The sequence below is a fragment of the Gopherus evgoodei genome, chromosome 14 (assembly GCF_007399415.2).
Source record: "Gopherus evgoodei ecotype Sinaloan lineage chromosome 14, rGopEvg1_v1.p, whole genome shotgun sequence".
NCBI classification, from domain to species: Eukaryota; Metazoa; Chordata; order Testudines; family Testudinidae; genus Gopherus; species Gopherus evgoodei.
In genome coordinates this window covers 13,232,963-13,293,910 of record NC_044335.1, presented here as the reverse complement: position 1 = coordinate 13,293,910, position 60,948 = coordinate 13,232,963, and the positions used below count along the sequence as shown (strand labels likewise).

The 60,948-nt window shown below is 39.6% G+C and overlaps 2 protein-coding genes across 4 annotated transcripts; one reads left to right on the top strand and one right to left on the bottom strand.

Annotated features, from left to right (window-relative positions):
• The first annotated feature begins 401 nt into the window (after positions 1–401).
• Positions 402–53,027, top strand: RTF2 (replication termination factor 2). Its single transcript, XM_030533712.1, has 9 exons — positions 402–546; positions 2,441–2,535; positions 2,639–2,732; positions 5,787–5,925; positions 8,942–9,021; positions 41,108–41,221; positions 47,043–47,097; positions 47,177–47,269; positions 49,876–53,027. Exons 1-9 carry the CDS (start codon positions 478–480, stop codon positions 50,061–50,063), a joined length of 927 nt encoding a protein of 308 aa, XP_030389572.1. The 5' UTR covers positions 402–477; the 3' UTR covers positions 50,064–53,027.
• LOC115635274 (beta-1,3-galactosyl-O-glycosyl-glycoprotein beta-1,6-N-acetylglucosaminyltransferase 7-like) lies at positions 19,939–30,078 on the bottom strand. Of its 3 annotated transcripts, none has more exons than XM_030533709.1 (6): positions 29,767–30,078; positions 27,338–27,499; positions 26,736–26,825; positions 24,940–25,974; positions 24,377–24,472; positions 19,939–23,305 (listed from the first exon to the last, which is right to left on the bottom strand). In XM_030533709.1, the coding sequence occupies exons 4-6, from the start codon at positions 25,913–25,915 to the stop codon at positions 23,079–23,081; spliced, it is 1,299 nt and encodes a 432-aa protein (XP_030389569.1). In that variant the 5' UTR covers positions 25,916–25,974; positions 26,736–26,825; positions 27,338–27,499; positions 29,767–30,078; the 3' UTR covers positions 19,939–23,078. The 3 variants fall into 3 exon arrangements, with proteins under 3 accessions (XP_030389569.1, XP_030389570.1, XP_030389571.1); XM_030533710.1 differs by having other exon boundaries at positions 27,338–27,485; XM_030533711.1 differs by lacking the exon at positions 27,338–27,499.
• Positions 53,028–60,948: the final 7,921 nt, after the last annotated feature.

Here is a 60,948-nt window from a genome sequence, read left to right as displayed (position 1 = left end):
TCCATGTATCTGTATGTTAGTACCCATCCCTGTGTCTCAGTGCCTATCCCCATGTACCCCTGTATATCAGTGTCCATCCCCATGTGCCAAGGCCCATCCCCATGTGGCTGATTGTCAGTGCCATTCCTGCGTGCCAGGGCCCAACCCCCGGTGCCTGTGCGTGCAGGTTTGGAGTGACATGCGGGGGCCCTGTTGGGCTCTGTGGTACGGTGCGCGTTTCCCAGGGCCCTAGCGTGGGAGCAGGATGAGACCTCCCACCAGCCACTGAATCCATACAGGGAGGGACACTGCGCTCAAGTGCGCAGCCTCAAACCCGCTCCCCTTCCCCCGCCCCTCGGGTGACTGGTTGCTAGGGGACCTTAGCAACTTGAGCCCCTAGTGCGTCATCCTCATGCGCCGGAAGCACTCTTCATCCTGCCGGAAGTACGTTTGTTGTGGGAGCGGGGACGACGCGGAAGTGCAGCTTGGAGGGGAACGATGGGTTGCGATGGGGGAACCATCCCCAAGAGACACGAATTAGTGAAAGGGCCTCGTAAGGTCGAGAAGGTAGGTGTGTGCTCCAAGGAGCCATGGCGGGGGTGGCTGGCCGGGTCCGCGGGGATTGGAGCGCCCCCCCCCCCGCAGTGTGGAAAGCCTGGTCACTGAGAGGGAGCGGAGGCTGCGGTCGAGGTTTGAACAGGAAGTCAGGGGACTCCCCCAGTAAAACAGCTGGAGATCCTCGCCGTAAGCCTGTTAGTGACTCAGAGGAATAGCCCTGAGCTGGCGATTGCAGACCCCTCTGGAATCTCTGTCTCTCTCCCCCTGCAGTGTGAGGCCTCAGCGTGTTTTTCCAGGTGGAGGTTGTTCTTTATCTGACACTGTCCGAGCGCAGCAGCTTTTTGTGACGGCTTGTTATGGGAACGAAGCTAAACTTCATGCCAGTAAAATGGGCAGAGAGTGCCACTTATTGCACAGCATGGAACTCACCTGCTGTTCACTGCTACATGGTAGTGATAGCTAGCTGTTCAGGAAGATTCAAAAGGGGTGGTGTGTTTTTTGGGTGCATTCTTGGATGCCAGCTATGGTTACATTATGCACTTTTTGTCCAATCAGATGTAAGCCCCTGTGTTTCTGGGGATAAGCCAACCCACTAGCTGCCTGGAGTTAGGAAGAAACTTCCCCTATGGGCAGTTATTCCTCAGAAAACATCCAGTATTGGCTACTCCTGGAGACAGAATAATGGATGAGATGGATCAATGATCGGATTCATTATGGCAGTGTCTGTGTTACACTATGGCACTAAAGACATTCTGACAGCTAGTTAGATCTCTTCTATTTTTTTAATGTATCAAGCATGTACAGTGTTCTCAGTGATTTTATTTGCTTTTGCCTTGAGGGGCAAATCAGAGGAGAGAATCAGTGCGAATGGAAAAAGCTGCAGGACCTCATGGCCATCCCCATGAGTATACACAAACACGGCAAACATTTTGCCATGTATAAAGCACCAAACAGCCATTTTAAATCCATCCACATTCTCTTCCTATTTCTCTTGTGGCCCACAATGTGCTTAACTGAGGCAGTAGTTCACATTTACAGGTTGTAGGCTCAGGCAACAGCCTACCAGCCCAAACTTTGCTTTTCTGCTCTCGTTTCACTTGCCTTAGCATTGGGTCATACTGATGGGCAGCGATAGCCTTAGGGGAGAAGAGGAACAGGTGGAAAGAGACAAGTGAGCAGAAAAACTTGTAAAAGATGAGTGAGGGAAGACAGAGGAATAGAGAACAGATGAAAATAGACAAAATATAAGGAAAAACGTCCTTTGTCAATCCATCCCAAGGAAGGGGCTCCAACAAAAAGGATGGGAACCAATAGAACAGTGGTTTTCAACTTTTTTTTCATTTTCAGACCCCTCAAAAATTTCAAATGGAGGCATGGACCCCTTTGGAAGTCTTAGACATAGTCTATGGACCCATGGTTAAACACTGCTGTTCTATGATAATGACAACTTTTTGAAGACCTCTTAGACACAGTCTTCAGACTTCTAGCAGTCTGCAGACCACAGGTTGAAAACCACAGCACTAGAAGACCCTCCCCCAGACCTTTCTGGTTGAGTTTATAATCTAATGTTCTGATCCTGCAGTGGTAACACATACAGTTAGACATTTATGTCTGTCAGGAGTCCTTTTGAAATCAGTGGGGCTACTTCCATGAGTAAGGGTTAGCAGGATTGAGCTCCAAGTCAGACATAGGCAAAACACTTGTTTCCCATAACACTAAATCAAGGTCTAATCTAGCAAATGTGCAGAATCTTCACTGAAAAAGATTTTGAAAAAACATTTTATCAGGTGAATTTGAGCCCAGAGGGTGTTGGTTTCAAATGTAAAGGTTTGAATGATAAATCTGCCAGTGGGAAAAATCCATCTGAAATGAATGATAAACCAATGTTTTTTTCCTCCTTCAGATTGACAAAAATGCAGAATTAGTGGCACAGTGGTACTACTGCGCACTGAGTCAAGAAGAACTAAGGAGACCAATTGTAGCCTGTGAGCTGGGCAGGTATGATTGTTTTTTCTTTAGCTTTCTTGATAAAAATACTAATTTTTGAATAAATGTAGTTTATGAAAGTCACAGAATTTTTACTACACATTTTATGTTATAGGCTGTATAACAAAGATGCTGTCATTGAATTTTTACTGGACAAGTCATCTGATAAATCCCTTGTGCAGGCTGCATCATATATCAGGAGCATTAAGGTAAGTGGATGCCAAAATTTAAATCTGATTGTAAAAGGCAGCCAATTAATATCTTAATTTTTCAAGTACTGCTCTGGCACTTTTTCCAGTTCAAAATGGAAAGTTTAGCAAATAATGTTAATTCTTATACACCTTGTAAACTTAGCATCTCGTTTCCAGGCAGTCTGATGCTTTGATAGCAGTTGTGTTGGCTTACACTATCAGAGACACTGCTGCTATACTGCAGGATATCTGTCTTTTTATGATATATTGTATGGCAGGGGCTCCCATACTTTTAACTAATGGTCACATTCTCAAATTGCTAGGCAGCCAGTGTCTGTACCCAGTCTGTATAAAATGGAGCAGATTTCAGTCACTTTCTTCTATACGATGGGGATGCGATCTGTGGAAATTACTACACCCAGTTTGCCGTACTCTATCTTGATCCAAACAGGCATTTGTCCTGTCCTGAAGTGGAGTATTGCATGCTGTACTGTGTTGTCTTCACAAGCTACACTTCTGCATTAAACATGAGTTGCCCATGTCACCTCATAGAATTTAGAACTGCATTTGGATCGCCCTTTGCTCTGTGAATAGCTCATGATTAAGGCTGTGAGATTGTCATGGAGCTTCTTGGCCATGCCTCCACCTAGTAGCTGAGCAAAGGCATTGTCGCCGCTTCCGGGGAGCCCCCCAAGTAAGTGCCAGAGCCCACCTCACCCCGTCCTGTGCCCCAACCCCCTTTTCCCTCCACATCCAAACTCTGCTGCTGCGGGGGTGGGAGAGAGGCGCCAAGCCAAGTAGAGAGCCGGCTGGCCCTGCCATCCCTCCCCCCACCCAGCACTAGTGGGATCCCGGGCTGTACACCGCTGCCTTCCCCCCTGCCCACGTCATCTGGGCTGCCCTCCCCCAGCACCCGTGGGGCCCCCAGGCAAACCCCCAAGTTGTAGTCATGGGTATTTTTAGTAAAAGTCATGGACAGGTAATGGGCTGTTAATTTTTGTTTACTGCCCGTGACCTGTCTGTGACTTTTACTAAAAATATTTGTGACTAAAACGTAGCCATACTCCTGATACCTTGCATGTCACTATTAAATAACCAAGTCCATACCACTCCTGTAACATAGGTATTATCACCTTTTAAACAGTGAGTAGAGAGAGGCACAGTGAGACTAAACTGGGAAAGAGGCTAGTTGATATTGAGCCAATATGGCCACTTTGTAAATGGTTTGTTTTTAAATCTTTATACTGTATTGCAGAATTATCAGTTAGAATACTGCCATCAGGAGTAGAATCCTGAGTCTCCCATGCCAGATAGATCACAAACACTTTGCAAGTGTAAAATTTCAGAGCTGCTGTATGGCTGAACTTATTAAAAACTTTGTACAGTGTCTGTGACACTAAAATGTCATTGTCATTATAAATGTAATTGAAAGCTCTAATGTAAGATAATAGAATCATAGAAATGAAGGGCTGTAAGGGACCCTGTGAAGTCATAAAGTCCCTATGTTGAGGCAAAACCAAGCAAACCTGGATCATCCCTGACAGGTTTTTGTTCAAACTGTTTTTAACAATTTCCAGTGATGGGTATTCCACAACCTACCTGGGAAGCCTGTTCCAGGATTTAACTACCCTTATACTTAGAAAGATTTTCCTAATATCTAATCTAAATCTCCCTTGCTACAGATTAAGCCCAATGTTTCTTGCCCCACCTTCAGTGGGCATGGAGAACTATTAATCACAGTTCTCTTTTATGTACAGCTATAATGTATTGAAAAACTGTTATCAGGTCTCCCCCCCCCCCCCCCGTTATCTTTTCTTAAGACTAAACATGCCCAGCTTTTTTTTTTTAAACCTTCCCTCATATCAGATTTTCTTAACTTTTTCATTTTTGTTACTCTCCTCTAGACTCTCTTCAGTTTATCCATATCTTTCCTAAAGTGTGGTGCCCCGAATTGGACATTGAGGCCTCACTAGTGCTGAGTAGAGTGGGACAGTTACCTCTGGTGTCTTACAGATGACGCACCTGTTAATATACCTTGGAATATTAGTCTTTTATGCAACCTCATCACATTAACTCATTCAATTTGTGCTCTCCTATAACCCCCAGATCCTTCTTAGCAGTACTACATCTGCGCCAATTATTCTCCATTTTGTAGTTGTGCATTTGATTTTTCCTTTCTAACTGTAGTACTTAGCACTTATCTCTGTTGAATTTCATCGTTTCTTCATATAATAAACCTGTAACGGGTTGTGCTCACCATCGCAGCACCTCCTGCTGGTTGCTCTGGGAATTAGCTTTATCCTAGCCGTGGAGCTCCCTTTGCGGGTGGTGTCCCACCCATTGCCTGCTGTGCTGTCTGGGACCCTTGTTGCTCTCTGGCTTGTGGCGTCCTCTTCTGGACCCAGCCCTTCATCTGTGCCACTGCTCTATTCTCTCCCCTTCCAGGGGTATCAGCAGTCCTCGGTGTGCACCTGCCGCCCCAAAGTCTAGTCACTTGCCACAGGGACAAGGCACTGTCCTTCGGCCATGCTCCTCTATGGTAAGGTGTGGTGTAAGGGGGGAGGGGAGTATCCAGGCCTGCCCACTACAGAACCCTCTAGCGATAGTCTCCCACTGTTTTCCTTCAATCCTCTCTTCTCCCTGTGTACTCTGGACCACTTTCCCTTGGTCCTTATACCTTCTTGGACCTTTTTGTCAGGGGCCGTCGCCTGGCTGGCTCACTCACTCTCTGCTCCTCTGAGCCTGCCCAGCACTGCTCTCGCCTAGGTACTCTGTCTACAGGGAGCCAGCCCTTCTCTCCTGCTTGTCAGGAAGGGACTGCCGTCACCTCTGCTTTGCAGCATTTATATAGGGCGCAGCCTGGTCCTGATTGGCTGCCTTTCTGCCCTTCTCTGATTGGCCGGGTTCTGCACAGGCTCCCTCCAGCCTCCTTTCACCCCTCCTCTGCCAAAGTGGGGCAACTGCCCCACTACAAAGCCGTAAAGGAAAATGTATGTTCAGGAACATCACCACTTCAACATGTCTCAAGCATCATTAGAACACAACTTAAAAATTTACATTTGTCTCTTTCAGAATGTGACAGAGCTGAACCTTGCAGATAATCCAGCTTGGAAAGGTGATAAAGGGAACACAAAAGGTGATAAATATGATGACATCCAATGTGCACGCTTTATTTGCCCTGTGGTGGGCTTGGAAATGAATGGAAGGCATCGGTTAGTATCGTACATATAACTTTAACTGGACTTTACTTAGAACTGTGTAAGTTAATATTGTAGAAACTGTTAAAATATTGGGAGGGCAGATCCTGAGCAGCTGTAAATTTTCATAACTCCATTAGGGGGCTGTAATCCCTCTCCCACTGAAAGTCTACTGCAAAACTCCTATTAACTTCCGTGGTGCAAGGTGAACCCCAGGGAGTCCTCCTGTTGTGACACATTATTTTGGAGGAATGTAATAGTGGCAGATCTGTGAAACTAGAGTGGAAGTCTACCAAATTATGTTCAAGATCCCCTCACCCATTTTATGTATGATGATGAATGACCTAATTTTCCACCTCTCAAAATAATTAACCCCAGCAAGAAAATTTTCTTCTTTAATGCCTGTTCATTCCAAGAATCCATTTTAAATTGTACTATAGTCAGTAACTAACAGTCAAACAGGTAAATGCCTAATGGCTTATTTATCGGTTCTTGAAGGCTTTATCATTTTCATTTTACTGTCAGCAAATGTTTCAGGATCGGGGAGGGGATGACTCTTATTTAATGGTACTTTGAAGCTCCCCCGCCCCATATTGGGTTGTTGGAAAGGAAGCTCTTTCCCAAAGCATGTAAACCTTATACAGAATCATTAAGAGATCCGTCTCACACTTTTTTCGCTTTGTCTTTGAGATATTCAGAAAGGGAATGTTAAGAATATAGCTCCCATTGGCAATACTGCTCATTTAGTAGTTAGCAGAAAATTTTGTTATGTTATGTATTTATGCACAGTAACATGGTTATTTTGGATTGTATAAAAGTAAGAATTATGTTTGTCTTAACTTCAAAATTTTTTGTATCGAACACTGGAAAACTGAATTATGGTAGGAATCATAAAATTAGCTAACCTGCTCCAAGACTCTACATTTTACTTAGGTCCGTATTTTAAAAAATAGCCATTATGTTTAATCCACTTCTCAAATTAATTTTCAAATCAAATGTTTTGAGAATTACTATGAATAGCCCCAACATTATTATTTATTTACTGTTGGTGTTACTGTACTGTCTACCAGCCTTACTAATGCACCAGGGCCTCATTGTGTTAGGTGCTGTACAGTCACACAATAACAACAACAACAAAAGACAATCCCTGCCCTAAGGATTTTACAATCTATAAATCAAGAGACAATAAAGGGATGCAGATTGGGGAGTACAAGGAAACAATGAGATAATATTGATCAGCTTGATAGAGCAGCCTAACCATTACCAACTTTTTGTTGTAAGCATCATAGAAATGTAGGGCTGTAAAAGACATCAAGAGGTCATCTAGTGCAGTGGTCTCCAAACTTTTTTGATTGTGCATCCCTGTCAGTAAAAATTTTTTGATCACGCACCCCCAAAATATGTATGTTTATGTATAAATTATATACATATACTACTGTACTAGTATATTATGTACATTATAAAACATACACAAAAACCAGAAGTTAAAAAAGGATGAGATAATGCTGAAATAAACAATATTTTTAAAATATTTTTTTATTTTATTTTATTTATTAACGGTACTCCTGCCGCACCGCCCTTCTGCTCCGGTGGCATTCCTCCTGCTATGCCCCCCAATGGATCGTTGCGCACACCTCCCTTTGGAGACCACTGATCTAGTGCAGCCCCCTGTTGGGAGGAAAGATTAAGTATGCCTGAACCCTCCCTGACCAACATATAGAATCTTAGAATCATAGAAATATAGGGCTGGAAGGGACTTTGAGAAGTCATCAAGTCCAGCCCCCTGCACTGTCTCAGGATGAAGTAAACACAGACCATCCCTGACCGGTGTTTGTCCAATTGTTTTTAAAAGCTTCCTGTTCTAGAGCTTAACTACCCTTTTAGTTAGAAAGTTTTTCCTAATGTCTAACCTAAAGCTCCCTTACTGCAGATTATGCCTATTATTTCTTGTCATGCCTCCATGGAGGACTATTAATCACAATTCTTTCTCTATACAGCCCTTATAATATTGGAAGACTGTTGTCAGCTCCCTCTCAGTTGTCTTTACTCAAGACTAAACAAGCCCAGATTTTTTAACTATTTCTCATAAGTCAGGTTTTCTAAACCTTTTATCATTTTTGTTACTCTTCTGTGGACTCTTTCCGGTTTGTCCACATTTTTCCTAAATGCTTTTGAGAGGTTTTGAAGATGGATAATGAGGTCGCTTAGTGCATGTTTGCAGGGGGCACCTTACAAGTGTGAGGGGAAGCCTATGGAAAATATATGAAGAAATTTCTTTGAAAATTTAACGAGTAGGCGATGGAGGCTGGTGGGCTGATAGATGGCTCATTAGTGAATGAGAGACGATAAAATGGGGATAGACTGTGAAGGGCCTTGAAAACGAATACAAGCAGCTTATGTTTGATGTGGCAGAGAAAGTGGAGCCAATGGAGGTGTGCACAGGAAGGGGTGACATGGGTTGGGAAAGTGATGGGCTAGGAATATGATCTTTGCAGCAGCCACAACAGGAAAAGTCATGGTGGAGAGTGTCCATCGCTCATCAGAGTGCTCATCATATAAATACCAGAGTTTGATTAGTGCTTAGATACTTCAGAGGATCTGGGGAACCTACATGGATCAGGAGAAAAGTATACTGAGGCCTTGTAAGAATTCATTAATTTTAGAGAGATTGTAGTAAACTCATTAGTATTCACTGAAATAGTATAAAATAAACTGAATTAGACTAGTCAGAATAAATTAAGAAAGTACTGTACATAGCATAATTCAGAATGCTTGATTTTTATTGTTTGTTTAGTTAGTAATTATAATGAGTCTCATCATTAATGCAAATTAGCTATGTCATACCTGTGTTTCTCTTGATTAGCCACAAGGATGTGTACAGAAAGCTAACAGGTAAATTACTTGCTGCCATCTGCAGTGTTGGTTTAATTTATTTATTACACATGTATAAAATAAAATGTCTGTTACTGGTAAACTAAATTTTCTGAGATGTTAGAATCAAATTACTTTGGTTTTTATTTTTTTCCCAAGGTTTTGTTTTTTTGCGGAATTGTGGCTGTGTGTTCTCTGAACGTGCTCTTAAAGAAATTAAAACAGAAGTTTGTCACCGGGTAAGTTAAATCTTTAAATCTTGGTTTTGCTTTAAAAACACATAGGAGTAAATGTGGCCATAGTTTGGGTGTACACATAAATATACAGGCACTCTGTGCCAGACACAAATGCTTCTTCACACAAAAATTTAAACAAGTGAACATACAAATTGAGCTTGCATCTGCAAAATTCAAAATTTCACTTTTCTAGTAGCCTGAAAATAAAAATTTTATATCCTTTTAACTGAATTGAGTGTAATAGTTCCTTTGTGATTGTTTTGAAAAATGCACAGCTTAAAACCCTTATTCTTAAAGTTAGTTTGGTTTTATAACAGCTATTCTTCAAAATCAAGTGTTTTGTTCATTTTATTATTTTTCCCAGACACTGTAGTATTTTAATTTCAGTTCAAGAAAAGGTTGTTTTTTATATTTGCTGAATACTTGCCATTTGTTGTTTTATTTTAAAAAAATCTTTTGACCCATTTGTAACATTAAAATATCAGATAACTTTTTTCCAGATTTTTAAATAGTTAAATAATCTCAATACTTACAGTAAAAGACAAATTACTTTGAATTATTCTCCTTGGAAAACTAGTACAGCAATCTCACCAGATGAAAATGTAAAACTATATATATAATTACGTTACTGTGTATGATTTTAACATTGTAAAACAATCTTGTGTGTTGGTACATAAATACTTAAACACTGATGTGAATTCTTGATGAAAGTCAAGGTGCAGATGATTTCCTTTATTTTCTTTATGTTTTTCTGGAAGCAATGATATGAATGCGCAAGATAATTATTTACTCTATTTTTGCTTCTGTTATTTGACTTGTTCTTGAAGACATTAGTGTGCTCAAAAGGAATATTTTCTTTATTTTAGGGTATTTCGTTGATAATTTTGTTTGTTGGTGTTCTTCATTGCTACAGTGTGATGCTGTGTACAAAGGGCTAATGCAAAAAATTGGAAAACTCGATTAGGAGTAGAGAGGTTATTTTACCTTGTTATTAGGCACTGGTGCAACTGCTGCTGGAATATTGTATCCAGTTCTGGTATCCACAATTCAAGAAAGATGTTGAATTATTGGAGAGGGTTCAGAGAAGAGCCATGAGAATAATTAAAGGATTAGAAAACATGACTTTAGTGGTAGACTTAGGAGCTCAATCTATTTAGCTTAACAGAGAGAATATTAAGGGGTGGACAGTTTATATGTACCTACATGTAGAACAAGTATTTAATAATAGGCTCGTCAGTTCTAACAGAAAAGATATAACACAATCTAGTGGCTGGAAATTGAAGCTAAACAAATTCAGACGGGAAATAAGGTGTAAATATTTAATGGTGAGAGTAATTAACCATTGGGAGCAACTTACCAAGAGAGTTGTGGTGGATTTTAAAATCAGGATTGGATGTTTTTCTAAAAGAAATGCTCTAGCTGTTATTTCGGGGAACGGTCTATGTATAGCCTGTGTTATACAGGAGGTCAAAATGGATGATCACAATGGTCCTTCTGGCATTGGATTGCACCGGCTGCTAGAAGAAGCTGAAACATCAGATATGCCAGCTTTTCTTGATTAAAATTAGTATTCATTCTGCACCATAGGTATACAAAGTTCGTGTATAATAGATCTAGCAATTTGTTTTGGTGTATTTCATCCTGAGTATTTAAGAGAATAGGACTCATGGTCTGTGGACCGCTGGAATGAAGACTGAGCTGCTGCATTTGTCTTGTAACAGCATGATGTTACATGATAATTGTCTTGGTTCCGCAGATTGTTGACGCTCTGGTGCGGACATGTTCACTGATTTGTCCAAAAGTCATACAAAGTCTGAATATAGTGGAGAATTTAGTGGTCTCCAGTACAGCTTCATGCTCCTGGAATGCTTGTGTAAAAGTATATTCAGAAGTAACTGCTGCTAACATTTCAATACTGCTTTCAGTATAATTGTGTTTGTAGTAGGTCTACATCAAGTCTTAACTCCTCTGCCAGTTCAATTTTAACTGATTCAATACTATTTTAGAGTTAGTTTGTCAGAACTGGGGCTAGAATCCGACTCCCATCCTGTACTTTTTCCTTAGGGGGACAGAGGAGGGGTTGGGGTACAAACTTCCTCTGCACTGTGCTGGGGGCACAAGGGCAGGATGGGAGGGAGGTGGGAGTTCCTAGCTCACATCCACCAACAATAACAATAAAAATAGACTGTAAAGATGGGTATTAGATAGCCAAAGTTCTAGGGATCTTACCCTTCAGTTCCGCCTGGCATTCGGCCTCAACAATGCAGGGCAGGAACTGGGTCCATTGTAACACAGTAGAACTGGACTGGCGTTCCAGCTGGCTGTCATCAGGGTCCTGAGTCACAAAAACGGGCCAATTCCTCTCCAGCATCCTCCTGCTCATTTCCCCGTGGTCTAGCCTTCATCCTCAGTAGGGGGAGAGGGCCAGCACCAGGTCCAAATACTGCTGGAATGGCTGGTACTATATTTTTGTAGAATCCTATCTAGTTCATCCAAAACTGGACAGATCACATTGTCCCCTACCAGATTCCTCATTTTATCCTCGTTTCACTGTGTTTTTGCTTCTGAGCTTGCTTGAGATTTTCTAGCACTGGGTTGGCATCCTGCTCATGCCCTTGTGAACATCTGCTTTTCACACAAGTTTTATTTCTGTGGCTGACCACAACAGCTTCCTCAAACAATGCTTCTCCCAAAACAATGCTTCTCCCCAGATAGTGATGCAATCCAAGGTCTCAGCATGGCTCTAAGCAGCTGCGTGAGGTATGTTGTGGGGCTTCTGGAGCACTAGTGTGCTTGTATCACCAGACTAATGATATACTGGCATCCAGAAACAAATTGGTAAAAATCTGACTCTGCCACCTTCTAAAGGAACCTGTATAGTAGTGTGACTCTTAAAAATATGTATGTATACAGTTGACTTAATTACATCAGAGGACTCTGATTCTTAACACAAGTTTTCAGTGGACTCATTCTAGGACTTGGCTACACTAGGAGAGATTGGCTGGTATAGTTTTACTAGTATAGCTATACCAGCAAAACGCTGTAGTGTGGATGCACTGATATCAGTATAAAAGTTATTTTACCAGTGTAGCTTATGCTAGTTTGGGAAACCAAATTAAATATACTAGTGGAACTGTATGTACAGTAGGATCTTTACAGACATAGCTTTGTTGGTTTAAAAACAAAAATCCAACCCCTAACTGACATAGTAAAATCTTTAAGTGTAGACCAGGCCCTGTGTTTTGGTCTGCACTTCCTTTGATATGTGATTAAGACTGAAGAACTTAGAGAAGAGTTAAATGTTCAGAAAAGAAAGCCCTGATCCAGTTGCCCTCATGCACAGAAAGTGAGTAGAAGTTAGTAAATAGGGGCCCTTAGAGAACTGGTTTCTAGCTTTCTGGTAGTAATGGTTTGTTTATATTGAAAGCAAATAATTATCTGTATTCCCCTGGTGCACCTCTTTTCTTTGTGCAGTAGTGGATTTAAAAACTGAAGTGAATGTGAGAATATGAAGTAAAAAAGCTGTCATTTTCTATATATAGTATGTTCTGTGATTAGTGATTGACTATTAGGAATATTTTTTGTTAATATCTGGTATAGGCTGTCTCTCGGAACACAAGGCCTTCCACAATATTGTACTCTGGATTTTACCAATTCCCACAGAGACGTCTTGGAAGCTACATTCTAAATAGTGGCAATGGCGACAGCTTCTGTTGTGCTAGCTGGTGTATTTAAAGACATTCTGTTTTGCTAACCTGTATTTTAAAGATAAGTGAGAACATGTTCTCAGAAGAAGCAACTTCTGATGCAGTAATGATAAGCTCTAGCATGACTTTTATGATTACACTGATGGCAAAGTTCAATGGATGTTTTGTGCGTGTAGGAGAAACGTAAGCTTATTATTGCGTAACCCATAGGCCATGTGTTTGATTATGCCCCGTTTCTTCATATCCAATATCTAGTTGATTCAATTGGTGGGCAACTTTGTATTTTTTAAATAGGAGAGGAAGGGGATAGTTTAAACATAGATATTATGACTAAAGTTGATAAACTGTCCTCAGATATCATATACTCTGTTGTGCTGAATAGTTGAAACACTTTTGTTTTAGTCATCTGCCTGTTTGACTACTCATCAAAAATTAGGTTATTTTACATTAGGTTAAAATAAGTCCATTGTTGGTCAATAAGTATTTCTGTGTCCACTGTTTTATTACAGGTGAATTTATATACATTATGTTTTCTGTCTTATTATCTATTCCTTTCCTAATGCTGTAGTTTTTAACATTGTTAGCTTTTTGACTGCTACTGCATGTTGAGCAGATGTTTTCAGAGAACTATCCACAATGACTCAAAGATCTCTTTCTTGATCAATAGGTTGCCCACATCTCCTTTTGAGGAGGATGTATTTCCAACCCCAGAACTACAGAAACAATTATTCAGTGTTAGGCACCTCCTCCACCCCCATACTACTGCTTAGTGTCTAACTTCCCTTTTCTAAGCCAGCTAATCAGGAAATTAGCAAATCTATTTTCCCGACAGATTTCAGACTGGAAAAGCAGAAACATATTTTTTCAAATATGAAGTTTTAAGTTATACTTGAAAATATGAATGTGCAAAAGCATAATTTACATGGGCAGAATGGGTAACTGTATCTAAACAGCAATTTGCATATTGATGCTCACATCTTGCAACATAAAAGTGTATGTGCTAAATTTCACATGCAGCTCACGTAACCACAGTTGGAAAAGTTGTCTTGTATGGTGTCTCTGAAATGCTGGTCCACAAAAAAACTTACATATGCATGTTTGAGTCGGATTTAAGGTAACAAGAGACAGTTTCAGGTTGCCTCAACTCATTTCAACTAGGTACATATTGTACCGTGTTCAGAGGCTTCTGAATCCCGAGGTACTTGGAAGGAAGGAAGGGATGTCAGCTTTTGCATTTCTTTTTCAGACACGGGTCCCCCAATACTGAAATGACTTCATTAGTTCCCAGCAAAAACCTTGCATAAAGCAAATCTCAAATATATTGCCCATTTAAATTCTTCTTCTGTAGCTGGAAACTTTTAAAGTCCTGGTTCATATTTTGTTTTGCTAACAAAACAGGAAAGAGTACAAGAGGCATCCGTCATTGTGGTTTTCTTTCATTAGAGACACTATGCAACAGTTAACATCTGAGAATTTTTTGAAGAAGTTTTTACACACACAGTAAGTAGTTGCCTTAGAACTATTTTTCCATTCTTCACACCTGTCTCGTACTGCTTTAGGATTCAACTCAGACCTGCAATTAAAAATGTGAAACCTGTAGAACAACTAAGGCTACGTGTACACAACACAGTTTTTAGCGACACGGCTGTGCCAGTACAGCCGTACCACTAAAACACAGGCAGTGTAACCGCTGTTTGTTGGCAGGAGAGAGCTCTACTGCTGACAAAAAACTTCCACCCTCAATAAGTGGTGTTAGCCTGCTGACAAAACGCCGTTCACACTGGTGTTTGGTTGTCAGGAAAACTTTTGTCTTTTGGGGTATGTGTGTGGTTTTTGTTTTTTTACACCTCAGAACAACAAAAGTTTTCTTTCACTTGTCAGTGTAGACAAAGCCTAGCACTTGGAGCATAAGAGGTGAAACACAAGTCTGTATTATTAAGAAACAGATTAATTGTATTTTTTCTCTTATCACCTGAAGGATAACCTTTTGAGTGCTTCTGCTAAAATTTAACTCCATCTGGCCAAAATCTATTGGAAAATAGATAAAAACTTTATATTTGTGCTTTTTGTAAAAAGAGAGTTTGAAGAATTAAGGCCTTAGGTAAAATTTTCATTAGTGACAGAGGCACTTAGAGCCTCTTAAAAGATATAGGCTCCTAAATCATTAACACTCTTTTGAAAATGTTACCCCTTGTCTGTATTAAAATTTGCACTAGTTTTACCAAAAGCGTGATTTACACCAGTGAAAAACTAGGCACACTCAATGCAATTTAATCTGTTTTATGTTAATTAAATTTAAATGTAATCAATTTAAGACAAATTGATATAAACCTGATTTGAATTGGATTAAGATTATCCACAATGCACTGGTTTAACTAAATCAATTTTTCTTCAATTTGTGGTTAAACCAGAACAACTCTGATTCTAGAAAAGGCCTAAATACTTATAAAGTTTTTCATTTGATTGAGCGGTATACAGAATAGTATTTTTGAAAACTCTGGAGCTGCTGTAGAAAAGGAGAAAACAAATATAATATCAGTAAGATGCCACACTTCTAAAATAGCAGTGGTAGGATATGACTTTGAGAGAAAGAAGAAAGGAACTGGGAGAACAGAAACATTTTTGGAGGGAGGAAGCACCTTTGGATGGTGGACAACACAAATGAGAAGGTTTCATGGTGGTGTGTTCCACAATGCTGGATCCAATAGAACAGCAGCATGATTTCCTGTCAACTTCAGAAGGAATTGTGCGATTGTAAAAAAGAGGCTTTCAATTTCAATTTTGGACTTTAATCTGAAATTGTTTCACCTGCCAATGTTGCAAATAGCACCTCAGATTACTAAATTTGGAGTTTGAAGGAAGAAAAATTCCTGTCTCATTTCTTTGTTCTTTTGTCAGCAACTTGGACATGATCCAGAAGACTGGAAAAAGGCAAATATAGTGCCCATCTATAAAAAGGGAAATAAACAACAACCCAGGAAACTACAGACCAGTTAGTTTAACTTCTGTGCCAGGGAAGATAATGGAGCAAAGTAATTTAAAGAAATCATCTGCAAACACTTGGAAGGTGGTAAGGTGATAGGGAATAGCCAGCATGGATTTGTAAAGAACAAATCATGTCAAACCAATCTGATAGCTTTCTTTGATAGGATAACGAGCCTTGTGGATAAGGGAGAAGCGGTGGATGTGGTATACCTAGACTTTAGTAAGGCATTTGATACAGTCTCGCATGATATCCTTATCGATAAACTAGGCAACTATAATTTAGATGGGGCTACTATAAGGTGGGTGCATAACTGGCTGGATAACCGTACTCAGAGAGTAGTTATTAATGGCTCCTAATCCTGCTGGAAAGGTATAACAAGTGGGGTTCTGCAGGGGTCTGTTTTGGGACCGGCTCTGTTCAATATCTTCATCAATGCCTTAGATGTTGGCATAGAAGGTACGCTTATTAAGTTTGCAGATGATACCAAACTGGGAGGGATTGCAACTGCTTTGGAGGACAGGGTCAAAATTCAAAATGATCTGGACAAATTGGAGAAATGGTCTGAAGTAAACCGGATGAAGTTCAATAAAGACAAATGCAAAGTGCTCCACTTAGGAAGGAACAATCAGCTTCACACATACAGAATGGGAAGAGACTGTCTAGGAAGGAGTATGGCAGAAAGAGATCTAGGGGTCATAGTGGATCACAAGCTTAATATGAGTCAACAGTGTGATACTGTTGCAAAAAAAGCAAACGTGATTCTGGGATGCATTAACAGGTATGTTGTAAACAAGACACGAGAAGTCATTCTTCTGCACTACTCTGTGCTGGTTAGGCCTCAGCTGGAGTATTGTGTCCAGTTCTGAGCACCGCATTTCAAGAAAGATGTGGAGAAATTGGAGAGGGTCCAGAGAAGAGCAACAAGAATGATTAAAGGTCTTGAGAACATGACCTATGAAGGAAGGCTGAAAGAATTGGGTTTATTTAGTTTGGAAAAGAGAAGCCTCAGAGGGGACATGATAGCAGTTTTCAGGTATCTAAAAGGGTGTCATCAGGAAGAGAGAGAAAACTTGTTCACCTTAGCCTCTAATGGTAGAACAAGAAGCAATGGGCTTAAACTGCAGCAAGGGAGATTTAGGTTGGACATTAGGAAAAAGTTCCTAACTGTCAGGGTAGTTAAACACTGGAATAGATTGCCTAGGGAGGTTGTGGAATCTCCGTCTCTGGAGATATTTAAGAGTAGGTTAGATAAATGTCTATCAGGGATGGTCTAGACAGTATTTGGTCCTGCCATGAGAGCAGGGGACTGTACTCGATGACCTCTCGAGATCCCTTCCAGTCTTAGAGTTTATGAATCTTCACTTTTATACCAGCTGTGCTCCACAGACTTGAATAGAGCTATGCTGACTGACACCAGCTCAAGAGCTAGTACTTGGCGTATAATGGACATTTTCATTCTCTTCCTGTAGTCAGTCAGTTTTTTGTTTTTGTGTGAATGTTTCATGTAGCAACCGGAATGAAAAAACATTATAAAAAAGGAAACTATTGTGAAGCTGCAGAGATTAACAGGGTGATTTAGCAACTGGTATAATAGCTGAAATGATTTTAACTCTGTTTTTAGAAAATGTCTGGTTTTCAAGTTGATAATGTCCATCTCAAAGGCATTTAGTAAGAGCCATTAGTACAAGTTCCACTAGTAGGTAGACCTTGATATAATCAGGATCCAAAGCCATTAGGATCTGTGACTTTAAAACTGGGACTGCTGATTTTTAAACTGCTCCTTTATAGCCACCAACTATAAGGCATACAGGGCAGGCATAATGTGATCATGGTAGCTCAAGCCACAGAGCGACTGTGACACAACATTCTGAAGAAACTGTGGGTGAAGAAGTAGCCACAATGAGAGGACTGACAAGGGATTTACAGTAAACCAGGTTTGTCACTAGAGTCTAGGGTGACCAGACAGCAAGTGTGAAAGATCGGGACGGGGGTGGGGAGGGGGTAATAGGAGCCTATATAAGAAAAAGATCCAAAAATCGGGACTGTCCCTTGTAAAATCAGGACATGTGGTCACCCTACTAGAATCTGTGTTGCTGTTATGAGGTCATCAAGTGATTAAGATGCAGATTGCACAACCAAAAAACACACTTCTTACAGTGTCAGATATGTTTCATGCTTCCATGGGCAGGCCATAGGGTTGCCAGCCCTCCCGGTTTTGCCAGAAGTTTCCTGGAATCCCACCCTATCTCCTGGAGGGCACTGAAGACAAACTGGGAGATTTTAGGTGCTGAAAGTCTGGTGGCGCAGCAGGGCTAAGGCCTGCCCTGCCCTGCCCCACTCCCCAAAGCGGCTGGCATGTCCCTGCTGCCCCTGTGGAGGGGGGCACCTGTGGTGCGGGCAGCACACGGAGCCCCCTGCATCTCCCCACCCCTCCGGAGCTGCTGCCAGACATGCCAGCCACTTCTGGGAGCGGCGTGGGGCCAGGGCAGGTAGAGAGCCTGCCTTGGCCCTGCTGCCCGGGAGCCGCCCAAGGTAAATGCCTCCTGGCTGGAGCTTGAACCCCACACCCTCTTCTGCTCCCCAATCTCCGGCTCCAGGCTCAGCCTGGAGCCCCCTCCCACAATCTGAACCCCTCGTCTCCACCTCCCAGACCAGAGCCCACAGCTCCTCCCACACCCCAACCCTCTGCACAAGCCCGGTGAAAGTGAGTGAGGGTGGGGGAGAGTGAGAGACGGTGGGAGGCGGGGTGGAGTAGGTGGGGCCTAAGGGAAGGGAGAGCAAGGGTGTTTGGGTTTGTGTGATTAGAGAGTTGGCAGCCCTAGGCCAGGCCATGTTCAAAAGTGAAACCAAGATTCTTAACTTGGTTAAACCTCTCTGAAAAACAAGTGGGGGTAGCAAAAGGAGAAGGAAGCACATCGGGCAGGCAATCACACCTTCATCAAGCACTCGATAGGAAGACTATAATGTATAAAGTTGGCAATATTATTCAAGCATTCCTGCAGAGCAAAGACTGAACTTGAAGGGACCAAGGGGATTAATATGTATATTGGATAGGAGGGGAGAGTAGGCAGAACCTTTAACAATGTACTTCTGGTCCATTGATTTGATAAATTAGCAAAATACAAGTTTCATTACGTTCTTCAAAAGCATATTTAGGATTCTATTTTTATCCTTGCAATATACAACAGGCTCTCTAATTGATACCAGGGGCATCTTTTTAAATATAACATTTATCATAAGCTGTGGTAAAGTAAATATGAATATATAGAAGGTGGTGGTTTTTATATGCCTTCTTTTGCATTTCTTTAACATTTTATTTTGAGAATGTTTCATTTTCAACAGATTTTACTATGCTCTTGCTGTAGTACTGTATTTGAAATAATGCCTTTTAAACATACAGAAATATGCTTATCTTGGAAACACAGCTGTTGCGCTTGTGCAACAACTTTCAGAAGTGTTTCAAATGCTTTTCATCCATAGAATTAGTGCATCTCTGATACATTATGAAGCATACTTTGTACATAATCACATTGACGTGATAGATTGAAGTTTATTGAGTCAACAGTTTTTAAAAGGCAGTAAATGCAGACTGACATGAGACAACCCTGAACAACTTGCTGGTAAAAAAACAATAATATGCATTTAATAAATTTCCATAAATATAAGTTAATGCTGTTCTCAGCTCCCAGTCACATTAATGACTTGTTTTTAAGTTGTTGTTGAAAACACTCAGTTAAAATATTGTTAAGGCTTTTATTTTTATGAGCTTGTGCCAAATCAGAGTTCGGGATGAAATGGTTTTCGTAAACCGCCCCATTATGTCGACATTGGGTGACTTCTTACCCTCTCCCCAATTTTTTTATATGTAGAGTTTTGTATTAAAACTATGTAAAATATAGAACCACCATTTTAAGGAAGGATCAGGCTCAACTTTGAACTTCTTGGTTTGTCCATTCTTAAATCGTACCTTAATACTATTTTAACAAGAAGTTCTTTTTATGTACATACTACAGCTGTAAACTAAGATTTTTTTTCTCTAGTTTATTCAGTTAGGGCCAGTTTCTGATAGCCATACACATGTTAAGTGATTCCTTGCTACAGAAGTAAACCACTAATTTAATTAATTATGTAGAAAGATATTTCTTACTGTGAATAAGGCTGGCAGATTGGGTTGTTAACGTGCAAGCTGAACACTGAGAGTCCTTTATAGTGGCTCTAATAACAAAATGATTGTGATCATTACTTTTATTTTCTACAACATTTGTGCAGAACAGATAAATACACAATATTTTATAATGGTGTTTAAAGAGAAGGTTCAAAGCTAATTTTGTTATGACTGATGCATGTAACAAAATCCCTAGTTTTCAACAACAGTCTAAACAAAGTGAAAAATGCTCTAATGATGAATTTTCTTGAGAAAAGGCATTTACTAGTTTACCCTGTGACTTTAAACCATGAAATTCATAAGAGTTATGCTGCAATGTATTTTTAAATAACTAAGTTGTATGCTGATTCTTTTTATACCATGGATAATTATGGAGGCAGAGGCTGAATTTTTTGACTTGCTAAATAAATAGGGAAACAGATGCCCAGTGCTTATGTTAAAGTTATTTTCAAATAAACTGTGTTGCCAAGAAACTATTCAATAATATGGCTCAGCTCCAAACTCAATCTCAGGAAGGGAAATCACTATGGCCTTGAGTACATCACTTAACCTCTCTGTGGCTCAGTTTTTGCATCTGGAAAGGAGAGAATAGTACTTTGCCACCTCACAGGTATAGGTCTGATTTGACACAAGTATTTGGACCTGGATGAGGCCTTATTTGTTGGGAGAGAGGATTAGGGAGGGAAATGGATCAGCAAGCTAGAAACAGAATGTCTGAACTAGCTAAGATAAGGAGGAACACCCAGAGAACCATTTACAACGGACAAGATAATACCATTGGATAAGGTAAGCCTGGAACATAAAATGAGGTAAAAAGTAAGTAGTGCACGAACAGTGCCTGCTGTATAAGGATTGGTTCTTTCAAAGTGATGAAGCCAGTCCCAGAACGTATGATGCAGTGCAAATGGGTAAATTTAAATAAAAGAAGAAGAGTTTTGCTGGGTAACTGGATGTGCCCCCTATATCCACCCTGACACTTGAGTCTGGTCAGCTCAGCGCGGCTTTGCTGTACTTCTGATAAAGCAAGTTAAGTGATGAGACTGGAGTTGAACTGAGTTCGTGGGGAACCCAGTGGAAGAGGTCTTGGGGGAACCCCAAAATAGTAGTGGCATGACTTGGATCCGCACATCTTGAGTATGTAAGGTATACACCCCTTAGTTTGGGGGTCATAAACTAGCTTTTAAGGAAATGGCATTAAAAAGGTTTAAGAATTTAAATATGAAGAAATAAGAACCATGCTGGAGAATGGGTTAAATTTAAGGGCGGCCCCTGTGAACTCCCCAGAGAAATATTATGAGGAGACTGCAACCGAGTGAAAAAGGAACTCCAGAGCATGATATTAGATGATTTTTAAAAGTACTTGCCAAAGCATGGCAGAAGTCCATTAAATACCATACATAAATAAATGGCAGAGCACAGCAAAGGTCTGTTGAGTGCCTCTAAAATTTTCGAAAAGCAGAACCCATTGGCAACCGTAGGAAAAATATAGTACCTAGACGGAAGTCTCTAGATTTGCAATGTATAAATAGTAGTATGTATTTTATTAAGTCAAAATTAACTTCTAGGAAATATAGGAGTGTATTTGGGGTCATGGGAATGAAGTTCCACTGCACACATTTTTTTGCAGGGACAGACAACTCGGATTTTTTTAAGTGCCCTAAAAAAATGGAAGTTTCTCCACAAGTCCCCTTTCATCAATGACATAGTTTGAATTGTTTTTCTCTTCTGCTGATGCTTATATGGATTTCTTGCTCAAGGGAGAGTGGGCTGGCCTGAGAACACCCAACACCCAAATGTGCTTGTGCCCCCATACTCCTACCGGTCATTTCAGTGCAGGATTGAGGCAAGGCCAGCCAGGAGAGGCTTAAGGAGAGAAGAACTGCTTTGTTCCCCAGAACCAGTAGAGGGGTCCTGGGAAGTGAAAACAGGTCCTTGCCCAAACCTGTGTGGAATCCTTGCACTACTGCCTCTGTTTGTTGGTTGTTCATAGGGTATGGATGGGGACACCATCTTCCTGATGCAGAACAGTGCTTCCTTTAATCCACAAATGGATTTGGAGGTGGTGTGCATGTCCATGTGCTGCTAGTTATTCTCTGAACTGTACAGCTATGTGTAGGTGTTGGAAAGAAGTGGGCTGCTTGCATACCCTGTGGAATGAAAGAATGGGCCAGTTGGCCAGTTTTCAGTTGCTCCCCAGCCCCAGGTACAATCTGTTCCTTCTTGCCCTGTCTATGCTCCCATTGTTTGCCAGTTCCATTCAGAGATCCCAAGAAAAAGGGTCTCCCCAGCTCCAAACTCAACTAATAGCAGCTCTGCTACTGATAAGTACCCTCCAGTGAAAAATATGCATGTAAGTTTCCACCGGAGCAGTGCTTAAGTGATGTTGCCATGCTAGTGCATGAACCAGGAAGTGTAACAGGCCATCAACAAAACAGTGAAATTGACTATATACAAAGTGCTGACGAATACACACAATAAATTGAGAAAATAGCACATATATATAATTTGACTTCTTTCAGTTTTAGAAATTTAGGTGTTACTTGCAACTCTAAGTTAAAAAAACAACTCAGTGAATGTTTTCAACCTACACTATTCCTTTAAGACTAGTGTATGTAATGTAAACTTCTCCCTTGATTAAAAATAAGTTACTTACTAGGACGTATAGTTAGACACCACTTAATTTAACTTTAAAATCTTAATATTTTGTCTTTGTTCAGTCTGTGCTTCTTAATTTCTGGTTCAGCAACTTGAATGGTGCTTTCTTCAGGGACATATGAAACAATGATTTCTTCATTGAATGAATCATTTTAAGGAGTAGCTTGAATTTTCTGCTTCTGTTTGATAAGTCTCATATATAATCATATGGTAGTTTATTCAGGTATAGGGAAAAAAGTCACATCTTATTAAAAATTGGTCTTCTGAGCTTTTCGTCCATATTCTTCAGAACTTTCTCAAAAGCAGTCTGTACTGAAGTAATCGTGGTTGTACTCTAGTTCATAATTAAGGGTTTCTTAACACCGATAGGAACTTTCTTACAGTTTGTAGTCCCAGAGATGGTAGTTGGTGAACAACAGAACAGGAGCGAGGTTGATGATACCACCTTCCCTAAATATAATTTATATGAAGAAGTCTGCACTTTTAAAAGACATGTTACTAATTTCTTCCCATTCTTTCTCCTCAATATTTTAGATATTCAGTAGGCTCAGACATTCAACTTCATATTAAAATAGTTACTTTCCTGAAAATGCCAGTGGGCTTCTAGTGGGACTTCAGCTTGCTGCAATACTTTAAGCCTATAGCGTCTCTCTAGGCAGTCCATAACAAGTGGATATGTTGTGGGCTCAAACTTGTTGGCAAATAGATTAGGTGATTCAATGATCCACTGTAAATCCCCCAGTCCATAGACACAAATATCTCGGATGTAATGACCTGTAAAGATAAAATGTAAATATATTCACAATTCCAAGCTGACTGAAATACAGAAGGTACAACGAAGTGGGGAATAGTGAATTAGATGTTTTTTAAAAATACTTTAAGGTGCTACTAACATTAATGACAAATAGATGTCTGCTTATGAAGCACTGTTGAAGTAAATATAAAGAATATTACTGTTTTGTTACTTACAAAAACAAGGAGCTACATGCTGACTATTGATTTTAGACAAGGGTGTACATTGTACCCAGACTTGCTGCTTCAGAGACACATTGCAGTGCTTCATGTTTCTCACTTGACCTGTTGGTGGTCTGATCCCATGCTCTCCTCTGGGATACAACAATTCATTCATCTTGTTTTGTCCTGTCCCCAAATTTTCTCTATGCTTAGTTTATGGCAGTTTCAGGTTTAAATTCAGGTAGGTGATTGAATGCTCTGCCAGGGTCAAACTGCTCTTTAGACATCACTATATTTCTGCGTTTTTTGCCTGTATTGCTGGACTGCACATGGGCCAACCCTGAGTTACCTTGTGGGCACATGCACACTCACTTGATGAATGTGCGTATTTGTCAAATGGATGTCAGGTGAATCTGTTCTCTTCTGTTTAAGACGACCTACTAAGGTTAGTGCACTGGATATATGTTCATTTAATAGGTGGGAATTATGTGAGTGTGCAGTGGCTTGTAAAAACACTAGTTGTTTAAGCTTTAATGCTACTGAAATGTTAAATGTGTGGAACTCAGTCATTAACTCACTTAATTATAGAACTATCTTCTTAGTTGGGGGTTAAAAGAACAATTTAGTAAATAGGTACTGTAACAGTCTGCAGTATTCTAAGATACTGAAAGATATTTGGACTGGATATAAGAGTAGTTTAGTATGGTTGCTTTTATTTGATACTTTAAAAAAATAAAATATCCAAGACTGAGACATTTCATGGATAATTATGAAACATAAGAATTATTCTGCAATGGATGTTAGAGCAAGTGCATCAATTTATCTGAGAGTGGTATTTCATAAATACAGTGTTTTGAAAGGGCCTGGTTCTGTTTTCAGTTATCACAGTACCTTTGCAGCCATTATGTGCAACTCCTTCTTGATCTTTCCATTTAATAGCTCGTATATTTCCTTCCCACTGTGCATTTGGTGTAGCAGCTGGAGCATCTAAAAAAAAAACCCCAAAGCTAAAGACAGTTATTTTCTGTAACACAAATAGTTTTGATTGTCTTTGAAGCTATCTTTTAAAAGTATTGCCTCATTGTTTCTTCATTTTACAGATATTTAAAATGACAGATGAGTTTGCCCAATTTATTGCTGCATTAGAACAAGTAGTCTGTACAGGGGGTTAGGGGACATGCTTAAAAGCTGCATTTTTCTAGCCCAGTAACGAGTGGTCTGCACTGCCATTTGAGAGACTTGTTATACTTCAAGATTCCTTCTTTTATTTCCCACACCATCAGAGGATGTGGACACTGCAGCACATCCGCTGCGGATGGAGGCGGTAACCTCTACAGCTGATACACAATGGCATCACTGGGTTCCAAAGGGAACCTTATCACCCTCCTGGGCTGAAATGTCATAATAATGTGGGACAAGGAAGCAATTCATAGTATAAATAACATGCATCTTACCATTTAAACGATTCAGTGTGACCCAGTAGTGCTCATCTGGACTGTATGTGTCCCTTGACCATTCAAGCAAATCTTTTGCACGTACGTCGGTCAGTGTAAACTCCACAAACTTTCTAGTGAGTACATAGTAAGCACTACCAAAATATATAGTTAAGTTATGTGGAGGATCATCTTTCATATTCTTGGTTGGATACACGTAGGATGTTCCTGAATGTACATATTCTTTGTAACTAAGATGCGTCCTATGTTTCATATGAGGAGGTTGGACCACCCCAGGCGTAATATTTTTGTCATTCCATTTACTTTTGATGTACTGTATAATTTCTTTGTTTGTTTTGATGGGATAATCCTGGCCACACAGATTAATAACATAATTCCATTGAGTTTTGGCATTAACTAAATCCTTCATACAATTAATATCCGCTTGTAATCTTGAAAATCCTGCATAAACAACATTTTCTCTTTTTGATGAAATAAAAATGTTTTCAAAGCAGTTAACTAGGTTTTGCACTGCAGTTTTGTAATCCTGTGGTGACTTTTCATCTATGTGTATGCAATAAACATTCTGAGGCAGATAAATGGCTCTGAGTAGCTTCACAAACATTTCTAACTCCTTGTGAATTGTGATGATGTATGCCAAGGAGAAGTTTCCTTCTTCTTCAGATAGTGGTCTTGTTATAAAATGCAGACTCTTCAAGACTGTAGAGCAATTGCATGGAGTCCGTATGCAGTCAGGCATTTCAGGTTGGTGAATAATCTGACACCAATTTCCAATTTGAGGTGCAGCACTTTTCCCCTCAAAAAGCGCTGAACAAAGCTCATCTGGATAAACACCGCATTCTGCTGTATCTGGGAAGGATTTTTGTTCACTTGGTACCTTAGAAAATGTGTTTCTTACATAGATAAAAGTGAGGATGAAAATACAGAGGCCAATGCACACTAAAAATCCTGATTTTGTTGCATCAAGTTGGTTCATTTTTTGCTCTCTAGAAACTTTCTTCTGACCATAGTTCAATTAAACACAGTTCAAATTACCTAAAAGGGGGGGGAAATAGTGTTTTAATTTCTTTAACATGATAAAACAATTATGCATTTGTAGATGCAGAAATTATATTCTTAGTATTGCATAGAAGTGCTAAATTTCACAAGCACCAATATGGGAAGGCAGTTAGGAGTAAGTATCGCATTCTAAAATAAGCTTTTTAACTTTGTTCCCCCACCCTGTGTTCACTCTTATTGACAATAAGGAGCTGAACATATCCGCTGTTGCATTCTCTGCAGATTCCAATTATTACTTACATTAGCTGTACTTTTTGTTTTTTTCTCCTGTCAGCCCAAGAGTTATTAAATATTTTAATCTCTTTTGACAGCCGATATTAAATGGATGCTCCTCTGATAGGAGTAGATAGGACATACCAGATTCGTTTTGACAATACTAAAGCTTCACATCTCTCTCTCTGATATGTTTAGCTGTAGAAAAACTACTAAAATAAGAGCCAGAGATCACAATATGATCCACAAAGGTATCTCTATACCTTTGTTACCATCGTTATAATAAAAAGTGAGCCATGGTTCATTTGTTTTTTGTCTGTAACGTCTTTAAATTAGTGCTTTTGAATAAACAACCTGAAAACACAATGCATTTTCTTGTTTGTAGCTTACTTAAATCTATCCTTAAAAGACAGTACCTGTAATTTACTTTCTAACATGTATAGATCAGTCAATTCAGTTCTGTTACAGCAAAATTGTTTAGAATTTCATGTTTTATATGTGAAAATATATATTTTTACAGATACCTCAGATCATAAGCATGACATTACAGCAGTCCAGTCTCCCAAGTCATTAGTCCTTATCCTTGAAGTGTTTGGCATAGGATATATACCTTCCTAGAAAAGAAAAGACATTCAATGAAATTGATAGTCTGATAAATATTATTTTAGGTTCTAACAGTTTTACTTGTAATTGTACAGACAATTCATGCTTTCTACTGCTTTATGTAATATTTTAACCTTTATTTAAGTTAACTGCTTATAGCAAAATATTGATATTTCACACACAAATATAGCATATTTTTCATCTGTCAACATCACTTGATATCAGAATTTATCATTAGTCTCATGAGCAAAGAAAATCAATGCAGTTTATTAATTTAGATCTTTCCATAGCTATTTCTTACAATCTTAAGATTTCATGCTTTTGTTAAAACAAAAGTTTCTCGTTCCTTTCAAATAGAAGTTCAAATAAAGTAATTTTGTTTTCAAGCTTCTAAAGCATTACAAACAGAGGATAACACAACTCAGCACAAATCAAAGTTGAAAATTGGAGATCTTCTATAACATATAATCTTTAAATCTTATTAGACTTTTGGCAAATAATGTATTTATCATATTGTCCTTACTAGAGAGCACAGGATTTCAAGCTGGAAGAATGGCTTATTTTTCTTGTTCAGCATATTAATCCATTTTCTGGAACACTAGATGGAAGATTCATCCATTTTGCTTCTATGCCCTAACTGTGCGTCAGTCAGCAGTACTCTTCAGTATGCACTGAACACGCAGACCTAAGAACAACATTAGGAAATCAGGTCCCAGAAGAATATTTTCTTAGTGGCTCATAAGGGATATGTTTACTTTGTAAACATATATCTGGAAGCATGCTTTTAAGTGAGTCCGTTGCATCTCTTGAAGCTGAACAATTCAGCACTCACATCAGCATCAACCTTTTCATGTTGTGGAGAAAGCAAGAGGAGAAGAATGTCTTTTGAAAGACAGACACAGCGTTTTCACAGCAGAAATGAAATGTGACAGGCACTGGGAGTGTAGCCTGCTGCCAGCTGACTAACAGATCCAAGAATAGGTTAGTATAATGGACATTATGTACCCAGTAGCTGGGGTTACGGGGCGGAGGGTTTGCTACAGTAGAGTGGTCCTGGCTTTGTCTTAGAGCCAGAATAACTGTTTTATAATGAGTGAATGATTAAACAGAGAACAGAGAGGTCACTCTGAATTAGTGAATGGTGAGATCTCTAGGGCATGTGTCACATGGGACATTCACTGTGCTGGACATCAGCATAAGTATTGCACTGAAGGACAGGAAATGCAAAGTTATTAAAAGGTATTGAAAATCCACTGGCATATAATTTTATAGGACTGCTATCTATATACTTTAGAACCAGATTAGGAAATGCAACATGTCTGCAGGAGGAGGAATTTTTTTCTTGAAATATTATTTAATGGATAGATTTAAAAACTGAGGCGTTACTGAGGAATCAAACTCTAGTCTGTTTATTACTTATATTTAAACTGTCTTTAAAACAGTCAAACCTATAAATAGCATCCTGTAGAGCAGTGTTTCTCAAACTGGGACCGCCGCTTGTGTGGGGAAAGCCCCTGGCGGGCTGGGCCAGTTTGTTTACCTGCCCCGTCCGCAAGTCCGGCCGATCACGGCTCCCACTGGCCGCGGTTCGTCGCTGCAGGCCAATGGGAGATGCTGGAAGCGGCGGACAGTACATCCCTCAGCCCTTGCTGGGTCCAGCAGTTCCCATTGACCTGGAGCAGCCTGGCTCCCAGTGGGAGCTGCGATCGGCCGGACCTGTGGACAGGGCAAGTAAACTGGCCCGGCCCGGCCCGCCAGGGGCTTTCCCTACACAAGCGGTGGCCCCAGTTTGAGAAACACTGCTCTAGGGGGTTTTGCATGAGATTATTAAGATTTGTTTTGGGTTTTTCTGTAGTGCTTAGCACTGTAGTAGCTAAGCATTATAAAGGGTTGTGGTTTTTTTTATATAGTATCATAAATATATACAGCACTTCACAAACATCTAAGAAGAGAAGATTCCTTCCCCAATGTGTATTTCTTAAACATTTTAGGAATATGCATAATATTTTAACCTCAAATGTAAAAAACAAACATAAATGGCGAAAAATCCACTTTAATATTTTTTTCTTGGAATCTGTTTTATTTATTGTAGCGCTAACTGGCCTCAGTCAGGATTGGGAACCCTGTGTGCTAGGTGTGGTACAGAGCAAAAAAAATGCCTTTAGAAGAGAAAATATTTTATTATAAAGAAAGTAAGGGGTTAAAAAGCACTTACGCTTCATTTTAAAGTTTGTTTTTATATGTACTTAGGTTGTTTGTTATCTGATTAAAGAGAGAGTTATACAGCAGGTCGTGGTAGAATTATACAGGGAAGTGAGCAATAAAATTCTAAAAAATGTTACAAACTCCAAGCGTACATTCTGAAAGAAAGTAATGGTAGTGAATGTCACTTTATTGTATCCTTACTTCTTACAACTGTTTTTTAAATAAATTGTTATGGGTCTTATCCTACACTCAGTGAGGTAAATGAAAATTTTGCTAGATTGGACCCCCAATAAATAGTTTCTTTGGAATTAAAATACTGTTGACACTAAAAGGTGAATATTGGATCCATACTGACTAGAACACCAACCAGGTTTATGAAGGCTAATCTCTTAGCTGTTTTCTTCGTTGGTTTACTGCACGAAATTTTTGAGCACTGCAGTTTAATGCAAATGCTATTACAGAAACTGTAAATCACTTGGGTTATGCAGTTGTAAGAAAATTAGTTGTTTGCTAGAAACCTTAAATTGCAGTTACAAGATTTTTATAAAGATTTTAAAGCTTTACGTATAATAAGCTTTCTTCATAAATATACATAACAGGAACTGTATTTTTCAGACAAAAGTAATATATTGAAAAACACTTTTAAAACTAAGTGCAATGCTTTGGTCAAAATTAAAGCATTCTTTATAGTTCTCTTAAGGGATGTTGCAATAAATAAATCTTAAAATCCAGCTTATGGAAACTCACCTTGTACAGGAGAAGCTAGACATTTGCAGCAGAATTTAATAAAGAAATCCCATGTGTAATCCATTGTCCTTCAGGGAAAATTCAGGCATAGTCTTTCATTTTGTTCCTTATGTGGAAATGTCATGTGAAATCAGTTAAATATTAACATGAAATGTTTTCATTTACTGGTTAGTTCATTTAACTGCATAATATATTTGTTCTGCAGTAGCTCCTTTAATATTCAGAGGCAACAATGTCCTCTAATGTAATAATGAAAGAAAGCTTCAGCTTCTGCGGATTTGTTTTGTCATTGCTCTGACGCAGCCTTTTAAGGAAGTAAAAACCAGTCTGAGATCTGTAGAAACTATGTTGTAGCTGATTATAAATAGTATTCTATGGCTTTAACCTTTGGGTTGCTATCACAGCACTATGAACGATCTGGAAAAAACCTTATGCTTTTCTTAACTCTTTGTCTGCTGAAACTTTCCAATTTAAGCAGACAACTGAGTATAGTGGAGGGGTGTGTTCGGATTTCCATAGCAGCTTGAAGTTTAAAAACAAAAATCCTAGAAGAGACACTTGCCTTTCTTTGTGTTCTCTTAATCTAAATATTTCCCTTCTGCTTTTATAAAATTTAACATTTGTTTAAATAAGTAAAAAGAGAATAGATAAGCCCGGTAGGAGCTGAGGAGCTTTTGGGTATGAAAACTGCCTTGAGAGAGAGAGAGAACTGCATTTGTGTTTTGTGTATTTCCAGTCTAAAAACAGTATGTGTGAGTAGGTCTACAGCTGCACTTTTGTCACTTTGATTGAACAAAAAGTCTGTTGGTCAGAAATAAGTACAGAAATGGCCTAGAAATATCTTAAGGAGCTGCTGCAGGCACTCCAAAAATGAAAGGCTCTGACTTTAAAGGAAACTCTGTATACAGAGTTGCAGCATAGGGTCCTTAATAACCAATAGCACTATTGTTTTAGATGCTGTAATGTATTAATTGTCACATCTCTGTATGCATATTGTATTGGATGACCTTTTCTTTCGTAACTAAAATAAGGTTGATATTTTATCTCTAATTCATGTGCATAGGGCTTCATAAAAGGAACCTATGGAAATGAACTGCAGAATTCAGATAGTATTCTAAATCATGTTTCTGTCATTTGTTTTTGCTGTTTCTCTTGTTCCCTCTTCCCAGAATTTAATCATTTTGCCATCCAGTTAATTTTGCTGAACAACCTTCTTGATGAACAGTTTAGAAGAATTATTATGTTGAGACTTTTGTCGTGTATTTGATCCTGTACATGATATAAATGACAGGTATCAGCCTTCTTGAGAGAGACACTGACAGTCAGTCTTGCCAAGGCTCTTGGTCTTTGAAGTACTGTTTTGTTTTGACTTAGAATTGAAAGTTGTGTACCCTGTGCAGAGCTGGGGGGCTCCTTTGCAAGATTGACATGTTTTTCTCACAATACAGATGACATTCAGGCAGTGACATTCAGCACAGTATTCTTGGAGAGAGTGTTCCACTGGTTGTCACTATTGGGTGATATGTTTAGTCCTAGGATTGATAAGTAAAGACAATCACTCCAAAGACAATGCTTCTCCCTAGAAGTTTTTTCAGCAGAAAGAAGTTAAACTTATCCAAATATATTTTCAGATTTCAGCAAAAGAGTTGTACTCAGAATTAATTTGAAGGCCACTTCAGCCATCTGAGGGCCTGTATGGAAAAGGGAGTATCTACTCCTGCATGACTTAAGGTTACTGCAGAACCTGAAACATTCATCAGGCACTTATCAGCTAGCAGCCTACTAGCCAAAGGGGCCAATCAAAAATGTGAGGAAATGGGGACCCACCAGGCAGATCCAAGAGCAATATCCTAGTGAGAAACACAGCCTACTTCTTCCCAGCTGCCATGAAGAGGAAAATGCTGAGATTCTTACAGTGGGGTTGTCCGCAGACTATTCTTGAGGATCTCTTTTGCATCAGCCTCTGGATGACAAGTTTGAAGCCTTTGCTGTTTTGTTGCTCCTCTCCCTCACCCCCCCCTCCCCAGAATACATCATAAGGGGTTCTGTGGGCAAGGATTGACTACTCTGCCACTCCTCCTGACTCCTGCAAAAGTTAGGGGAAGGAATTAAGTGTATCATCTGCTCCTCCTCAGCTTTTTTTTTTTCCTCCCCTGTGTATCTCCACTACTTGCCTGTATTATAGAGCTTACTTTTAACAAGCCTATTTGAGTATGTCTAAATAGCACTTTGGAGCAAATCAGGAGTGAGCCTCCTAGGCCAGGTGGATATACTGGAGTTCATGCTACAGCTTTAAAAATAGCTGTGTAGACAGTGCTTTGAAGTTGCAGCTCAGGCTGGAGTTCAGACCCGGAAACCCACCCACTTCATTAGGCTTCAGACTTGAGCCTAAGCTGCAGCACCAGCCACAACTTCAAAGTGCTGTGTATAAACTGTTTTTAGAGCACTAGCAAGAGCCTCGCTAGGCCAAGTTTGTCAACCCAGGCTGGGAGGCTTGGGCCAAAAGACTGTGTAGACAAACCCTTTAGGATTATGAAGAGTAACTGTGAAACTGACGAGAGTCTTGTTGATTTCACTTTGTGGATGTTTAGGAAAACTGAACAGAAACAAGGGACCAAAGCTGCCCTCTGCAGACAGCAGTGTATTAGTTCACAGTTGGAGGGTTGTTTGCAACTTTTGAGAACTAGAAACTCTGGAGGAAGGTTTAAATTCTACAAATTAATAGCTTAAAGTGTCTTTTCTCCTCTTCCCTCCTTATCCTTTTTCTTTCACCTCCATCCTGCCTCTGCTTCCCCACGCACCGAGGAAAATGAATTTTTCAATACTTGAATTACTGTTCTAATGAATAGTCTTTTGAAGTGGCATCTTTACATACTGGCCTCCAAAAAGTATTTTTAGCTAGTAGTCATTTATCTTCTGAAGCACCATATTAATGCATAAGCTTGTGATTGGCTGGCACATGAACGATGGTTTAGCCTCAGGTCTAATAAAACACTAGTCAATCCTTCCTTCTAAATTCTTGCTCTGTTTAGAGCAGGGGTGGGCAAACTACAGGCCACAGGTCGCATCCGGCCTGTCAGACCTTTTAATCCAGCCCTTGAGCTCCTGCTGGGGAACAGGGTCAGGGGCTTGCCCCGCTCCGCACATGCCGTGGTTCCATGCAGCTCCCGAAGCAGCAGCATGTCCCTCCTCCAGCTCCTATGCATATGGGCAGCCAGGGGGCTATGCGGGGAGTTGCGGGGGCGGCGCCTGTGGACGGGGCAATGCGCAGAGCCATCTGGCCATGCCTCCGCATAGGATCCTGAGGGAGAACATGCCACTTCTCGCATCCCAACCCATTACCCCAGCCTGGAGCCCACTCCCACATCCTGAACTCATTTCTGGCCCCAGCCCAGAGCCCGCAACCCCAGCTGGAGCCTATCTGCACCCCTGCACCCCAACCCCCAATTGCGTAAGCATTCATGGCCTGCCACACAATTTCCATACTGAGATGTGGCCCTCAGGTCAAAAAGTTTGCCCAGCCCTGGTTTAGACGGTGGCTGGTGTGTGTGTGTGTGGGTGGGTGGGAACAGGGGACAGTAGGAGTAGGAAGATATGTAGATTCCTTGGAAGATAATTCCAGCCCTTTTTATATGTTTTCAACAATCAAATGTACATAAATTTAGGGGGGAAAAAAACCCCTAATCTGGCTTTTATGTCTTTAGGCTTAGAGTTCCACATTTGTTTTAAAAGACACTGAATAAACAATAACACAGAGATGCCAAGCTTTAAATGCATAAAGCTAAATTTGTTAATAGGTATAAAAGGTACATTTGTATCTGTTATTATTACCATAGTTCCTAGGAGCCCCAGTCTTAGACCCGGACCCCACTGTGCTAGCCACTGTACAAACACAACAAGAAGATGATTCTTACCTCAAATATCTTGTAGTCTAAGTAGTTGAGGTACAAACCCTGATTTTGTTATGTGGCAGAAAGAGAAGATTTTAGTATCATGAAAACTTTAAAAAAAAATTGGTATTAAAAGGCTGTATTTTTCTTACGTAAATTTTTTCATATCAATGCAATCAGCTTAATTGTAATTTAAAAAGATTTTCATTTATTATAAAAGCTATTCTTTTTATATTTTTAAGTTCTGGCTACCTTGTGAAATCAGAGTTTGTGGGTAGCTAGTTGTATCTTCTATACCTATTAAACAATTATTTGAATTGTATAGGTATTTGACCTTCAGAATCCAAAATTACCTTTTTGGTAGTAAAGTGTGTGTGTGTGTCTACGTATCTGTAAAGTCAGATTCTGAAGGCTTTTGGATGCCTATTGCTCCCACAGTTCAAATAATTGTTTAAATGTAACCATCTTAGATCAGGTAACTTCACAAATATATAATTTGACTAAAACAATGTAGACACTTTTTATAATTAGAGCACTTACACAAACGGAACTAGAACTTGCTCATTTGCATGCATATTTTCTGCTTGTATTCAGTGTCCTACCTTTCAGCAGTTACAGCTTGAATCACATAAACAGAATTGACTGGCTGCTTTGTTATCCATGGGAATTTCCTTCAGTTTTTCTCTGATTTGTGAGTGTCTTCTCTGCAAGGTGTTTTAACAGGAAAAGAGAGGCAAAAGCAGCAGTTAACCCTGTTCAGTGGCTGTGTAAACAGTTTCAGTTTCGTCGTATAGATAGATTGCATGAAGGCATTACTGTTCTGAGTCAATGCCTTTAACAGGAAATCTAATAGTTCACCTTTCAGTGTGATCTGTTATAATCTCCCCTTCAACCCCTTCCTTATCCACCTTTCAAAATTCTCAGATTAATCCCCATCTTCTCCAATGTAACTGATAATTTCCCACGTGGAACTGTATCAGATGCCTTAGTGAATTCCAGGTAGATTAGATCTACTGCATTTCTCTTGGTCTAAAAAATCAGTTATCTTTTCAAAGAGGGCGATCAGATTGGCCTGGCATGATCTATCTTTTGTAAAACTACCGTATATACTTGTTCATAAGCTGAATTTTTTTAATAAAAAGGGAAGCACCAGAGAAGGGGGTCGGCTTATGAACGGGTATAGAAAGGCAGACGTGGGACACAGCCCTTCCCTCCAACAGAGGGAGCAAGGAGAGGCAGCAGAGCCAGAAGGGAAGAGGCGGGGCCAGAGTCTCTCCACTTCTGGCCACGCTGCTCTCCCTCCAGCCTCTGAAACAGCTGCATCCTCGGGGCTGGTAGGCTGCAGCCCTGCCACCTGGCCCCACCCCCCCAGAGCAGGCTGTGGCCAGCTGCCTGGGCCACCGGAGCACACTGTGGCTGTGCCGCACGGCTCAGCCCACTGGAACATGTTGTGGCTGTGCCACATGGTCTGGGCTGCCGGAGCATGCTGCCCAGCCTGCCGGAGCAGCTCCAGCCAGGCCAGAGACATCCTCCCCTGGCCCTCCCCAGATAAGATGGGATGGGGAGAGTTTGGGGGTCCTGGGATAGGGGTGGGGTCATGTGGGGGGTGGTCAGGGGTTAGTCCCTGACTCCCAGCTTCTCCTCCTCCCCCCCAAAAAACATTTCCCCACCAGTTCCTGTCCCAGCCAGTCAGAGTAAGCAGCTGGCGTGCCAGGACACTTGGTTTACTTAGGTTTAGGTAAACAAACCATCTCGGTCTGCCAGCGGCTTATAGTGATGACCTGGGAGCCAAAGTTTGCTGATCCTGAATTATAGGGTCGGCTTATGAAGGGGTTATAACATTTTTCCATTTTACTTATTCATCTCGGCTTATAAACGAACTGGTGTACGATCGAGTATATACAGTATGTTGTATTTTATCCCAATTACTGTGTACCTCTGTGTTGCTAACTACTTTCTCTTTCAAAATTTGTTAGCCCTTGCACACAATTGAGGTCAAACTAATAGCTCACTTTTTTTTCTTTCTTAAAAATAGGAACTATATTAACAATTCTCCAGTCATAGGGTACAACCTCCAAGTTTACAGATTCATTAAAAATCCTTGCTATTGGGCTTGCAATTTCATGTGCCAGTTCCTTTAATATTATTGGATGGACATTATGTGGGTCCCTAGTTTAGTCCCATTGAACTGTTTGAATTTGACTTCTATCTTGGATGTGGTAATTTCTACCTCTATATCCTTGTTCCCATTAGTCACCATATCACTCCCTCCAAGCTCTTCATTTAGCCTTATTAAAAACTGAGGCAAAGTATTTGTTTAGGTGTTGAGCCATGCCTAGATTATCTTTAATCTGCACCCCATCCTCAGTGTTTAGCAGTCCCACTTCTTCTTTCTTTGTTTTCTTTTTATTTATATGGCTATAGAACCTTTTGCTATTGGTTTTAATTCCATTTGCAATGTCCAGCTCTGCTTGTCTTTTGGCAGTTCTTACTTTATTCCTACACTTTCTGACCTCCAAGAGGTAGTTTTCCTTGCTGATCCATTCCATCTTTTAATTCCTTGTAGGCTTTCTGCTTTCCCTCACTCACGTGTTTGGGATGTTTGCTCGTCCAGGTTGGTCTGCAACCCTTCCTATGAATTGTTTCCCCTTGCTTGGGATGCAGGCTTTAGATAGTTTCTGCAATTTTGATTTAAAGTAATTCCAAGCCTTCTCCACATTCAGATCCTTGAGTTCTTCAGTCCAGTCCATTTCTCTAACTCATTCCCTTAATTTTTTAAAGGTAGCCCTTTTGAAATCAAGGACCCTAGTTGCAGATCTATTTTTGTTTATCCTTCCATGTAGTTTAAACTGAATTAGCTCAAGATCACTCAAACCAAGGTTGTCCCCTATAACCAGTTCTTCTGTGAGCTCCTCTCTACTCACCAATATCAAATCTAAAGTGGCATCACCTCCTGTTGATTCAGTGACTATTTGGTGAAGAAATCTGTCGTCTATCACATCCAGGAAAATCTGGGCTCTCCTATTATTAGTAGCACTTGTCCACCAATCTGTATCTGGGAAGTTAAAGGCTCTTAAAATCATGCAATTCTCAGTAATATTTATTTAATTAAATACATTAAAGAGGTCTCTATCCATATCCAAATTAGATCCTGGGGGGTCTGTAGCATACTTCAAGCACTAGCCCAAGGGAACCTCTAGTTGCTTTCTTCCCTAAAGTGATTTTGGCTCAGACTCTGTCTTATCCATTCCATCACTTCTAATTTCTTTACAATCTACCTCATCATTAATATACAGTGCTACTCCATCACCTTTGCTTTTATTTCTGTCTTTCCTGAACAGCACATACCCTTCAATACCTGTACTGCAGTCATGAGTACTATTCCATCGTGTTTCTGTTATCCCTATATCTGGTTTCACTTCCTGTACCAGTAGTTCTAGTTCCTCCATTTTGTTACCCAGGCTCCTTGCATTTGTGTGCAAACATTTTAATTGTTGATGCTTGGCTTTGCCCATTTTCGTCACCCAATTGGGTGTAGTCCTTCTACTGCCAGTATCGTCTACCTAACTGTTAGCTTCATTGGTATGGGCACTATCCTTCCTCTTAATGTCCATTTTCCTACTCACTGTTCTTCTGTTCTCCATTGTGGTATCTTTTCTTACTTGATTTTCCTCCCTTTCAATGTTAAAATCTAATGTGGAGATTACATGAGCATCTCCCAATCATTTCCCCCCAAGTTTCTAGTTTAAAGCTCTTTTAATTAGTTGTGCCATCCCATGAGAACTGTCCCCTGTCCATGAATGCCTCCCAGTAATCAAACATCCCAAAGTCCCCCTTATAGCACCACTACCTGAGCCATTTGTTGATCATCATAATCTTGTCTCACCTTCATTTTCCTCCTCTGAGGACAGATGGAATCCCACGTCCTTATTTTTTTTAATTCCAAACTTTAACATTTTAGCCAATCTGATTCCAAACTTGTGCAAGGCTACTTCAACATTTCAAAGATCCACTGTTATTGTAGGGTAAGTAACTGTTCTTTCTGTGAATTAAGTTGAAAAATGCATGGAAAAAAACTTTGTACCTCCTAGAGATTAATTAGTAAATGTACATACAGGGCATTTGGGTTGTAAAGCAATGTAGAAGTGCTTAGTATTACATGTATTGGATAGAGTAGATCAGGAGTGCCATAGCTGAGAGGCAAGAGGAGGAAAATTTAGAAATTATATCAACTCTAATGTCTTGTGCAAGTCCCACTGAGTGTTACTACCTTCATTATCCTCTTTTATCCACACCACAGCCTTTCAGAAAATTGCGGTTTGATAGCTGTGCCATGTGGAAAGCAAATTGCCCATCAGATGGTACTGTCTCTCTGAAATAAACCCCTGAAGGGTGACATCTTTATACTTCTTTCTTATCAATAAACAGAAGTTTTGCTTTCAAGTACAGTTCCACTTTAAAATATTACCCCGTTGAGAGAGACAAATTTCAGTGCAAAATTGGCATAGTTTGAAATATTAGTTAAAAACATTCGCAGGCAACAAGTCAGCAGAAGAATGCCTGTGTGCTTTTGTTTTTTATGCTAGTTGAATTTGTAGGAAAAAAAGAGTTTGGTTTCCTCTTTAATAGATTATGCAAGAAAATTAGAATCTGGACCTGTTAGAAAAAGTCTACAACTGGGACAGAAAATGTACAATGGTACCTCTGTTAAAATAAAATAAAGTAAAATAAAATAAAAAGTTCAGGTAAGATTACTACTGGGAAGAGAGAAATAGTAGTGTAATTATGCAATTTCTGTACCTTTTTGCATGGAATAGGGTTTTGTACAAATTCAGAATGTTCTAGTACAATTGGAATAGTTTTAAAATTTGCTATGCAGATTGATACAAATACATTCATTTCTTGTAAATGTAGTTATCTTAAGTGCATGGTTCACCATTAAGATCAATATTTATTATCCCTTTTAAGGGTTGTACTACAACAGACCGAAATACTGAAATTTTTCCTTCAACTGACTATTAATATAAATAGTTTTAAGTAGGTAGCTAAATAGATGTATTAGAACAAAAGTTTCAACAAAAGAATATTGTTTAAACCTGTCCTAAAAACCATGGTGGCTATAGTTTAATAGCTATGTTTTATGGTTTCTTGTATTTAGAAAATACTTCCGATCATCTACTTCGAAAGAGATTTTCTCCTTTGATTTAGCAGTTGAAAAAAGAGGGGAAAAGTAAGATAAGAATTACCCATATTGTTGTAATGGAACAAAGGAATATTGCCAACTTTGTTTTCTATTCTAGTTTCTATTATGGGAAAAGCAATTTATTGTGATTATGGTAAATGATGGAAATTTAGAGGTGATAAAACATTCATTAAAATAATATCATTGTCCTATTAAGATAAGTTACTACTTAGTACTATAGCATCACATTCCTTCCACTATTGCTCTCTTGCTGTTGTTTTTTCCATTGGTATCCTTTGTTTTGAAGACTTTATTAATCCAGATTAAGAACTGATTTCTGTGTAAATTGCATTTACACACCGAGTGATGAAAAAACTCTTTGGACAGCAAGGTCAGAATCCAGAGGCAAATGACTTTTTGGAGGAAGCTGTGAGAGGGAGCCCCAACCTTTCATGGTGGTTACTGTGACACCAGTGCTAACTGTGTCACAGTAAGGCGATATGAATCAACCCCAATAGTGCTTACCGCTGGTTTGGGTCTACTTCGTGTATATTATCTGCACACATGCAGTCGCCAGTTCTGCTGCTTCCAATTTCTTGCCCCTTCATTTTAGGTTTGCTGGAGGGGCAAGAAAATTAACCCCTGTTGTAGTAGATGATTAGTTCAATCTATGTATCAGGCACCTTAAAAAAGAAAATTTAATTTCCTTGACTTTCCAAAGTATATTAATGCTGATGATAAAAAATGAAAAGAATTTTTGGTAATTACATGTAATCCTAGACACTTCCTTAACTGTACTTGAAAATAAGAGAGTCTGTCTAATCAATTAATCATTTACATTTCTTGGAAATTGGAGAATGGACTCCTACCACAACTCTTTGTCATTAGAGCACTGCCTTTTAACTTGGGAAATGTCTGGTTTCCCTTCTTGTGCCAAAAGCTAACTGAGTAATCTGTTTATGCTACAGCATAGTTTTTAACCTATCAAAACACTGAAACAAAATTCACTTCAAGATGTGTGTGTGGAGGGTGTCTTAATTTGATACAATAATGAGCTGCCCTCCAAGTGATCTGTATAATGTCAGCCAGTTGCATAGTATTGGCTTGGTTCTGATCGGAGATAGGTTTACAGGTTTAAATTAAGCTAAAGCAATACATGGCACTCTTAAGCCAATTTAAGTGTGCCCAGACAAGGGGGCTGCACTGATTTAAACTAACTTTCTGAACTGATTTGACACAAAATGCTCACTTTTATTTTTAGTTTTCTCTCTCACAAAGTGATTACTTACAAGAAGGACTCAAGGACTTTTTGTGTGGTAAAAACCCTAAAACCCATGTTCACTCTTTTTAAAGGTCTGTTAAAGGTGACCTGTAAAGTGCTTTAAAAACAAAAAAAAGTTTAAGCTCTGTTTTCTTCTTTGAGGTATGAAGGGGGCTTGACATTTTGGTTTCTCTCTGGCCCATTAGAAATTCAGTTATTGTCTAGTTGTTGTTAGTTTTTGTGGAAAACATTACGAATCTCTGTAGACTAGTAGGATTCTGACACAGGTACCTAGAGAATTTTGGAGCAATTGACAGAAGAGGGATTTTTGGTTGCACTGTTGAAAACTATTCTTGTTTAACGCAAACACCTGACAAATGGAGGGTGTCTGAAAAATTCACCATTGCTTAACGGGAAAACATTATTAAAAAAATCTTTTCAGTCCTCATTTGTACCTCAGAAAAAAGCAAAATTAGTGCACAACCCTTTGCATGTCACCTTGATATGCATACATACTACTGGTCTAGATTAAGTTGGGTTTATATATGTGCAAATGTTTAACTTTCAATATTGAACAAATATCAAGCATGAGGCCTAATGGACATGCCTCCATTTTCCTAGTTGACAAGTATGAGGCAACCTGCACAGTTAGCTGCCGCAAAAATGGAATCACACTGGGCTCCCATGCAGATACTTTACCTGAGGTGCTAACTGTAGTTTCATTTGTTAGTTACCCTCATGAGTTGAAGCACTTTTGTGCAAGACCATAGTATAATTCCATTTCTGCTGCAGCTTCTGATCAGTGTCTAAAAGTAGAGAAATATACACAGAGAAAAATGGGGAGAGAAAATGAAAATGGAAAAGGCAGAAGGAAGGTAGGAAAAGGATGTGGCAGTTCTTTGAGGAGTGCTTAAAAAAACTGCTGGATGGATCTTTGTTTAAAAAGTACATAAACGTCTGTTTCAGATTTTGAAAAGTTATGTTTTGCTTCCTTTTTCTCTTTTAAAGTGTGGTGTTCCCTTTCAAGACGACGACGTGATTATACTTAATGGTAGTAAAGATGATGTGGAAGTGCTGAAGAAAAGAATGGAGGAGAGAAGACTTAAGAGTAAAGGGGGAAAGGTAATAGTTTTACGGAGACTTAAACATGCTAGGAAGTTGTGTGTGTGTAATGAGATTTTTTCTGAATAGATCTCATAGGTGAAAGTTCAACTTGTACAAACAGAGATTCTTCATTGGGCCTCAGAATGAACCACATTCATTCTAAGCTATCCAGAATTTATTTCTTGCTGGTAAGTCTCTATATTTCCTGTTGGACCCACTGACCTGAATGCTTCAGTTTTATCCAGAACATTTTTTTAAAAAGTATTAGTTGTTTCTCTACAGCATTCTCCTGCAGCAATACAATGCATTTTAGGTGAAAAATGTTTTCATAGAATATCAGGGATGGAAGGGACCTCAGGAAGTCATCTAGTCCAACCCCCTGCCCAAAACAGGACCAATCCCTAGACAGATTTTTACCCCAGTTCACTAAATGGCCCCCTCAGGGTTTGAAGTCACAACCCTGGGCATAGCAGGCCAATGCTCAAACCATTGATCGATCCCATTTTGATTTTCTGCATACTCTTCTGAAGTGTAGGGAATTTATTCAGTAATCCCCACTGTCTATTCCAGACCAAGTCCCAGAAAGATGATATGCTTATAAGACCAACCAACATTAATTCAAGTGTATGGCTGCCACAATGTAAATGTCAATACAAATAATAATAAAGACAATTGGAAAATAATGCAATAGAAATAAATATATTGAAACATGCTTTGCAGCTATTCAACATAAAGATTACTCCTAACTGATAGTCATTGTGCATAAAAAAGTATGTCTCCCTCATTGGACACTGCAACTGGAAGAAAAATATTTCTCCTAGTCATCTGTATACATGGATAGTGTGTGCACCACTTTATAGTTCATTATTCTAGTCTGTTTTAAAAAGGATATCTAACATTGTTCAGGGTGGTGAGCCTCTAATAGACATTTATAGCCATGCCCATCTCAAGCTCTGGTATCATCAGATCTCACCAGCTAAGTACTATCAGTCTTGACCAATATGTGGACCTAGTATTCTGGCAATTGGAGGTGAAGTTGGTGGCACTGTTTTTCTAAATTGGTACGGAACCAATCCATTTTCATAGTGCCTAGGAGCGCCATGCTGATGAAGATGCTGTCCTTTGGATTAGATATAAAACCAAGGTCCTAATCTCTTGTCATTGGACTTTGTGGCACTTTTCACAAGCATTGAGTTGTTACCTATGTCTGCTGACCAAAATACAGTTTTGGTAATTCTGCCCACTAAATGTTCCCCTACAGTTTCCATTGAATATTGTGGTGGTCACTTCGTGCAGTAAATTGTGTAATGTTACTGCTTATGAATTTGAAAAGCTAGCCAATAAATGTCCAGAATGCTTTGGAAGTCCTTCAGGATTATGAAAGGAACAGTGTTGGGAATGAATAGATATTCACATGTGGTTAAGGATCTAAAGTCAGCAGGACTTAGTTTAGGGTGCTTTGCTTCCTTCCAAATATCCCTGTTTATTGTGGGTGGTTTTTTTCAACCATGGTTATAGTTTAAACTCCTGTATTATTCATAATAGCTCCACCTTTTCTCTCTGCTCACTTTAGTAATTTATAATTAGCAAATTAATCTGAGAGAAATTAACAAACCCATTGGTTTTCATATCAGATTAGCTACTACTTGAGCACTTCTGTGAAGCAAAGAAGTGACTAAATTTTGATTCAATATGTACACAAATTCAGGATTTTTCAGGAGAGTCATGTGTGCGTCAGTAGAGTCCAAGAATGAATCCAAATAAAAAGGTCCCGTCAAAAGTCAAAATCCTTCTATAACCTTAACTACAGAACTGGTAGGATCCTCAATAATATGAACTGCTTTATGCTTGCTCCTCCTTGCACCTGTACCTCCTCCTACCCTCAGTCCTAAACACTATCTCACCAACCTGCATATGTGCGAAGAACACCACCCAGCTTCCAGCTGACTCCTCCTCACCGTGTTTCATGAAATAGTCAAGAATCATAGTTGGCCTAATGAGTCTAAATTGCTGCAGCTACTTACTTTGAAATAGTCCCAGGGTATTTTTGCTTTTTCCAGCTGTTTCTGTTTTGAGTCTTCTTTCCTGTTCAAAAAGCTAACTAAAATATGTCAGAATTAATTCTCCAACCAGGGTAATAGGATTGCTTCTTCAATGGTGTTGTGCAGGAGGCCAGACGTGTTATTTGGAAGGTGTTAATCAGTTATTCTGTGTGTCACTTATTCTCAGTTGGATTTGTTTTTATATTATGGTGAAGCCTATTTTAAGTGACCTTTTAGAGATGGTTTTCTAATAACACAGGAACAGAATTGTACTTGATACACATGAGAATCCTTTAGAACAGTTGTTTAAAACAGGTGGTTGCCTATAAGATCTATACAAGTTTCATTCTACAATATGTTTTATATTAATTTCTTAAACTCATGGTAGTCTCTTTATAAATAGTTTATTATTTCTTATTAAAACCTATTACCATTGTAGTAACCCATATTTTATTAATTTGTAGTTGTTGCTACCTGCTCAAGCCATACGAAAGAAGAACACTTAATTTACTGGCACTAGTTTTTACATTTAATTTATTCTCACTCAGTCTGAGTAATAACTTCTGTTACAATCTAATTTTGGTCTTTTGTTGCTGTTCCTTTCTCCTGTGGGTAGAGTGCATCTTGGTCTTATCCTTGTCAAACTGAATTAAAGTAGCATTTTATACAAGAAGTATTTAATATAAATAATGTGTGCTGTATTGCAGCTTCTCCTTGGTTCAAAGAGGAGCCTTCTTGGTTTTTGGAATTGTTGGGTAGCAACCATCAGAATATGGAAATTTGAATGAACAAAACTCTTATTTAGGTCTACATTTCAAGAACAGGGCTTCCTCATCTAACAGGAAACTTCTCATTTCGGAAGCTAATTTGAGTTCTTGAAATGGAGATGTGAAAGGGAGAAGCCTGTTTTATGCCAAGTTTTTTGTAGATATTCTGCATTGTTCAAGCCAAAAAACCCAACAAAACCACAAATCCATGTTCTTTCAATAGTATCAGTAAATATAATTAGGGCTGCATCTTCTGTTCAACAACACCTCTACTTGGTTATCTGGTGTCAGTAACAACTTTGGACTCCTGATTCACTGGAGAGCAGGCAAGTGTGACAGGCTTGTTAGCTGGGCTGCTAAAGGAATACTCAATGCTAAAACCTACCCTGAAAATGCAGTTTTGTTGTAATCTGTTAACTCTGATACATACATTCTGTCTGTTTATTGGATGAAGAACAAAAATGTGAAAGCCTCAACTGCTGTCAGGTGATCCATTGTCAGATTTAGTGTGCAGAGCTTCTCCATGAACAAGGATATGTTTCCTATACATCATCCCTTCTCTCTGCCTGTTCTGTGTTTGAAGCAGACAGGTTATTGAAATATACAAAAATCCTGCTTTCTGAAGCATTCAGATAGCATTCTTGTAAATTTCAGTGTCTTACCTGGCCATAACAGAAAGATGGAGGCATAGTGAAAAGAAAGTGCTATTTACATCCACATACCTGCAAACAAAATTACAGTAATTTATTTCTGGCTTTCCAAGACTAGTCTTTTAGCACCACCTGCTGGACAAGACTAAGAGCAGCATTTGCTATGTCCGTTTTCCCCCTAATATTAAATCATAGAATCATAGACTTTAAGGTCAGAAGGAACCATTATGATCATCTAGTCTGACCTCCTGCACAACGCAGGCTACAGAATCTCACTCACACACACTTGTATCAAACCTGTGTCTGAGCCATTGAAGTCCTCAAATCATGGTTTAAAGACTTCAAGATGGAGAGAATCTTCCAGCAAGTGACTTGTGCCCCACGCTGCAGAGAGAGGCGAAAAACCCGCAGGGCCTCTGCCAATCTGCCCTGGAGGAAAATTCCTTCCTGACCCCAAATCAGCTAAACCCGGAGCATGTGGGCAAGACTCACTAGCCAGACATCCAGGAAACAATTCTCCATAGTAACTCAGATCCAACCCCTTCTAACATCCCATCACAAGCCATTGGGCATATTTACCACTAATAGTCAAAGACCAATTAATTGCCAAAATTAGGCTATCCCATTATACCATCCCCTCCATAAACTTATCAAGCTTAGTCTTAAAGCCAGATATGTCTTTTACCCCCACTGCTCCCCTTGGAAGGCTGTTACAGAACTTCACTCCTCTGATGGTTAGAAACCTTCATCTAATTTCAAGTCTAAACTTCCTGATGGCCGGTTTATATCCATTTGTTCTTGTGTCCACGTTGGTACTGAGCTTAAATAATTCCTCTCCCTCACTGGTATTTATTCCGCTGATATATTTGTGGAGAGCAATCACATCTCCCCTCAGCCTTCTTTTGGTTAGGCTAAACAAGCCAAGCTCCTTGAGTCACCTTTCATAAGACAGGTATTCAGTTCCTTGGATCATCCTAGTAGCCCTTCTGTCATACTTAAAAGCAGCAAAGAATCCTGTGGCACCTTATAGACTAACAGACGTTTTGGAGCATGAGCTTTTGTGGGTGAATACCCACTTCGTCAGATGCATGTAGTGGAAATTTCCAGGGGCAGATATATACATGCAGGCAAGCTAGAGATAATGAGGTAGTTCAATCAGGGAGAATGAGGCCTTGTTCTAGTAGTTGAGGTGTGAAAACCAAGGGAGGAGAAACTGGTTTTGTAATTGGCAAGCCATTCAAACAAAACCAGTTTCTCCTCCCTTGGTTTTCACACCTCAACTACTAGAACAGGGCCTCATCCTCCCTGATTGAACTACCTCATTATCTCTAGCTTGCCTGCATATATATACCTGCCCCTGGAAATTACCACTACATGCATCTGACAAAGTGGGTATTCACCCACGAAAGCTCATGCTCCAAAACATCTGTTAGTCTATAAGGTGCCACAGGATTCTTTGCTGCTTTTACAGATCCAGACTAACATGGCTACCCCTCTGATACTTGTCTCTCATACTTGTGACTGTATGTGAGCTCATAGATTCAGCAACATATTTTAAATGTTTACCTTCATTGGGATAGTCATTTTTTGCAATGTTTGTAAATTTCTTCACTTTGTCAGCAAATCTTTAAACATCAAATATTCTCATTGCTTTTTTCTGATACTTTCATACAGTTTTTTAAATGTATTTTTACATATTCTAACACAGGCAGATTTTTTTATTTGAGCACATACAAGAGTGGGCTTTGAAAATCTTGCCAAGAGATGATATTGAAGTGATTTTTTTTCAGCCTTCTGAGAAATTAATTTTAACTGTTTACTAAGCTTTGTTTTTCAAGTGAGTATCCATATAAGAAGGGATGCCTTGATAAAACTGTAGAAAATATAAAAAAGCTAAACTCAGTGAGAAGGTTAACTGAGAAAAATAAAGATTGAATTATATTATTTGTTTATGCTGAAATTTCTTTTGTTCAAAAATGCCATTATTCATTACAACTGTGCCCAGCTGTAGTATTTTACCGAATGGTTTCAGTGCTAGTCAGTAATATTACTGAATAGCTGGTCATTTTACTAATTATTTTATTAGTCTTTGTATTTTTAAAAAAAGTTGAAACCAAATAAGGAAAAAAAACTGCTTTTAGGCAGCTTTGTTTCAGCCTGTGTGTTTTTCTTTGAGATGCCGCCAAGCTAATCAACTATTATTTTCTATACTAAAATAGTAAGAAAAGCATAAAGTAATTGTGTGGAAAGAAACAAGTTCATTGTATAAAACACATAAGCATAGCAAAGGTACTTATATTTCTGTCACACATATACTTGGTTAGATATCGCATACGGAAATTCTAAATGTAACCTCAGTTTTATGCTTATATTGTTTCAGAAATCAAAGAAATGTAAGGCCGCAGAATCGGTCTCTCAACAAGACACCACTGAAGGTAACGTCACGGCTATAGTTTACATTTACCTTCTGAGTAATTTAACAAGCTTATGCTTCAGCTTTTTTTTCTTCTGTAGATTCTCCGGGACCATCAGAAGCAAAGACTGCAAAAGATTATATGAACACTAATTCTGGAGAAAGGAAACAGATTGTCTTCACAAAGAGTGCAGGTTGGTGTGTATGTTTCAGTTTAACTGGGAACATTTTCATAAACCGTTTTTCTGTGCTCATATATTTATAGAGATTCTTTGTTAGCTATTTGGGCCCAAATTTTCGACCAGGCTTTTACCCTGCCTCCCTCTGTGTGTGCTCAAAATGGCTCATACATACCCATGCAACCACATGTTGCAAACATGTTTGAAAATTCTAATGTAAGCATGTGCAGAGTGTTAAAGAATTTGTCCTTATAAAGCCCAGTAAGAGGTAACAATCTAACATTTGTGCACACATGGCGGTGTTAAAACTTTCCAAATGCACAAGTGTGTGTGCAGAGTACATTCCGGTGTTTGCATGCGCACCCAGAAGCCTGGGTCTGACAATTGGGTCCTTAATATAATTCATATTTTCTTTCTACATATCTGTTTTACCAATCATATCGTAATCCGTTCCACTTTGTGGTGTTAATACTATTATTTAGGAGTCAAAGAAGACTGAGAGGAAATAGTAAACAAACTATAAAAATGTCAGCTATGCTAGAAGTAGTGTTTTTTTTAAAAAAAAAAACCTTCCCAAAATAAATGACCCCATGAGGGATTTGTTCAATACATCATAGAAGACGATTTAGTGTAAATTAAGATGAGATCACCTTATGGTTTTTATTACCAATTCCAGTTTTTATAGGATTTAACTTGGTAAAAATAAATATTCTTGTCCATCTAAGTCTGCAGCGTTGGTAATGGTGATGGGAGTTTCTAACATTTGCAGAAAATTTGTTGTCATTTCCCGTTAAATCTGAAGAAGTAGTCTCTTTTGACATTCCTTTCAACCGAGACTTACCAGCTTTGGATCTTTTAATAACTTGATTGCTGTCTTGCTACATGTCAGTGATAACATTGGAGAGTAACTTCAGGACATACCTAATGTATTCAGCAGCAGTCATGCAGTTAAGATTACACTTGGCTACCCATTAGTCCAGAGAGTATCAGCATGATTTTAGGTAATATATATGACAAAACTGAATGTCTCATATTGATTTTTTTTTATCCAGAGCTATAAAAATGAGCACATTGTAAAGGTCAGTCAGAGTTTAGAAATGAGATTCAAAATCATCCAAGTTCAGAAAATGTTGTCTTCTCTTACTGTAAGAAAAAGACATGTAATGTTTGATGAATCCAGAGAGAGTTCAATGATGAGGAATATGCTTCTGTGTAGTATGCAGAGTATTTTCATTATAAGTATCTGGACCCCTGCTTCTCCCCCAAGAACTACTGAGTTCTTCAGTTTATAAATGATGATTCTTAAATTGATATTTTATCCTAAATTATTATTATTGCTAGTAGACCTCTAATAACATACTAACTCTAATCATGCTTGAAATAATCAGAGCAAAGGAATAATTGCTTGACCCTTTTGAAATGACAGGTCATAATTTATGTCTCTGCATAAATAGGTTGCATTAATGAACTGAAAAAAAAATCCAGTGAGGGGGAAGGAAATCTAGGTAGGTTAGGAGCAGGGTGGAAATTAATTTGCTGAATTCTGGGCCCTAAAATTTCCATTGATTTATAGGACCCATTTTGATTCTTTCATATATCTTGGTGGGTATCTTTGAGTTCTTGTTCCCCAAGGTGAGGATAAACCTCTTCATGGAGTTATTTTTCAGGGAAGGGATGAGTATTGCAAATCCACCTTTTGTTATTCCTCTCCAGTCAATTACGAGGGCATTTTCCAAAATGAGAAGGCTATGGTCCATGATTATTTAGGATTGTATGTGCAATTCCAATGATTGCATGCACAAATCAGGTAAAGGTACATGCAGATATGCTCCAAACTAGCAATACACATGCAACTGTGCCTAATTTACACATAATGGCAGTAATTATGTGCAGTTTCTGCCAAACTTTTGTGTACACATTTTTTCCTTGTGGTCTAAAGCTTCTGCTTTTTAAAAATCTTGCTGTACCTCCATCCTTGGAAAAGACTGAGCATTTCTGCCAGTGTTTGCAGAGAGGAGCTTCCATACTAGCAGTAAATCCAACACACAAGAGGAGATGACATCAGAAACAAAGAGTTGGGTATTTTTCTGGCTTGAATGAAAAATGATTAAAAGACACGTAGGCCAATGTTGCTGCTTGTCAATGACTTCATCAATGATAAAGGGAGTAGATAGATTCCCAAGTGATAAACATGTAATGAGTGTAGCTTTTGTCATTTGATAACTAACCTTAAAGCAATAGCTGAAGAAAAATATCCTCCTACACTTACTTGCTAAGTCCAGAGGTCAGAGCTCTGTTTTTTGCATACAGCAGTAGATGATATCAATACTGTGTTAAGCAGTGCAGAAGGGTAAGGGAGGGTCTACATGCTCACACAGTAGAGGGCAATGGGCTTTCCTGTATGTAGATTTAGCTGCCAATTTTGTGTGTGTGGAAAGAGGTACAAATTACATAAACTAGAAACTACCTCATACATTAATGAAAGATATTTGTAGCTGTCAGATTTCTGAACCAAGCCATCAATAAACTTATCTTCCAGAGGTGCAAAAATGATTTTAAAATAACTTTGGGGTTTTTTAGATTTGCAAATTAGAGAAGCTGTATTTTTGTTTCTTCTTTAGAAGCTAATGGAAGCTCTTCTGCATCTGGAAAAATCAGTAAAGCTTCAGCTGGCACCACCAAGAGATCTATTGTTGACAGTGAGGAGAAATCAGAGGCATACAAGTCTATTTTTACGTCACACAGCTCAGCAAAACGCTCAAAGGAAGAGTCTTCCAACTGGGTTACTCACACAGCGTACTATTTCTGAAACAATTGTGTGCATGATTGTAACAGTCATTGCTGCTTTTCTTCCCAGAGGCTTTTTTCTGTGTAACTCTGATACAGGGTGTTCATCGTAATCTGATGTTATCTGGTATTATTCAGTTTGCAAGTTGTTTATAAACTTGTGAATAACCAGTGTACCTAGGTTGTTTGCAGCTACTGTTCAATAAGAAATAGATGGCCAAAATCCATGTCTGGTAATGTGACTTACTTTAAAAGATTATTTACAAAAAGTATAATTCTTTAGGGTCAGATTCTGCCATCCTTAGTTACACTGAGCAGTATTTTACTCTTGATTGCAGTTTGTTAGGATTGCAGAATCTGCATACTAGTAGATATATCCTTCCATGCTTTTAGATGCAGAATGATTGATTACCTACACAATTTAGCTGCAGTTGTAATTGAACTTCTCTTTGTGTTAGTGAAGACCTGAATTTAATTTCTGTAATTTTCTGACACTGCTTGCTAACAATAAAACCCTCCACAATATTTCCTTTCTTTCCTTTCAAAACCAGTGCACGTCTCTCTTAAAGATGCTAGAGATTGCTTTGAGTTAATGCTTGTCAGGTTGGAGTCATTTGGAAAGCTCGGTGTGATCTCAGAAATAAAAGTAAAAACTTTTACAATAGTCTCCTGTTCCATTTCAAAGGAGAAGGTCAGTGGGGAAAATGTTTTGCTATTTACTGCTAAATTATTTTTAAAAAAGGTCTCAAAATCGTTGTTTGTTCCTCCAAAAAGTGTTCTAGCTTTTTTTCCTCTTACATTAGAAATACCAAGTTTGGGCTTCCATCTTTTTGTTGGAGAACTGTGTAGGAGAATGGCATCACACTATGCTGAAACTTGAGCTGGAGCTTTCTTTCTCTTAATTGAAGTAGCAGAGGCTGGTTTTTGTACACTATTAAGAAGCAATTTGCCTTTAATTAAAACAAATTGATGGATGCAAATCTTTTTCGCTCAACTGAAAAATCTGAACACACTTATTACCGTAACTCTGGATGTTTGAGAATTTGGAGAAGCATTTAGTTCATCTGGTTAAAGCTGTTTTATGAGCCTAGCACATTAAAATGAATATCAGTGTCTTTAAATACACATTAAAAGATTGGTGATTCTGACTCAAGGGTTTGAGTGGAAGAGAGAAGAATTCTACAGAGGACTTCTTAGAGAAATCAAGATTAAACTCGGTTAAAAAAAAAAAAAGGACTTGCGTCTGTGCAAAGAAAACTGCCTTTAGCTAGTCTGCTTTGTTTTTAATATAAAAAGTCCAGATTTATGGAAAACTGAGTGTCCCTTTTACATGTTTTAGTGATTTCTGTGCCAAGTAGCAGTTTTGATTTAAGGGGGACGTTTACAGATACTGTACAGTGCAAGGTATGGAAATATTTGTTTCTAAAATCTATTTTACTTAACGTTATTTCCTAGCTACTTTTTAGAAACTGCAAGCCTGTTACCACACTGTGGCTACATCCTTTTTAAAATCTTTACTCTAGACAGGCTAGACTATGGAAGTCCAGTCTTTACCTTTCAATGAATCCTTCAGTTTCTTCTTAGAATCACTTTGCAAGAGTATGGAAGAGAGTTTTGATTATTACATGATGAATCTGACCTCATTTGTATAAAAAGCTGTGGACTAAATTCCAGAGACATCCAAAAAGAAGTGCTCACGGTATCTGAGTGCAAATGTTTGCCCAGCAAAATAGTGTCATTACATGAGCGAATGCTCACCCAGATGTGTGTGCATTCTTTTATGTGAATAAACAGATGCACTTGCAAACTTTGGGGGTGGATTAATAAAGACCATTTTAAATTTGGGCCCTTTGTTTCTTGAAATGCAGTGTTAATCTTTCTTTGCACTTTCTTGCCTTGCAGATTAGTTAAATTTGCTGCTTCCAAAACGTCTGTAATCTCTGTTTCTTGATTCTTATCCTAAAGCTTCTAACAGGAACTAAACATGGTAGACAGTCCAATTCAAGTCCAAGTCAGAATTGCAGGCATAGACCTGAGTGATGCTATGTGCATGTACAGCTAGGCACAGTGGCTTGCTCTTAGTTTGATCAAATCTGTCCCTGTAACTGAAATACGCGGTTGCTTTTGTCATACGACCATGAAGGTTCCCGGTAGCCTGCATAACATACACCAGTGCTTGAATAGAGCAACTTTTAGGTGTTAGTCATCTTTCATTGTCATATGCTTTCCTCTGGGCCCTTTTTTAACCTTATTTGAAATTTAGCGATCCTTTCTAAATGTTAACTTTCCACTTCCAATTACTCAGTGGTCTAACAATGTTCAATAATACCTACTTAAAATGATCAAAATAAAAGCTGGAAGCTACTTTTAGGGGTTTTTTTAAAAATGTTATAGCCTTTGTTCAAACTAACCAGGCTAAAATTACAGTAATTAGTAGGCTTTTAAAGCTACTGCAAAATGATGTTACATTCTTACTTTTCTTTGTGACAACAATTAATTAGCCTTGTAATTTATTTTGAAGTGTCTTCCTCTATGATATAGCAATAATTAATTGGAAATTTAGATGATTTGTTTATACTTGTCTACATGTTTTTTCTGATTCATGTCTGTAGAATGCAATAGATATTATTTTGTAATTATTTTGAGACATAATTAAGCATTATTTCCATGGGAGTTTGTCATGAAACATACATGATAAGCATTTCAGTTGTCCAAATATGCTAACTCATAGGATCCATACAATTAATGTTTCAGTCAAGTCAGTTTGAGGCTTAGTTGAGTTTCAAGGAAGTACTTACCCATATTTTATATTTATATATGTGTCTAGCAATTAGCTTTGTTCTTCCCATTCTGTATTTTTTTCTCTTCATTCTTTTCATGTATTTTGCAAGCACAAATGTTGAGTTCAGCGTGGTACAATTCAGAAATTGACAGTTCTTTTATCTGCAATCTAATCCTTCTTTGACAATAAATGAATATCACTGTGTCCAGGCACACCTTTTTACAATGTGTAGTAGTCCCATGAGATAATGGGGTAATGCTTATTTTATTTTGATAATTTCTTTGCCAAACCATGTGATAATGTAACTATAAATATTTAGCATGGGAATTGAGGGGTAGAACCCTGCAAATCCGTAGGTATCTGCTTTATAACTGCAGATGTGGATGTGGAGATCCGTGGACCATTTCCGGGAATAGCAGCATGGATGTGGATACAAATTTTGCATCCGCCCAGGCCTCTGACAGTAAGAGCCAAGCGGTCAGCTGTGAGGAACCGCAGCACAGATCCCTCTACCTGCCCTGGGCGGGGAGCCTGGAAAGCAGGGACACCGGGCAGGGAGCTGCTTGGACCCCCGCCCAGGGCAGGTGGAGGGTCTGCCACAGCTCCCCAGAGCTGCCTGCCTGGCTCTTACCGTGGCTGGGCTGCAGTTCTGAGCCGCTTCCCCTCAGGCCAGAGCTGGGTCGGAGAGAGCCACGCTGGCAGCTGTGGGGAGCCTGGGTCCCTCCACCTGCCCTGGGGGGAAGGGACACTGGGCGGGGGTTGGGGGGAGCAGGGACATGAGCCAGGGGCTGCTTGAGTCCCCTGCCCAGGGCAGGTGGAGCGTCAGCACGGCTGCCAGCACAGCGCTCCTCGATCTGGCTCCAGCCGGGGGCAGGGCAGTTTGGAGCCACAGCCCAACCACAGTAACAGCCACGTGGGCAGCTGTGGGGAGCCACAGCAGAGCCTCCACCTGCCCTGGGCAGGGGGCCTGAGTAGCCCCTGGGCAGCTCCACCGATCTCCCACCGGCCAGGCCAGTGTGGAGCCCGGCCGGGGAGCTGTGGGGAGCTGCCATGGACCTTCCATCTGCTGGTGGTGCAGGGGGGAGGGTGCTGAGAGCAGCCCTGACCTTGTCCTCCTCTCTTGCCCAGCTCCTCGCCCTGCTGAGGGCAGGTGGAGGGTCCACAACTCCAATCAGGCTCCCCACAGGGCTCTCCCTGACCAGACTGGCAGGGGGGATGCCTTGGAGCCTCAGCCCGGCTCCCAGGGTAGAGCCCTGCAAAGCCATAGATAGCTACAGATAATTTTTGCAGGTAGTGGCTCAGATGCAGATACACATTTGTGTGTCCGCACAGGGCTCTATTGATGGGAGTTTTGCCATTGACTTCATTGGAGCTGGAGTTTTACCCCAAGTGTATCGTGGAGGAATTGGAAGCAACTCCATAGCTACAATTATGTTGAGTTTTTCACTTGCAAGGGGATTAAAATCCCCCTTTCACAGTTCAATAACACTGAATTCAATCTACAAATTTAGCACCATTCCAGTTTCTGTTCAGAGAATAATTTATTTCACAATGATAATAAGTGAAAATACTGTGAGAAACTGAAATTCATCCTTTTTCGAAATTTCACCTGGCAGTCCACTTCACTTTGGCTCCTTATAACTGTACAACGACCGTCACCTCATACTCTTCTACATCACCATCAATTCTTGCAGATAGGCTTCTCTGAAAATTTAGGCTTTCCAGGTGAATAAGCTTTCCCCTCCACTTACTACATTTTGTTTTTCCTTCAAGACAAGTGGATCATTTAGAATCCACCAGCTACATCCAGTATCAGACACTTTCTCCATGGTCCACTGCTCATTTTTTCCTCCCTAGTGCTTTTCCACAGAGATCCTCAGCCGGCTCCCCACTCAGGGGAGGCTGGCTAGGCCGGAAGGCTAGGCCCACAGAATGGGAGGTGCTGGTTTCAGAATCATGCTTGGTCTACACTGTTTCCAAGCCAATCTGCATTTGTTGGACTAGCTGAGGAGTCTGTCTCATCTGACCTAACGTTCTCTTCACCTTCCAGCCCAGGTCCTGGACCTAGCATGGGTTGGGAAAGGAGTGGAAGTCCTGGATGGATTGGGAGCCTGGTTCATCAGGTTGTGATTTTTAGTTTGTTGCTCTTGAATGGTTCGCCAAAGAGAGAAGCTGCCTCTTCAGTGGAGTTTGTCAGGGAATTTGCTTGTAAATCTCCTTCTCTCCCCATTGCTGATAGGGGCAGGTTTCTGACTTCCTGTGTGACCTTGGCCAAGTCACTTAACCTGTCTGTACCTGGTTTCCACATTTGGAAAATGTGCATTACATTTACCTACCTTGCAAGGATGTTGTAAGACATCATTGTAATCTTTGAAAGAGCAATATATTTATGCAAAGTGTAGTCATATTATTGCATTGCAAAAGGCAGTTGTAATAAATTACATGCACTCCAGGCAGCACAAGGATTGCTTTTCCCTAAATTAAACATTAAAGACTGGCCTAATTGGCTATGGGAACAAGCAGCTGCTTTTGATTAAACTTAAAATAGAATGGCTGCTAGTTTAGCAGCTTAAACTTCCCTAATGACTGTCAAGAATGGCAGGAATCCCCACAGAGCTAGTTTTTAATTAAAAAAAAACCCACAACCAATTAGATATCCTTTAATATCCATTTTGCACTTTATATCTAGTGATAAACTCTTTGCACCAGTGAGCTTCCAAAATGCAGGCTCGAACTCTCCTACCAAGCTAAAGAAATGCACAACAGCTTCTTGCTCAAGTATTCAGACTAAGCAAACTGGTCACACAGATATAAAAAACATAATCTTCAATATTTGGTTGCATGCTGAACTCTATAGTCTAAATGGTTCCCCCTCCTAGTGTGGTGTCAAGTTAACAACCTGAGAGTTTTTTTAAAGTGTGTTTCATTGTGTAAACGTATTTAACTCCTGTTAAGGTTAACGTGCATTATTCAGACTGACAAAAGTGCTGAAATTACACAAGTGTTTGTAATCATTAGATCACGTTTTTGATTGGCAAAGGAGGATGGGAATGGTGGGAGTTTCAGTGCTTCTGAATGGGGCTGATTAATAGCACTGACAAGCCAGGCACAATGCGTGCTTGTGTGGTTCATGCAAACCCCATACAGCTCTGCCAGGGCGTTTCCATCTTGCCTGCTCTTCAGCTGTGCGATCTCTCATGAGCAGAAACTGCCAGTCGTGGTCTGTGTAATGTAGCCTTTATGTGGACAAATAATTTCTATTACGTGCATTTCTAATATGTCCATCAATGTAGGATGATGGTAATCCCCAAAACAGGGATTTGATTGAAGCAAATAACTTAACTTCTGAAACTTTCTAGAGATGAAAACCTGAGCCATCAACATACTGCATTGCCTAGTCCAGCTTTGATACATAGAATAGTTTCTCTTTTTTCATGGTTTTCATTGAGTAGCCTTAAATGTTAGTTCCCCTTTATTAGCAAAACTATTAACTATTAACTGCTAGTAACTATTAGAAATGGTCATGAAATCTAATGGGGTGGAGGAGGAAAATATGTAGTCCCACATCTGTCTGAGATATCTTTATACCTTCCTTTGAACCATCCGATGCTGGCTGTTGCCAGAGACAGAATACTGGATTGGATGGACCTTGGGCCTGATCCAATGTGGCATTTCCTGTGTTCCTACAAGATAACACCATCTTTCTCCCCTTTCTTAATATTTGAACTAGTTCTGTTTAATGGTGTGAAAAACAGTTCTGCTTGCCTTTGAATTTGGGCCAGCAGTCTGAACTGCTGAGCTAGATGGACCTGTTTAACCAGTCATTTACTTCCCCTCTCCTTTGGGTATAACCCTACTTATGCCCCATCTGGTCTGTACAGGTGGCCATTGGTCCACAGGAAGAGGAATTCCTTACCTGTTAGTTGCTTTCTGTGACCCAGTTCCACCAGTGCTTCCTTAGGTTCTCTTGTTACTTGCTTGTTCAAACTTTAAAGTTCCTGCATGACATACATTAGTTTCATTGGAATCACTAACTGGACAAAAATACATGGAGTGGAGTGATGGGACTGAAGCATGGGAAGGTGTTCTTGATCTGATTGTTGATCTACCTGATTTGCATATGGGAATGGGAAGAACTGAACCCATCTAATATTCAGAGGAGATTTAGCAGGTAGGATATTCTCATCTGGGGCAAATCCATTTCTGGTTTAGATCTACTGCCATCAGTGGAGTTAAACCAAGGATGAATTTGACCTGTTACCTCTACGTAAAACAAATGTCTAGGGGAGAGACTATTTAAAAGGCAGCTTGGTGAGGTGAGAGATTTTTAAGATGAAATAGGAGTAAAGGATTGAAATTGAGTCAAGGAATAACTCCTAACACTGAAGTCCTCTATGCTGTAAAATAATTCCCTGGGGGAAGTGATGGAAGCCCTAATAATTTGAATCATTTATAACTCAAATGGCCAAAGCAACAACGGACAAACTGAAGGGAATAACATTGCACAGACAAATTAGGGGGGAGGATTTTCTCTCTAGTTACAATGAGATGATCTAAGATCAGTCAGTTTTAGCCTTCCAGCTGTTTTGGGAAAGTTTAAGGGAAATAGTTTCAGTATGAAGCACTTACTATTCATGTACCTATCTGAGAGCTGAATAAAACCCTTAATGAACACCTGCCTCTCCCCTCTACAGTGTTACAGAAATCCACCGAAAGCAAGTAAAGCATCCAGACATGCCTTATGATTATATTTGGGCTTAGTGATCCCCAAAGTGAGCTGTGCTTTGACCCAAAGGGGAGGGATTTAGGCTTACACACAGTTTGCTTGTGAACTATCCTCTGAAGCGTGTGTGAAGCTGTATTGGGTCCTGTCAGGAATGTGGACTTGCAGCTGTGCCTGTTCAGTCTTCAGGCAGCCTATGAGCACAGCAGGGCCATCTGTTTCACTGATGAAGTCAGCAAGCCTGCTTTTAACCCCAGCAGCAACAACTGATCTCTGGCTACTCAATGTACATGCCCACAGCTGTGATCTTTTCTCTGCCTCCCTCGCTCCAGCCTTGCTCCTGTCCTGCCCACTCCACTCCACCCCACCCCACCCCTGCTTGTTTCCTTACTTCGGCTCTGACTGCTGGTCCCCAGCTCCAGGCTCTGACCTTTGGCTTGTTCCCTGAGCACCATCTCCAGTTTCCACCACTAGGCCTAACCACCCCTGTTCCAACCACCCCTCACATCTTGGTTCATGACAAGTGCAACCTGTTCTTAGTTTGCAAGCTCTTTGGGGCAAGGACCTTGTCTGTGATTGTAACACCTGCTACCATAATGGAGCTGGTTAGGAGCTCTGGGTGCTATAATAATGTATTTCAAACCCTTGTTGAAATTAAATAATGTGTATCAGCCTCTCTTGGGTGTAGATATTCAGTAGATCACATGATTTTTACACAGCTTTCAGCAAAAATATTGCAGAGAACATGAGCTGCAGTTGATAACATTATCCATTTGGTGGCACCAAAAGTACAGCCCAAAGAAGCATAGTTCTGGCGCAGTTTTGTAGAGGAAAGCCTGTAATTATAAACATGCAGTGAAAAAAGAAAGCATATGACAACCGAGGAAACCCTCCATAATGCTGGAACAGAGCATTGCATTGCATTAAGGTATATATCTGTGAATGAATATAAATGTGCACAACAGAATGAGTTCTGCTTACTCTCAAGGCTCTGACAGCAGATTAATAAGTATCTACTGCATTTTCTCCCTGTCTCTTTTCATGTCCCACCACATCTTGGCATAGCCCAAGCTACTTGCTCAGCTGTTCCCCTTAGTATTCTCCCTCCTCTGTCCACTTCAGAGATTACCCCCTAGCCCAGGTACTCCCTTCCTGACAATGGCCACAATGCCTCTTGCTTGTCATGTAAGTTCTCTCATGCTCACCTCTTCAGGCTTGCCTAAATATAGACTATAGCTAAATACATTATCAGGAAAGTTTTTGCTTTGTGTCACCACCAAGAACAATGCAGTTGCCTCCCATGTGATGGTGTAATTGATATTTATATATTATGGCATTGCTTAGAAGTCCTGAAGTACCAGCAGAACTCTATTTGCTAGCTTGGCCCTGTACAAACACAGAGGAAGATATAATCCCTGCATTGTAGAGTTTACAGTTTAATTTTACTGACTCAACTTCTCTCTACTACCTCTTCTCGTCTCTGTTACCTTTTTGTGTTGTCTTTGTCTTTACCTGTATTGTAAACTCTTATAGGAAGGGAATCAATATTAATTGTTTTGTAAAGCAGAATAAAAATGATTGGCAATAAACTTCCACATTTTAAAAAGATACGTGCAGGTTAAGATACTCTCAATCATTTATACTGCCCTCCAAATCTTGGCTCCTTGGAAAATCTGTACAGTGAAAATCCACCACCAAAATTTTGATTTGGGATTATTAAATCATTTTGAACTGTGTATTGTATTTTTAAAATATTCAGTATGTGATAACATTTTATAGAAGTCTAAAAAAAAGGAATCAAAATGATAAAAGTTAAACAAAATGTGTAGACCTTTTCCCCGATGAAAATTTTGTTGTGAATTGAAACAAAGTCCCACAAAACATTTAGATTTTGACAAAATTGCATTTTCTGTTAGAAAACTGTGTTGTTGAAAATGTTTCAACCAGCTTGACTTTCAATTTTTACTACTTTAGGTTTGGTTAAGGTCATGTCAAGTAGTTTCGGTCCAAAATCTAGATGTGGGATTTTAAAAAATCTCTTAGAAATCTTTCATAAAATTAATATTTTCAAATTGAAAAACACGCTGAAAATGTTTTTCTGTCTTAAATATAAGTGTCTTGCAGCATTGGCAGCTCAAATATAGGAGAGTATTTAACTGTTACATGAGCATCCAAAGGTGAAACTGAAAAGAAAAATTATGCAACTGTGAAACTGACAAGTCTAATTGCATTGTTAAAACAGCAAAATGTAAAATAAAAAAAATGAATCATGAAAAACAAATTAGATTTATAATTTTTTTTCAGTTTTAATAATGGGATTGTAACACACAAAGAGTTGGGGACGGGTTTCACATTTTTACATGTCAATGTACCATTCATTAACTGTGGACCAGGATGGAAGGTACTCGAATGAATTTATTTTCATTTTCATTATACAGCATTAGTGTATCACAAACATAAAACAATTTTTGATAAGATGGCACAATGATTTGACTTGCTTGGAAGCTCAAATCCTGCAAAAGCTGTTAGGATGAGGTGTGTGATTTCATACAATTGCAGGGAGGAAGAGATTAGTAAGTATTGGTCTTTCCTTTCTTCCTCTTATGCTTTTTCCCCATGACTAACTACAATACAACCAACAGTAGTACTATGAGGTAGACTTTGCTTAAGTGTTCGTATTGAGGGTGTCATAGAGCAGGTCAGAGCTCTTGACAGTCAGGCTTCTGGGAGGACCCTGGAAAGTCAGTGTATTATAAGAGTGTATTATCCCAAAGGCTGCCCTGTTACCATTGACAGCTTTGTAGATTTGTCAGAACTATAAAGAAAAAGACCAAAATTGTGACACATCACCCTAGTGCTACAATCCTCCTGGAAATCAGAGCTTCCTGGGTAAATTATTCTGTGGCAATAATTTAAACAGTATCAGCAGGGGAAGAGACTCTTGCTGGGTAATCTAGTAATGAGCCTTTTACATCTAGAATAATGGTTCAAATCCAGTCCACCTTCAAAGTGGCTGAGTCTCTAGCACCTGCTGATTGGCTGATACCCTTCATCCTATTCCACTGAGTCCAGTCTCATGCCTTCACTTGCAGGACAAAGTACTGGTTTTACCCTGATCCCTAAGTGGCTCCCTTAAGGATTAAACTTGCAACACTGGGTTTAGCAGGCCAATGCTCAAACCACTGAACTATTCCTCCCCCCTATTCCAGGTAGACAGGTACCTTCAGTCCAATTGCTACCCCTGTTGGCAATCACAGCAGAGGCCGAGGATTAACTGTGCAGCGGTCTGTCATCTTGCCCTTAGAAGACAAGGGTGGAGGGGAGGAACTGGTAATCTGGCACTGCCCCTGCCTTTGATGTAACTGCTCTGTGGATGAACATGCTTTCATTCTCCAGTGCTCT

Coding starts and splice junctions, on each gene's coding strand:
- RTF2 (XM_030533712.1), top strand. CDS start 478: ATGGGTTGCGATGGGGGAACCATCCCCAAGAGACACGAATTAGTGAAA. Junction 547..2,440: donor GGCCTCGTAAGGTCGAGAAG/GTAGGTGTGTGC, acceptor TTCCTCCTTCAG/ATTGACAAAAATGCAGAATT. Junction 5,926..8,941: donor GGAAATGAATGGAAGGCATC/GGTTAGTATCGT, acceptor TTTTTTCCCAAG/GTTTTGTTTTTTTGCGGAAT.
- LOC115635274 (XM_030533709.1), bottom strand. CDS start 25,915: ATGAACCAACTTGATGCAACAAAATCAGGATTTTTAGTGTGCATTGGC. Junction 24,473..24,939: donor CACACTGAATCGTTTAAATG/GTAAGATGCATG, acceptor TTTTTTTTTTAG/ATGCTCCAGCTGCTACACCA. Junction 23,306..24,376: donor TGCACATAATGGCTGCAAAG/GTACTGTGATAA, acceptor TTATCTTTACAG/GTCATTACATCCGAGATATT.